A 72,089-nucleotide genomic window follows, 5' to 3' on the forward strand; every position below is an offset into this window, starting at 1 on the left:
GCTCATAATAGCTATATCTTCCTGGAGGATTGAACCTTTTATCATTATAATAGTCTCCATGTATCTCTAGCCATATATATGGCTATATATATTATATATATAATATATATTATATATATATATAATTTTAAGTATCTTCTGTCTGATATTAAAATAGCTCCAGCTTATGGTTGCTACATAATATATATATATATATATTTTCTGTCCTTTTACTTTCAACTTATATATTTGAATTTGGTGTGTTGCTCCCTTAGATAACATATACTTGGGTGTGTTTTTATTATTCTACTATGATAATCTCTGCCTTTTTGGGGGCTTGTTTATTGAACGTTACTCTTGATATAGTTGGTGTGTGAGTGGAGGAAGGGAGACTTTGACCTCCTAGCTGCATCTGCCTGATATTTAGTCCTGGTAACATGCAAATATGGGGAATGAGAAATGCTGGCAATCTGCCCATCCCAGAAAGATATCATAGTCCTCCACTGGGAGGTGGAGGGCAATAGAAACCCTGTGTTCTGGTCATACCCAACTTGAATGGAGTTTCTATCTTGTTGAACTTGGGGTTGGGGAAGCCAGTAGGTTGTAGTTCAAATGCAGAAGACACTTGTAATTCTTATGGTTTTAGTAGATTAGTATATTTAGTCCATTTTTAGTAACTTTTCATAAATAAATATTTTGTCTCTTGCTGCATACCCTTAGCACAGTTGCAGATTTTTTTTACATGGTTGTTTTTATTTTTTATTTTTTAATTTTTTACTAATGTATAATGTATTATTTGCTTCAGGGTTACAGGTCTGTAAGTCATTAGTCTTACACAATTCACAGCACTCACCATAGCACATACCCTCCCCAGTGTCCATAAACCAGCCACACTATCCCTCCTCCCACGTCCAGCAAACCTCAGTTTGTTTCCCGAGATTAAGAGTCTCTTATAGTTTGTCTCCTTCCCTGGTCCCATCTTGTTTCATTTTCTCCCCTCCCTTCCCCCCACGACCCCTCTCCCTTCTCAAATTCCTTCTCAAATTCCTCATAGCAGAGAGATCATATGATAATTTTCTTTCTCTGATTGACTTATTTCACTTAGCGTAATACCCTCTAGTTCCATCCACATCATTGCAAATGGCAAGATTTTGGTTTTTTTTAATGGCCACATAGTATTCCATTGTATATGTATACCACATCTTATTTATCCATTCATCTTTTGAAGGACATCTAGGTTCTTTCCATAGTTTGGCTATTGTGGACATTGCTTTATAAACATTCAGGTGCACATGTCCCTTCAGATCACTACATTTGTATCTTTAGGGTAAATACCCAGTAGTGTAATTGCTGGATTGTAGGGTAGATCCATTTTCAATTTTTTGAGGAACCTCCATACTGTTTTCCAGAATGGCTGCACAAGCTTTCATTCTCACCAACAGTGTATAACAGTTCCCCTTTCTCCACATCCTCACCGACATCTGTTGTTTCTTGTCTTGTTAATTTTACCCATTCTGACTGGTGTGAAGTGCTATCTCACTGTGATTTTGATTTGTATTTCCCTGATGCTAGGTGATGTGGAGCACTTTTTTCATGTCTATGAAAAAGCATCTATGTATGTTGGGCATTTGACTATCTTCTTTGCAGGAATGTCTGTTCATGTCTTCTGCCCATTTTTGATTGGATTATTCATTCTTTGGGTGTGGAGTTGGTAAGTTATTTATAGATTTTGGATACTAACCCTTTATCTGATACATAATTTGCCAATATCTTTGCCCATTCTGTCAGTTGTCTTTTGGTTTTGTTGACTGCTCCCTTTGCTGTACAAAACCTTTTGATCTTGATGAAGTCCCAGTAGTTCATTTTTGCCCTTGCTTCCCTTGCCTTTGACAATGTTTCTAGGAAGAATTTGCTGCAGCTGAGGTCACAGACGTTGCTGCCTCTGTTTTCTTCAAGGATTTTGACGAATTTCTGTCTCACATTGAGGTCTTTCATCCATTTTGGATCTATTTTTGTGTGTAAAGTAATGAAGTAGTCCAGTTTCATTCTTCTGCAGGTGGCTGTCCAATTTTCCCAACACCATTTGTTGAAAAGACTGTCTTTTTATCACTGGAATTCTTTCCTGCTTTGTTGAATATTGGTTGACCATAGATCTGAGGATCCATTTCTGGGCTCTCTACTCTGTTTCATTGATCTAAGTTTCTGTTTTTGTGACAGTACCATACTGTCTTGGTGATTACAGCTTTGTAATAGAGCCCGAAGTCTGGAATTGTGGGGCTGCCAACTTTGGTATTCATTTTCTAAAAGATTTTATTTATTTATTTATTTGAGAGAGAGAATGAGAAGAGACAGCATGGGAGGGGAGAGGGGAGCGGTCACAGGGAGAAGCAGACCCCCTGCTGAGCAGGGACCCTGATATGGGACTAGATTCTGGGACTCTAGGATCATGATATGAGCCTAATGCAGTTGCTTAACCAACTGAGCCACCCAGGCTCTTTGGTATTCTTTCTCAACATTCCTCTGCCTATTTGGAATATTTCATGGTTCCATATAAATTTTAAGATTATTTTGAAAAAAAAATATATATATTAGCTGATGGTATTTTGATAAGGATTGCTTTAGGTAGCATAGACATTTTCACAATATTTTTTCTTCCATGATCATGGAACATTTTCCATTTCTTTGTGTCTTCTTCAATTTATTTCATGAGTGCTTTATAGTTTTCTAGAACAGATTCTTTGCCTCTTTGGTTAGGTCTCAGTAAAGTGTCAGGACATAAAATCAATGCACAGAAATCAGTTGCATTTCTATACACCAACAGCAAGATAGAAGAAAGAGAAATTAAGGAGTTGATCCTATTTACAGTTGCACCCCAAACCATAAGATACCTAGGGATAAACCTACACGGTTGTTTTTAAAACAATTTTTTGCCAGTTATACTTAATTTATTGAAGAATGGGTCCACAGACCTTCTTGCCATTCCTGAAGTAAAACACATTTTGGGGATTCTATTTGACTAACATTTAAAAAAATATTTTATTTATTTATTTTGACATAGAGAGAGAGAGAGATCACAAATAGACAGAGAGGCAGGCGGGGTGGTGGGTAGCAGGCCCCCTGCCAAGCAGAGGTCCCAATGTGGGGCTTGATCCCAGGACCCTGAAATCACAACCCGAGCTGAACACAGAGGCTCTATCCACTGAGCCACCCAGGCGCCCCCATTAGTATTTTTTTTTTTGTCTTTATTATTCCCCTATGAAAATTTTAAGCATATTCAAACCCATGAGATAGTTTTAAAAGGCTTTGTGTGTGATAGGTTCACACATGGTCTAAAACAATGCCAGGTTGCCTAATCTTTCGCTCTCTCTCTCTCTTTTTAGCTACAATTGTTGGGGTCGATTCCATGTTAAAACATGTTAACCCTCTAGGGCCTGCCTGGGCCTACTTAGCCATAGTGACTCCATGTTGCCTAGGTAGACATTTTGTTGTCTAGAAAAGTTACTGCTCTCAGTTCCAAGTAACTGTTACTAAAACACAACACATAAAACAAGGTAACTGTTACTAAAACACACACCTAAAACAAGGCCATTTTGTTGTTTAATAAATGCCTCAACAGTTACTAGTATTGGTTCCAGGTAACCGTTACTAAAACACACAGGTAGGAGACATCCAATCAGCCAAAGCCACATATGCAGATGTCTGCGATTGTGCCCTATAAAAATTAGCCTGTAAGACCAAGGGGCGTCACTCTCTTCGGAGGCGGTCCTGGCCGGTCAGTCTGACTTCTAATGCTTGGCATAGAATAAAGCTTTACATAATTTTCACTTTGTCTCAGCCTCATTTCCCTGGCAGCCTAACTTCTAATGCTTGGCATAGAATAAGGCTTTGTGTAACTTTGTCTCAGTCTCGTTCCTTTGATAACGGACCCAACACAATCATGGTCTTTATTTTTATTAATAATTTATATTCCACATACTTTTTGAAAAGATTTGGTCATATAACAACACCACATCTGACACTAAATAATTAAAATAAAAAATAAAAACAGATTAGTAATTAAAAGAAAGAAAAAAATGAAGTACCGTGTATCTCTAGCCTGGAATTATTATTATTATTTTTAATTTTTTTATCTTTTTATTTTTTTGTTGTTCCAAGATTCATTGTTTATGCACCACATTCAGTGCTACATGCAATATGTGTCCTCCTTAATACCCATCACCAGGCTCACCTAACCCCCCACCCCTCCAAAAACCTCAGTTTGTTTCTCAGAGTCCATGGTATCTCATGCTTCATCTCCCCCTTCAATTTCCCCCAATTCACTTTTCCTTTCCTTCTAATGTCCTCTGCATTATTCCTTATGCTCCACAAGTAAGTGAAACCATATGACTTTATCTGCTTGACTTACTTCACTCAGCATAATCTCCTCCAGTCCCATCCATGTTGATATAAAAGTTGGGTATTCATCCTTTCTGATGGAGGCATAATATTCCATTGTATATATAGATCATATCTTCTTTATCCATTTGTCTGTTTTCTTATTTATTTATTTTTTATTTTTAAAATTTAAATTCTAGTTAGTGGACATACAGCTCAATATTGGTTTCAGGAGTAGACTTCAGTGGTTCATCATTTACATATAACATCCAGTGCTCTTCCTAACAAGTTCCCTCCTTAATACCCATCACCATCTAAACAAGTGTCCTCCTTAATATCCATCACCATCTATCCCATCCCCATCCACTTCACCCTCAGTTTGTTCTCTATAGTTGAGTCTCTCATGATTTGTTTCCCTCTCTTTTTTCAACCTCTCAAATGTTCATTTGTTTTGTTTTTTAAATTCCACATATGAGTGAAATCATATGGTATTTGTCTTTCTCTGATTGACTTATTTTGCTTAACATAATACAGTCTAGCTCCATTCACATCATTGCAAATTGTTACGATTTCATTCTTTTTGATGGCTAAGTAGTATTCTCTCTCTCTCTCTCTCTCTCTCTATATATATATATATATATCACCTTCTCCTTATCCAATCATCAATGTCTGTCAACTGATAAATGGACAAAGATGTGAGATATCTATCTATCTATCTACAACATTATATATAACATCTATATGTATAATATATATTATATATATACATCTATAACATATATAATATATATTATATATAACATCTATATATAACATTAAAAAATAGAGAGAAGTATTCTGTTCATCTATCTATAGATCTATCTATCTATCTATAGATAGATATATGATAGATATATATGATAGATAGATATATCTATCTATAGATAAATATATGATAGATATATATGATAGATATAGATAGAGAGATGAACAGAATACTTCTCTCTATTTTTTTAATGTTATATGTTGTAAGTTTTTATTTAAATTCTAGTTAGTTAACATATACTTTAACATTAATATTAGGAGTAGAATTAAGTGGTTGATCATTTACATAGAACACTCAGTGCTTATTTTTATTTATTTATTCATTCATTCATTTATTTATTTTTATTTTTAATTTCTTTTCAGCGTAACAGAATTCATTGTTTTTTGCACCACACCCAGTGCTCCATGCAATGCTGTGCCCTCCATTATACCCACCACCTGGCTCCCCCAACCTCCCACCCCCCGCCCCTTCAAAACCTTCAGGTTGTTTTTCAGAGTCATAGTCTCTCATGGTTCATCTCCCCCTCCAATTTCCCTCAATTCCCTTCTCCTCTCCAACTCCCCATGTCCTCTGTGTTATTTGTTATGCTCCACAAATAAGTGAAACCATATGATAGTTGACTCTCTCTGCTTGACTTATTTCACTCAGCATAATCTCTTCCAGTCCCATCCATGTTGCTACAAAAGGTGGGTATTCATCCTTTCTGATGGAGGCATAATACTCTATAGTGTATATGGACCACATCTTCCTTATCCTTTCGTCCGTTGAAGGGCATCTTGGTTCTTTCCATAGTTTGGCGACCGTGGCCATTGCTTCTATAAACATTGGGGTACAGATGGCCCTTCTTTTCACTGAATCTGTATCTTTGGGGTAAATACCCAGTAGTCGAATGGCAGGGTCATAGGAAAGCTCTATTTTTAATTTCTTGAGGAATCTCCACAGTGTTTTCCAAAGTGGCTGCACCAACTTGCATTCCCACCAACAGTGGAAGAGGGTTCCCCTTTTTCCACATCCTTTCCAACACACTTGTTTCCTGTCTTGCTAATTTACACTCAGTGTTTATTACAAGTGAACTCCTGAATGTCCATCATCCACTTTCCCCATCCTCCCCCCTTACCCTTCAGCAGCCCTTAGTTTGTTTTCTATAGAGTCTATTTTGTGGTTTGCCTCCTTCTCTCCCCTTTTCTCTTTCCCTTTTTCTGTTTTGTTTCTCAAGTTTAACATATGAGTGAAATCATATGGTATTTGTCTTTCTCTGACTGATTGGTGCTACTTAGCATAATACATTTTACCTCCAACCACATCACTGCAAATGGCAAGATATTATTCTTTTTGATAGCTGAATAACATTTGTATATATATTATATATTTATATATTATATAGGATCCTATATATAGATATATCTATATATTGGATATAATATATAGGATATGGGATGTATATATATAATATGTACTATATAACATGTATATATATAACATGAATATAGCATATCTTCCTTATTCATTTCTCAGTTAATGGATATTTGGACTCTTTCCATAATTTGTTTATTGTTCATAATACTACTATAAATATCAGGGTGCATTTGTCCTTTTGAATCAGTATTTTTTAAAAAGATTTTATTTATTTTCTTGACAGAGATCACAAGTAGGCAGAGAGGCAGGCAGAGAGAGAGCGGGAAGCAGGCTCCCTGCTGAGCAGAGAGCATGACTCAGGGCTTTATCCCAGGACCCTGGGACCATGACCCAAGCCAAAGGCAGAGGTCTAACCAACTGAGCCACCCAGGTGCCCCTGAATCAGTACTTTTGTCCTTTGGGTAAACACCTAGTTGTGCAATTGTTAGGTCTTAATTAGTTCTATTTTTCACTTTTTGAGGAATTCCATACTGTTTTCCAGAGTGGCTGCACCAGTTTTGCATTACCACCAATAGTGAAACGTTCTCCATTCCCTGCATCCTTGACAGCAAGCGTGTTGTTAATTTTAGCGATTATGACTGATATGAGGTGGTATCTCATTGTAATTTTTATTTGCATTTCTGTGATAATGATTGATATTGAGCATCTTTTTGTGAGCCGGTTAGTCATCTAGAATGTTTATTCATGTCTTCTGCCCATTCCTTGACTGGATTATTTGATAAGTACTTTATAGCCCTTTATCTGATGTGTCATTTGCAAATATCTTCTCTCATTCTATAGTTTGCCTTTAGGTTATGTTGATTATTCTCTTTACTGTGCAGAAGCTATTTATCCTGAAGAAGTACCAATAGTTCATTTTCACTTTTGTTTCCTTTGCTTTAGAGATATGTCGAGCAAGATGTTTCTGCAACCAACGTTGAAGAGCTTGCTGCCCATATTCTCCTCTAGGACTTTAATGGGTTCCTGTCTCACATTTACATCTTTCATCCGTTTTGAGTTTATCTTCATGTATGGTGAAAGAGAATGGTCCAGTTTCATTCTTCTGCATGTGGCTGTCCAGTTTTCCCACCACCACTTATCGAAGAGACTGTCTTTTATCCACTGAATATTCTTTCCTGCTTTGTCAAATATTTGTTGATCGTAGTGTTGAAGGTCCATTTCTGGGTTCTACTCTGTTCTATCGATCTATGTGTCTGTTTTTGTGCCAGTACCATGATATCTTGATGATCACAGCTTTGTAACATTGGTTGAAGTCAGGAAATGTGATGCCCCAGCTTTGGTTTTCTTTTTCAACATTCCCCTGGCTATTCCAGGTCTTCTATGGTTCCATACAAATTTTAAGATTGTTGCATCTCTGTGAAATATGTTGATGGTATTTTGATAGGGACTGCTTTGAATGTGTAGATTGCTCTGGGCAGCATAGACATTTTCACAATATATATTCTTACAATCCATGAGTATGGAATATTTTTCCATAACTTTCTGTCTTCCTCAATTCTTTCATCAGTGTTCTTTAGTTTCTAGAGTACAGATCCTTTACCTGTTTGGATAGCTTTATGCCTAGATATCTTACGGTTTTTGGTGCAATTGTAAATAGGATTGATTCCTTAATTTCTCTTTCTTCAGTCTCATTGTCAGTTTATAGAAATTAAAATGATTTCTGTACATTGATTCTGTATCTTGTCACATTGCTGAATTTCTGTATGAGGTCTAGCATTTTGGGGTGGAGTTTTTTGGGTTTTTCACATAAAGTATTATGTCATTTGAGAGAATTTGACTTCTTTGCCAATTTGAATACATTTTATTTCTTTTTATTGTCTGATTGCTGAGGCTAGACTTTTAGTTATATGTTGAACAATAGTGGTGAGAGTGGGCATCACTGTTGTGTTCTTGACCTTAAGGTAAAAGCTCTCAGTTTTTCCCATTGAGAATGATATTCGCTGTGGACTTTTCATACTTGGTTTTTATGGTATTGAGGTATGTTTCTTCTATCCCCATATGTTGAAGAGTTTTAACAAAGAAAGGATGATGTATTTTGTCAAATGCTTTCTCTGCATCAATTGGGAGGATCCCATGATTCTTGTCTTTATTAATGTGATCTGTGATGTTGATTAATTTGCAAATGTTAAACCATCCTTACATTCCAGGAATAAATCCCATGTATTGTTGGATCCTATTGGCTAGGATCTTGGTGAGTATTTTGGCTTCCATGTTCATCAGGGATATAGGTCTGTAAATCTCCTTTTTGATAGGGTCTTTGTCTGGTTTTGGGATCAAGATAATGATGGCCTCAAATTAGCAAGACAGGAAACAACGTGTGTTGGAGAGGATATGGAGAAAGGGGAACCCTCTTACACTGTTGGTGGGAATGCAGGTCGGTGCAGCCACTTTGGAAAACAGTGTGGAGGTTCCACAAGACATTAAAAATAGAGCTTCCCTATGACCCTGCCATTGCACTACTGGGTTTTTACAGATGTGAAAAGAAGGGCCATCTGTACCCCAATGTTTATAGAGCAATGGCCACGGTCGCCAAACTGTGGAAAGAACCAAGATGCCTTTCAACGGACGAATGGTTAAGGAAGATGTGGTCCATATACACTATAGAGTATTATGCCTCCATCAGAAAGGATGAATACCCACCTTTTGTAGCAACATGGATGGGACTGGAAGAGATTATGCTGAGTGAAATAAGTCAAGAAGAGAGAGTCAAGTATCATATGGTTTCACTTATTTGTGGAGCATAACAAATAACACAGAGGTCATGGGGAGTTAGAGAGGAGAAGGGAGTTGGGGGAAATTGGAAGGGGAGGTAAACCATGAGAGACTATGGACTCTGAAAAACAACCTGAAGGTTTTGAAGGGGCAGGGGGTGGGAGGTTGGGGGAGCCAGGTGGTGGGTATTAAGGAGGGCATGTATTGCATGGAGCACTGGGTGTGGTGCAAAAACAATAAATACTGTTATGCTGAAAAGAAATAAGAAAAAAAAAGACAATGCTGGCCTCATAGAATGAATTTGGAAGCTTTTATTCCATTTCTATTTTTTGAAACACCTTCAGTGCAATAGGTGTGATTTCTTCTTTAAATGTGGGATAGAATTCCCCTGGAAAGCCATCTGGCCCTCAAATCTAGTTTTTGGGGAAATTTTTGATGATTGCTTCAATTTTCTTGCTGGTTATTGGTCTGTTTAGATTTTATACCTCTTCCTATTTTAGTCTTGCTAGGTTATAAATTTCCAGGAATGCATCAATTTTTCCTAGATTACCTAATTTGTTGGCATATACTTGCTGATAAAAATTTCTAACAATTGTTTCTATTTTCTTTGTATTTGTGATCTCTTCCTTTTAATTCATGATTTTATTAATTTGGGTCCTTTCTATTTCCTTTGGATAAGTCTGGCTAAGAGCTTATCAATCTTATTAACTTCTTCAAAGAACCAGCTTCTAGTTTCATTGATCTGTTCTACTGCTCTTCTGGTTCCCATTTCATTTGTTTGTGCTCTAATCTTGTTTATTTCTCTTCTCCTGCTTGGTTTAGGCCTTCTTTGCTGTTCTTTCTCCAGATCCCTTAGGTGTAAGGTTAATTTGTGCACTTGGGATTTTTCTAAATGTTTGAGAGGTTTGGATGGCTTTATTTCTCTCTTAGGACAGCCTTTGCAGTATCCCATGAATTTTGAATGGATGTTTTCATTCTCATTAGTTTCCATGAATTGTTTAAGTTCTTTTTTCATATCCTGCTTGACCCACTCATTCCTTAGTAGGATGATCTAACCTCCAAGTGATAAACATTGTTAAAATGTCTATACTGCCTAGAGCAATTTATACTTTTAATGCCATTCCGATCAAAATTCCACCAATATTTTTCAAAGAGCTGGAGCAAATAATCCTAAAATTTTTATGGAGTCAGAAGAGATGTCAAATTGCCAATGAAATGTTGAAAAACAAAAATAAAACTGGGGGCATCATGTTACCTGATTTCAAGCATTACTACAAAGCTGTGATCTCCTTCCAAATTTCTTCTTGTGATTGCATTACAGTTTCAATGAATTGTGGTCTGCAAATATGCAGGGAATAATCTTAATCTTTTCTTATCAGTTGAGACCTGATTTATGACACAGGATGTGGTCTATTCTGGAGAAAGTTCCACATGCACTCGAGTATTCTGTTGTTTTAGGATGGAATGTTCTGTACATAGCTCCAAAGTTCATCTGGTCCAATGTATACTTCAAAGCTTTTGTTTCCTTGTTGATCTGCTTAGATGATCTGTCCATTGCTGTGGGTTGAGTGTTGAAGTCTCCTACTATGAGTGTATTATTGTTGATATGTTGCTTTACTTTTATTATTTTTTAAAATTTATTTTTAATTTATTTTCAGCATAACAGTATTCATTATTTTTGCACCACACCCAGTGCTCGATGCAATCTGCGCCCTCTCCAATACCCACCACCTGTACCCTAACCTCCCACCCCCTTCCCCTTCAAAACCCTCAGATTTTTTTTTCAGAGTCCATAGTCTCTCATGGTTCACCTCCCCTTCCAATTTCTCCCCCAACTCCCTTCTTCTCTCTAACTCCCCATGTCCTTCATGCTATTTGTTATGTTCCACAAATAAGTGAAACCATATGATAATTGACTCTCTCTGCTTGACTTATTTCACTCAGCATAATCTCTTCCAGTCCCATCCATGTTGCTACAAAAGTTGGGTATTCATCCTTTCTGATGGAGGCATAATACTCCATAGTGTATATGGAACTTTGGTTATTTTTAAAAATTTTTTCTTTATTTATATTCCAGAAAGAGAGCGTGTACAAGCAGGGGGAGCCACAGGCATCAATCTGGATGGAATTGGAGGATATTATGCTAAGTGAAATAAGTCAATCAGAGAAACACAATTATATGGTTTCACTCATATTTAGAACATAAGGAATATTGCAGAGGATTTTAGGGGTAAGTGGGGAATTGTATTGGAAGAAATAAGAGAGGGAGACAAAGGATATGAGATTCTTGACTTCAGGAAACAACCTGAGAGTTGTGGAAAGGGAGTTGGTCGGGGATGGGTAACTGGGTGATTGGCATTAAAGAGGGCACCTGATATGATAAGCACTGGGTGATATACTCAAGTAATAATCTTTGAACATTATATAAAAAAACTATATAATAATATGTATAATATACATTATACATATATAATATATATAATATATAATATATAAAATAATATAGTCCTATACCTTGGCTAATTGAATTTAAATTAAAGAAAATAAATGGAAAATTTTAGTTTGAAAGATAAATGTGTAGTGAGAACACACCTCTAGCTCAGTATGGTATTTTCTCTTGGCGTTGGAGTTTATAGTCTTCTGGGATCCATAAAATTGTAGTCCACGTGTTCTCCCAGCCTGTCTTCCAGGTAGGGGCCTGCTGTGCTTCTTCTCAGGGGTATTTGCCTGGGGGTAGTTGCCCCACCCCTTGTCAGGGGGATGGGCTTAGTGGAAAATGGTCCTTTGTGTGGCTTTTGTTTCCTGGAGGTTTTCCGGGCCTCTTCAGAGGATTAAAGCAAAAATGCCCAAGCACAGATATTTGGCCCAGATCTGAGAGATTGTGGTTCCCCTTCTTCAATAAACCTCTGGGACAAACTGTTCTCACTTTTGTGTGTGCCAGACTTAGCAGACTCTTTTGGTGCATGCTCACTGCAATCCTCCCAAGGGGGAGTCCCAGGGACTCATCAGCATCACTGCCCTTTGTGCCATTACCAGTGTGAGTGGTTGCAGGCTCATGTGTGCTCCCAGGTCATGCCTGGTGCCACCCTACTGTCCTCTTTGAGGTCGCCATTGCCCTGAGAATTGTTGCATAGTCATGAGCAGCCCTTTCATCATCCCAGGGGATGGTAAACTGTCCCCACATTCCAGTCCTTTTCAGGCTGCTCAGGCAAAGAGCAGTCTCTGTACTGGTCTCACTCAAGGTTTATGTTGTTCTGAGCTGGGAGTCCCTCCTGGGCTTGCTGACTGTAACCAGTTTCAAAACTCCACTGCTTGGGCACTCTATCTGTTCAGATACCCTAATTTTTTTTACGATTTTATTTATTTATTTGACAGAGAGAAAGGGATCACAAGTAGGCAGAGAGGAAGGCGGGGGGGGGAGCAGGCTTCCTGCTGAGCAGAAAGCCCAATGCCGGGCTCGATCCGGGGACCCTGAAATCATGATCTGAACTGGAGGCAGAGGCTTAACCCACTGAGCCACCCAGGCACCCCTAACACCCCCATTCTTTCTGTATCTCCTGGGATCCTAAGGCCACAATGATCCACCAAGATTTCTACCCTTTTCATCCTCTGTGCCCCTTTCAGAAAGGGATGTCTCTCACTCAAACAGTTTTCTAAAGATTCTGATTTTGTGTTCTGGTGTTATATCAGTTTCCAGTAGCCAGCTTATGGAGCCTCCCCCCCCCCCCCATTTATCTCCCTGCAGTTTTATAACTCCGTACCTCCTACATTGATTTTCTACTTGTAGAGTTCCAGTTATATTTTCTTACACCTCAGGCTGAATTTGTGGGTGTTCAGAATGGTTTGATAGATTTCCAGCTAAATTCAAGGGACCAGATGAAAAGTGGTCCCTACTCTTCCTCCATATTGATATTCTTTCCCGAGTATATTTGTTTGTTTGTTTGTTTTTAAATCAATGAATGCTGCACTTGTCAAATGCTTTTTAAAAAAAAAAATTATTGAGAAGATCAAATGGTAATTATCAATTCTTTTATTAATGAGGTGTATCACGTTGATTGATTTGTGGGTATTGAAGCACCCTTGCATCCTAGGAATAAATCCCACTTGATTGTGGTGAATAGTTCTTTTAATATATTTTGGATTTGATTTGTTAGTATTTTGTTCAGAATTCTTTCATCTGTGTTTATCACTGATATTGGCCTGTAATTCTTCTAGTGGAATCTTTGGCTTTGAAAGCTAGGTAATGCTGGCTTTGTAGAATGAGTTTGGATGTTTTCCTTGCAATTTTATTTTTTGAAACAGTTTGAGAAGAATGGGTATTGATTCTTTAAATGTTTGGTTGAATTCCTCTGGGAAGCCATCTGGCCTTGGACTTTTGTTTGAGGCTAGATATTTGATTCCTGTTGCAATTTCCTTACTGATTATGGGTGTGTTCAAATTTTCTATTTTTTTCTGTTTTTCAGTAGTTTATATTTTCTTGGAATTTATCCATTTCTTTCACATTTCCCCATTTGTTGGCATAAAGTTTTTCATAACATTCTTTTGTTTGTTATTCTGTGATATTGGTTGTGATTGCTCTCATTCTTGATTTTGTGTCCTTTTTCTTTTCTTTTTGATAAATTTGACTAGGGGTTTATTAATTTATTAATTCTTTCAAATATCCAGCCCCCTAGTTTATTGATCTGTTCTACTGTTTGTTTGTTTGTTTTTTGGTTTGTTTGTGTCTATGTCATTTATTTCTCATTTGATCTTTACTGTTTCCCTTCTGCTGGTTTTAGGCTTCATTTTCTGTTCTTTTCCTAGCTCCTTTAGGTTGTGTAGTCTTTAAAGCTGTAGTCTTTAAAAAATGCTTGTTATGATCTCAATCATTTTGTATTTCTTGAGGCCTGATTTGTGACCATGTATGGGATCTATTCTGGAGGATGTTCCATGTGCACTTTAATAGGATGTGTATTCTGCTGCTTTAGGATGAAATGCTCTGAATATATGTCTTAAATCCACTGTCCAGTGTGTCAATCAAACCCATTTTTTTTCCTTATTGATTTTCTGCTTAGATGATCCATCCACTGCTATAAGTGGGGTATTAAACTCTCCTACTATTATAGTATTATTATTTATAAGTTTCTTTTATTTTTCTATATATATTTTTTTAAATTTATTTTTTGTTTATTTTCAGCATAAGAGTATTCATTATTTTGCACCACACCCAGTGCTCCATTCAATCCATGCCCTCTATAATACCGATCACCTGGTACCCGACCTTCCCACCCCCCGCCCCTTCAAAACCCTCAGATTGTTTTTCAGAGTCCATAGTCTCTCATGGTTCACCTCCCCTTCCAATTTCCCCCAACTCCCTTCTCCTCTCTAACTCCCCACATCCTCCATGCTATTTGTTGTGCTCCACAAATAAGTGAAACCATATGATAATTGACTCTCTCTGCTTGACTTATTTCACTCAGCATAATCTCTTTCAGTCCTGTCCATTTGCAACAAAGCTGGGTATTCATCCTTTCTGATGGAGACATAATACTCCATAGTGCATATGGACCACATCTTCCTTATCCATTCGTCCGTTGAAGGGCATCTTGGTTCTTTCCACAGTTTGGTGACCATGGCCATTGCTGCTATAAACATTGGGGTACATATGGCCCTTCTTTCACAACATCTGTATCTTTGGAGTAAATACCCAGGAGTGCAAGGGCAGGGTCATAGGGAAGCTCTATTTTTAATTTCTTGAGGAATCTCCACACTGTTCTCCAAAGAGGCTGCACCAACTTGCATTCCCACCAACACTGGAAGAGGGATCCCTTTTCTCCACATCCCCACCAACACATGTTGTTTCCTGTCTTGCTAATTTTGGCCATTCTAAATGGTGTAAGGTGATATCTCAATGTAGTTTTAATTTGAATCTCCCTGATGGCTAGTGATGATGAACATTTTTTCATGTGTCTGATAGCCATTTGTATGTCTTGATTGGAGAAGTGTCTGTTCATACCTTCTGCCCATTTTTTGATATGATTGTCTGTTTTGTGTGTTTCGGGTTTGAGGAGTTCTTTATAGATCCTGGATATCAACCTGTACTGTTTGTACTGTCATTTGCAAATTTCTTCTCCCATTCCGTGAGTTGCCTCTTTGTTTTCTTGACTGCTTCCTTCACTGTGCAGAAGCTTTTGATTTTGATGAAGTCCCAAAAGATTATTTTCGCTTTTGTTTTCTTTGCCTTTGGAGACATATCTTGAAAGAAGTTGCTGTGGCTGATATCGAAGAGATTACTGCCTATGTTCTCCTCTAGGATTCTTATGGATTCCTGTCTCACGTTGAGGTCTTTTATCCATTTTGAGTTTATCTTTGTGTACGGTGTAAGAGAATGGTCAAGTTTCATTCTTCTACATATAGCTGTCCAGTTTTCCCAACACCATTTATTGAAGAGACTGTCTTTTTTCCACTGTATATTTTTTCCTGCTTTGTCGAAGATTAATTGCCCATGGAGTTGAGGGTCTAATCTGGGCTCTACTCTGTTCCACTGGTCTATGTGTCTGTTTTTATACCAGTACCATGCTGTTTTAGTGATCACAGCTTTGTAGTAAAGCTTGAAATCAGGTAGCGTGATGCCCCCCGTTTTATTTTTGTTTTTCAGCATTTCCTTAGTGATTCAGGGTCTCTCCTGATTCCAATTTTTTAAAATTTATTTATTTTCAGCATAACAGTATCATTATTTTTCACCACACCCACTGCTCCATGCAATCTGTGCCCTCTATAATACCCACCACCTGGTACCCCGACCTCCCACCCTCCTGCCACTTCAACCCTTCAGATTGTTTTTCAGAGTCCATAGTCTCTCATGATTCACCTCCCCTTCCAATTTACTCCAACCCCCTTCTCTCTAACTCTCCATGTCCTCCATGCTTTTTGTTATGCTCCACAAATAAGTGAAACCATATGATAATTGACTCTGTCTGCTTGACTGATTTCACTCAGCATAATCTCTTCCAGTCCTGTCCATGTTGCTACAAAATTTGGGTATTCGTCCTTTCTGATGGAGGCATAATACTCCATTGTGATTATGGACCACATCTTCCTTATCCATTCATCTGTTGAAGGGCATCTTGGTTCTTTCTAAAGTTTGGCGACCATGGCCATTGCTGCTATAAACATTGGGGTATAAACACCATTTTGAGTTTATCTTTGTTTACAGTATAAGAAATTGGTCGAGTTTCATTCTACATATAGCTGTCCAGTTTCCCCAGCACCATATATTGAAGAGACTGTCTTTTTTCTACTGTATATTTTTTCCTGTTTTGTCAAAGATTATTTGACCATAGAGTTGAGGGTCCATATCTGGGCTCTCTACTCTGTTCCACTGGTCTATGTGTCTGTTTTTATGCCCGTACCATGCTGTCTTGGCGATCACAGCTTTGTATAAAGCTTGAAATCAGGTAACGTGATGCCCCCCATTTTATATTTGTTTTTCAACATTTCTTTAGCGATTTGGGGTCTCTTCTGATTCCATACAAATTTTTGGATTCTTTGCTCCAGCTCTTTGAAGAATACCGGTGTAATTTTGATCGGAATGGCATTAAACTATAGATTGCTCTAGGCAGTATAGACATTTTAACAATGTTTATTCTTCTGAACCAGGAGCATGGAATGGTCTTCCATCTTTTTGTGTCTTCTTCAATTTCTTTCATGAGTGTTCTGTAGTTCCTCGGGTACAGATCCTTTACCTCTTTGGTTAGGTTTATTCCCAAATATCTTATGTTTCTTGGTGCCATAATAAATGGAATCAATTCTCTAATTGCCCTTTCTGTATTTTCGTTGTTAGTGTATAAGAAATCCACTGAGTTCTAGTAGTTTGGGGGTGGAGTCTTTTGCGTTTTCCATATAAAGAATCATGTCATCTGCGAAGAGAGAGAGTTTGACTTCTTCATTGCCAATTTGGATACCTTTTATTTCTCTTTGTTGTCTGATTGCTGTTGCTAGGACTTCTAATACTATGTTGAACAAGAGTGGTGAAAGTGGGCAACCTTGTCTTGTTCCTGATCTCAACGGGAAGGCTGCAAGCTTTTTCTCCAGTTTTTTATGGTGTAGAGACAGATATTTGCTGTGGGTCTTTCATAGATAGATTTGATGAGGTTCAGAAATGTTCCCTCTAGCCCTGTACTTTGAAGCGTTTTAATCAGGAACGGATGCTGGATTTTGTCAAATGCTTTTTCTGCATCAATTGAGAGGACCATGTGGTTCTTCTCTCTTCTCATATTGATTTGTTATGTCACATTGGTTGATTTGCAAATGTTGAACTATCCTTGTAGCCAAGGAATGAATCCCACCCGATCAGTGTGGATAATCTTTTTAACGTGCTGTTGGATCCTGTTTGCTAGGATCTTGTTGAGAATCTTTGCATCCATATTCATCAGTGATATTGGTCTAAAATTCTCCTTTTTGGTAGGGTCTTTGCCTGGTTTGGGGATCAGGGTAATGCTGGCTTCATAGAAAGAGTCTGGAAGTTTTCCTTCTGCTTCATTTTTTTGAAACAGCTTCAGAAGAATAGGTGTTATTTCTTCTTTGAAGGTTTGGTAGAATTCCCCAGGGAATCCGTCAGGTCCTGGGCTCTTGTTTTTTGGGAGGTTTTTGAACACTGCTTCAATCTCGTTATTAGATATCAGTCTATTCAGGTTGTCGATTTCTTCCTGGTTCAATTTTGGTAGTTTATATTTTTCCAGGAATGCATCCATTTTATCTAGGTTGCTTAGTTGGAATGTAACTGTTGATAATAACTTCTGATGATTGTTTCTACTTCCTTGGTTTTTGTTGTGATCTCTCCCTTTTCATTCATAATTTTATGAATTTGGGCTTTCTCTCTTTTCTTATGGTTTAGTGTGGCCAATGGTTTATTGATCTTATTGATTCTTTCAAAAACCCACTTCTAATATCATTGACATGTTCTACTGTGTCACTGGTTTCTACCTTATTGATCTCAGCTCTAATCTTGATGATTTCCCTTCTTATGTGTGGAGTTGGTTTTATTTATTTTTGGGTCTCCAGTTCTTTAAGGTGTAGAGACAGCTGGTGCGTTCTGGATTTTTCAATTTTTTTGAGGGAGGCTTGGATGGCTATATATTTCCCGCATAGGACCACTTTTGCTGTATCCCATAGGTTTTGGACCGAACTGTCTTCATTCTCTTTGGTTTCCATGAGTTGTTTCATTTCTTCTTTGATCTCCTGGTTGATCCAAGCATTCTTTTTTTTAAAATTTAAATTTATTTATTTCAGCTTAACAGTATTCATTATTTTTTTAAGGAGTTAATTTTATTTAAAGATAGCGGTGGTAGTTCTACATGATCATATGGTAAATAATAGTACTGATAGTTTTTTTGGAAATAGATAGCAAATTGTAATATTGGATAGGATATTAATAATAAACGATAAATTTTTTTAAATCTCTCTTGGCAGTGGTGAAATTCTTTTTTATTTTAATTTTTAAATTTTTTATTTTTCATAAACATATAATTTTATCCCCAGGGGTACAGGTTTGTGAATCACCTGGTTTACACACTTCACAGTATTCATTATTTTTTCACCACACCCTGTGCTCCCTGTAATCCGTGCCCTCTATAATACCCACCACCTGGTACCCCAACCTCCCTCCCCCCCGCCTCTTCAAACCCCTCAGATTGTTTTTCAGAGTCCATAGTCTCTCATGATTCACCTCCCCTTCCAATCTCCCCGAACTCCCTTCTCCTCTCCAACTCCCCATGTCCTCCATGATATTTGTTATGTGAAACCATATGATAATTGACTCTCTCTGCTTGGCTTATTTCACTCAGCATAATCTCTTCCAGTCCCGTCCATGTTACTACAAAATTTGGGTATTCGTCCTTTTTGATGGAGGCATAATACTCCATAGTGTATATTGACTGCATTTTCCTTATCCATTCGTCCGTTGAAGGGCATCTTGGTTCTTTCCATAGTTTGGCGACCGTGGCCATTGCTGCTATAAACATTGGGGGTACAGATGGCCCTTCTTTTCACTACATCTGTGTCTTTGGTGTAAATACCCAGGAGTGCAATTGCAGGGTCATAGGGAAGTTCTATTATTAATTCCTTTTTTTCCCATTTATTTATTTTCAGGATAACAGTATCATTTTTTTCACCACACTCAGTGCTCCATGCAATCCGTGCCCTCTATAATACCCACCACCTGGTACCCCGACCTCCCACATCCCCGCTACTTCACACCCCTCAAATTGTTTTTCAGAGTCCATAGTCTCTCATGATTCACCCCCCCTTCCAATTTACCCCAACCTCCTTCTCTCTAACTCCCCATGTCCTCCATGTGTTTTTTTATGCTCCACAAATAAGTGAAACCATATGATAATTGACTCTTATCTGCCTGACTTATTTCACTCAGCATAATCTCTCCAGTCCTGTCCATGTTGCTACAAAAGTTGGGTATTCGTCCTTTCTGATGGAGGCAAATACTCCATAGTGTATATGGACCACATCTTCCTTATCCATTCATCCGTTAAAAGGCATCTTGGTTCTTTACGCAGTTTGGCGACCATGGCCATTGCTGCTATAAACATTGGGGTACAGATGGCCCTTCTTTTCATGACACTGTATCTTTGGGGTAAATACCCAGGAGTGCAATTGCAGGGTCATAGGGAAGTTCTATTTTTAATTTCTTGAGGAATCTCCACACTGTTCTCCAAAGAGGCTGCACCAACTTGCATTCCCACCAACAGTGGAAGAGGGTTACCCTTTCTCCACATCCCCTCCAACACATGTTGTTTCCTGTCTTGTTAATTTTGGCCATTCTAACTGGTGTAAGGTGACATCTCAATGTGGTTTTAATTTGAATCTCCCTGATGGCTAGTGATGATGAACATTTTTTTCATGTGTCTGATAACCATTTGTATGTCTTTATTGGAGAAGTGTCTGTTCATATCTTCTGCCCATTTTTTTGATGTGTTTGCCTGAACAAACAGGTATTTTAATAGAAACTTGAGGTGCCTGGTGATTCAGTCAGTTAAGCATCTGCCTTTAGCTCAGGTCATGATCTCAGGGTCTTGGAAATGAGCCCCATATCTTATCTTGGGTTCCCTTCTTAGCAGAGAGTCTGCTTCTCCTCCCTCTCCTTCTACCCCTCTCTCCCTACCTTATGCACTCTCTCTCTCTCTCAAATAAGTAAATAAATAAAGTCTTTTAAAAAATAGAACCTTGAAAGCAAAAGAAGAAGAAAGAAGAAGATGAACATCATTTCATGAAGTGTTTCTGGTGTACGCTATGTGCACTCTGCTGTTGTGTTTTGGCTGCTGTTTCCCTCAGGTCAGTCCTCTGCAGAGTTTCTCCTCACCTTCAATGGGAAGTGCTTGGACCTTGGCCAGTGTGTAGCAAGTTTTAACTAGCTATGCTTTGGTGTACTCATTAAAAGAGACACGATCCTATTTCCACTAGAGCTGAAGCTTTGCAACACTGTATGGTCTGTAGACTTGGGTGTGTGCATGGGGTTTGTGCTGGTCTTCTTGGGGAGGGACTTGTTTCTCTGGTTCTCAAGCATACTTGTCCTAGTAAAGAAGCTCAGCAGAGTGTAGATGGTTGGGGATTGGTGAGGACAGCTCAGGCCTCCCTGTGGGTGCTGTGCTGCTCAACCAGTCAGGCAGTGCTGTTGGGTGGGGAGATAAATGGTACCTGCCCTTTACCTTGTTCCTGGAAGGGGGAGTTCACACCTGCCATTGTCGGAGAAGTCCTCACAGCGGAGCAAAGAGTCTCCCTTCCTGTGTCCCAGGTTCCCTCAGATTCTGCCTTCACCCTATCTATATTGAGGCCATCTGCCCACCACACACCCCAGCATACCTGTGTTTTATATCAGGCACACTGGCTGAGTTTCAAAACTCCAAACTTTAGGGACTGGGAAAGGTGTGAACACTTGCTCATTCTCTGGGGGAGGGTCTCACCACGCTAGGGCTGGTGCTGGTTTGTCCCAGGAAGGAAGTTGCATGAATATGCAGGAGGTTGGAGTCTAGAGTACAGCAAAAAGCTGGTGTCCAGGTTAGTTGCCTTCAACAAGTGTCTCTGGTCCCTATGCTAAGGAGCTGGGCAGCATATTGGCATCTGGGCTTTTTTGTCCCTTGAGAGGTGGTGCCCCCCTCCCAGATGCACTCCAAGGAGGGGAAACGTTCATCCCCATGTGTCTTAGGCATCCTCAGATTGCTGCATCTGCTCTTGGGTCTTTGTTCTTCATAGCAGCATCTTTACACCCACTGGGCTCCACACTGGCCATGGTGCAGGCTTCTGAAAAATCAATCTTTCATCTCTGATGGTTGTAAAACTATCATGATAATTAGCCTCTCTCATTTTCTAGTGAATGGGTTTGGAAAAGTGTTTTTCTTGTGTGATCCCCGTGCACCGCTTGCTCTACTGCTCTCTTACTCTCTCTCCCTCCCTCTTCTCTGGGACCAAGGCTCCCTCCCTTCCCTCAGCACCCATGATTCTTTTCTCCCTCAAATCATTTCTCCACACCTCCTACCTTCCATGATATGGCCTCTTTGCTCCCTCTAGTTTGTAGTTTTGTTTCTCATCCTCAGATTGATTTCTTGGGTGTTCAAAATGTCTTGATATTTTTCTAGCTGTGTGTGAGGGACAAGGCAAGCATAGGGTTCCCCCACCAGCCTGCCATGTTAGCTCCTACCCTCTGCCTAATCTTAATGACCATATTTCGACTCAGAAAAGAGACTTGAACTTGGGGACTAAAGCTCCAGAGCAGTTAGCTCTGTTGGAATAATACATCTGATACTAGACTAAATTCTGTCTTATAATGCCTTTCCTGGGGTAGGAAAGGGGGAAGGACATGGGTCAAAGTCACACAGCTCATGAAAACCAGAAATAGAAACCAAGTCTATATTCTGTATACTGTTGTCACCAACATCAATATAAACGCTCCCGTTTCACCCCTTAATAACTAATTTAATATGTCTGAAATGACATTATATTCCTAAATGAAATTTCCATTTGAATGAGTCACAAAGACATGGGAAGCCTGTCCTTATACCCATGAGCCAATAGGCACAGCTTTGGAAGCAACCTGCCAGAAATAGTCTCATGAGTTGTCTGTTTTCAGCTGCCTTCTCTTGTTTTATTCTTCCTTTAGGTCTGAAAATCTTTCTTAACTCTTCTCCATCCTAGCTACTGTCTTTAAACCAAATAAAAGAATGAGGTCTATGCCCTAGGGGTTCGCAAGCATATATCTGGGACTTCCACGGGTTTCCAATTTTATTTTGAAAAATATAGTAAAAGAAAACCAAAATAAAACACAACCAGCATTACCGTTTGTCATCACCATAAAATGACTGGAAGCTATTTGTTACACTTTACTGAAGTAGGCCAGTCTTGCCTGCTGGTGGAGGCATATTCTGTCACAGGTTGGTGGGATGCATCAGGCAGCTACATCCAGAAAGAGCCCAAGTCTTTTTTCTGGGTCTCACAGAGAAAGCAGGATGGAAGGAGGGTCCTGAATGATCTTTTTTTTTTCTCCTGCATCCCCATTTTCCCTAATTTCCATTGTTCTGTCTCTTTTTATAAAGCCTCCACTCGTTTTTTAAAAATTTTTTAAATTATTTTTTAGTTTTTTTAAAATTTATTTTTAATTTTCAGCATAACAGTATTCATTATTTTTGCACCACACCCAGTGCTCCATGCAATCCGTGCCCTCTATAATACCCACCACCTGGTTCCCCGACCTCCCACCCCCCGCCCCTTCAAAACCCTCAGATTGTTTTTCAGAGTCCATAGTCTCTCATGGTTCACCTCCCCTTCCAATATCCCCAACTCCCTTATCCTCTCTAACTCCCCATGTCTTCCATGCTATTTGTTATGCTCCACAAATAAGTGAAACCACATGACAATTGACTCTCTCTGCTTGACTTATTTCACTCAGCATAATCTCTTCCAGTCCCATCCATGTTGCTACAAGATTTGGGTATTCATCCTTTCTGATAGAGGCATAATACTCTATAGTGTATATGGACCACATCTTCCTTATCCATTCCTCCGTTGAAGGGCATCTTGGTTCTTTCCACCATTTGGCGACCGTGGCCATGGCTGCTATAAACATTGGGGTACATATGGCCCTTCTTTTCACGACACCTGTATCTTTGGGGCAAATACCCAGGAATGCAATGGCAGGTTGATAGGGAAGTTCTATTTTTAATTTCTTGAGGAATCTCCACACTGTTCTCCAAAGAGGCTGCACCAACTTGCATTCCCACCAACAGTGGAAGAGGGCTCCCCTTTCTCCACATCCTCTCCAACACATGTTGTTTCCTGTCTTGTTAATTTTGGTCATTCTAACTGGTGTAGGGTGACATCTCAATGTAGTTTTAATTTGAATCTCCCTGATGGCTAGTGATGATGAACATTTTTTTCACGTGTCTGATAGCCATTTGTGTGTCTTTATTGGAGAAGTGTCTGTACATATCTTCTGCCCATTTTTTGATATTATTGTCTGTTTTGTGTGTGTTGAGTTTGAGGAGTTCATTATAGATCCTGGATATCAACCTTTTGTCTGTACTGTCATTTGCAAATATCTTCTCCCATTCCGTGGGTTGCCTCTTTGTTTTCTTGACTGTTTCCTTGGCTGTGCCGAAGCTTTTGATTTTGATGAAGTCCCAAAAGTTCATCTTCGCTTTTGTTTCCTTTGCCTTTGGAACATATCTTGAAAGAAGTTGCTGTGGCTGATATCGAAGAGATCACTGCGTATGTTTTTCTCTAGGATTCTGATGGATTCCTGTCTCACATTGAGGTCTTTTATCCATTTTGAGTTTATCTTTGTGTACGCTGTAAGAGAATGGTTGAGTTTCATTCTTCTACTATAGCTGTCCAGTTTTCCCAGCACCATTTATTGAAAAGACTGTCTTTTTTCCACTGTATATTTTTTCCTGTTTTGTCAAAGATTATTTGACCATCGAGTTGAGGGTCCATATCTGGGCTCTCTACTCTGTTCCACTGGTCTATGTGTCTGTTTTTATGCTAGTACCATGCTGTCTTAGTGATCACAGCTCTCACCACTCTTGTTCAACATAGTATTAGAAGTCCTTGCAACAGCAATCAGACAACAAAGAGAAATAAAAGGTATCCAAATTGGTAATGAAGAAGTCAAACTCTCTCTCTTTGCAGATGACATGATTCTTTATATGGACAACCCACCCTCAAACTACTAGAACTCATACAGCAATTCAGCAATGTGGCAGGATACAAAGTCAATGTACAGAAATCAGTGGCTTTTTTATACACTAATAATGAAAATACAGAAAGGGAAATTAGAGAATCGATTCCATTTATTATAGCACCAAGAACCATAAGATACCTGGGAATAAACCTAACAAAAGAGGTAAAGAATCTGTACTCGAGGAACTACAGAACACTCATGAAAGAAATGGAAGAAGACACAAAAAGAAGGAAGACGATTCCATGCTCTTGGATAAGAAGAATAAACATTGTTAAAATGTCTATACTGCCTAGACCAATCTATACTTTTAATGCTATTCCGATCTAAATTCCACCAGTATTCTTCAAAGAGCTGGAGCAAATAATCCAAACATTTGTTCAGAATCAGAAGAGACCCCAAGTCGCTGAGGAAATGTTGAAAAACAAAAATAAAATTGGGGGCATCATGTTACCTGATTTCAAGCTTTTCTTGAAGCCTCCACTCTTGTGTCTACTCTACCATCTTCCCATTTCCCAGGGAAACTCAACCCCACTGCATCCCAAGGGACACAGAGCCTCATCATTTGTTTCTTTCTGGGGTCTCCCCAGTACCATCACTTTGGGCTCTGGCCAGCTGCTAATGGAGGCTGATTTCTGTCCAGGGTTTCTGGTTCTTATGAATAGAAGGATGAGCAGGGAGATAGGTAAACAGATCTAGTTCAGACTCAATAGTGGGAGGTTATTTCACTCACTACTCAGAAGGTAAAGGTCAGTATTAATATTCTTCCCAAGACAATGTAATTCATTTTTATCAAGAAAGTGTGTCTTCCTGTCAATATGACTTTGACTCTGCTCCACTGCACATGGCCATAATAACCTTGGCTTGATGTGTAAGGGATACTTGTTAGTCTGGCTCGCTTACCACACTCATTGGAAATGATGTAATCAGTGGAAAATTAATTATTTCTCATGCTGTTTTGTAGACAAGGGGCAGGAAGTCATCAACTACTTTCATCTAGGTATATATTACTTATTTTACTATCTTAAAGATAAGAAAATTGTGACTCATGGAGAAAAGTAACTAGTAAATTGCAAAACCAAAACATTTCTCTTCTGCCAATAAGCCCAGTGCTCTTTGCACCTCTACGCCATTGTGAGAAGAACCAACATAAACTGTTGGTTTATGAGGAGGGTGTGAATACTGGTCTTTTGATTCTTCCATAAACTGGTGTTCTTTTGCTCAGTCCCTTAAGCAAACTATATTCTTCTTCACCAATGAGCCTTTTTTGCTCATGATTTTTGCCCTCTCCAGGGAACCATCTGATCTCCTTTCCTTTGTCTTGTCCCTTCTCACCTCTCAGAGAGGTCTCCCTCCCTCAACCTTATTCTTTCCTACCTCAGCCACCCGTTTTGTTTCCATTACAACTCTTCAATTTGCAATTATCTTTATTTGTCTGTTTACTTGTATTTTTAAAACTTTTCCTTGTTTGGTTGTAGTTGTTATCAGCTTAAAAATCTTAGGGAAGGCAAGGAACTCCTCTCTCTCATTAACTTTGCAACCCCACTACCCAGTGCTTAACATAAAGTCAGTAACACTTATTTGTGGAATAAATGAGGACATTTAGGTCTTTATTTTCAGAGAAAGGATGGGGGGAAAGGAGCAGTCATTTCCATTGAGTGTTTTTTGTGTGTCTGCCACTGTGTGAGTCAACATCTGTGTGAAGTAGCATTGCTCTTCTTTTGTTTTGATGGAGATGGTGAGAATCTCATTAAACCAGGTTACAGAGCTAATAAATAACTGGTGTAGCCAGGTGTCAAGCCAGGCCTGTCTGTCAGTTTTTGTTTTCCCTCACCAGTCCAGTGGATGTCCACAAAGTAGATCATACAAACAAACTGGTTTTGTAATATTGGCTACAAGAATTCTTCAAATATGCCTTGTATTTAGAGCATGGTGGTTTAGGGAAATGACCATACTGAAAACTGTCTGATGTGATTATTGATTTAGTGCTAAACATGTCGCCTACCTCAAAGGAAGCCCAGGGAAACTGTCAGTGACTGAATTAATTGACAATAATGGCCTAATTTCCTTAAGCTAAATTTATAATAGTATATGCATTGTACAAAGAATATCTCAATCTTTATAATTTCAGGTGAGGAAGTCAAGACTCAGAGAACAAGTAACTAGTTGTTTAAGCTTAATCCCTCAGTAGGTAGCAGAGGTGCACTCTGAGGCCCGGCTTCATCTTAGCCCTGGCCCTATATAACTTTGGTATTCCCCTAGGTGTGGTGTCACTGGTGTAAGCTCAGAGTGGCAGCAGTGGGAGCCATCATTTTTTAAGCCCTTACAACATGATAGGTACATACTAAATGTCTGCCCGAGTGATCTCTTCTAACCATCAGAACAACTCTAAAGAAGTAGGTGGCATTGTATTTTTCCATTTGGCAGATGGGGAACCCAAGACTCAGAGGGTCATTATCTGGCACAGGGCAAGGACTGTAGGCAGGATTGTCTTTCAGAGCACTGCCATACTCACTGAGTGCTGTGTGCAGGTCAGGAATACTGGAAACATTATTTTTAGTTTGCTTTCACATTTCCAAGTTGGAGGGAGAAGCCAGTCAATGAAAGATCCCTGAAGTAAATACAGACAGAGAGCAGGTGAAACATGGGGGGAAGTTCTCAACTGGAATACTTAGCTAAATTTTTGGCTTGGACCTCTATTGGGGTTTCTGCTCTCGCTGCCCAACCGTGCTCACCTCCGCATCCTTATTCCAAAATGGAGTAGACCCCTCTGAGAACTCACCTCCAAGCTTTGCTGATGGTTTAGGGAAACTCAGGAGAAGCCCATTTCCCACATGGGTTTCAGATTCACACCCCAGAAAGACTGTCCGCTATCTGGGTGAGTTTCAGCTTCTTCCTGCTGAATCATCATGGGGACAGCCAGCCTTGTCTTATAAGGGGTAATACTGGCACAGTGCCTGAAACGTGCCAAGTATCCTTAATTTAAGAGAAAAATTTAGACAGTGTGATGAGACCCTGCCTCTCTTGGGTCCCTGGACTTCTTTGCTAGTCAGAAGGAGGGTTTACTTTGGGGGCACTATTTTTTTTATAATGCCTTATGAATGATCCCAGCCTTCTGGTTCTGAGAGTCCCATGCTGACTACAGAAAGGAACAAAGAGAAGGAAAGCAGGTCAACATTCCCAACCCTGTGAGGAGAGACTGGCCCCACATGAGTCATGTTGCAGTGGAAAGAATGTTGGCCCAGGTGTATTAAGGCCTGGAAGAGAGGCCTCTCTGGGGCTCAGCCTCCTCAACTGTCATGGGGGGTTATGATATCCATCTGTACACTATCTAGACCTCGGGATGGGCAAATCCGGGACCACTGTGAGTGGCTGTGCACAACCCAGTTCAGGATCTGCAACCACATCACACACGATCAACCCTTGCTTCTCATGCCATTGTTGTTACACGACATCAGAGAAAACACAGTGGGATGGGATGAGGGTTCCAGAAGGAAATGCTGGTTACAGCAACCATTTCTTCAGGTTCTGATGGTTCCATTTTACAGACGGGGAGCTCAGGCCCAGTGGGCCAGGTTAATAAATCACTTATTTTTGAGGGGCAAAAACTAGATTCAGGAAGTCTTTGGCCCTTTTGCCCAGGTGTCTGGTGCCTTCTGTGAAGGATTACTGTCGCTTAGCCTGATTCTCCTCTCGATTCTCAGTGTATCACCAGAGTGGCCCTTGGGGCTATTATTGTGTTTTTCAAGTCCTCCATCTTTGGCTGGGGAAAGCCCAGTGCACAGGACCTTTTTCTCACCCACATCCTGCTGGATGTGGTGGGCTGCCACCTCTCCTGCTGGACTCTCCCAGGTGGCTGGAGTGAAGACATAATAAAATTCAGTTAGGGAGGGAATTGCCTTTGTTTAGGTAAAGGCTGTTGTCGCCAACCTGAGGGCAGAAAGAGAGAAGTAGAAAAAATGAGAGATGGCCAGAGGCTCTGCTTATAAAAAATGACCTAAATTTTGCTTTCTTCATGACACCAATGCTGCAGACCCAACTATTTAAAACTGAATCCTGTTTCCTCCAGCATGGTTGATCCCTCACCTTTGCTTTTCACTGTCTTTTTGTAGAACAATCACCAAATTCTAATGTACGCTGTCATTTGCTTATTTATCACTATTTATATTGTCTGTCTCCTACTCTAGACTATAGTCCAGGAGAGCAGTCTCTTTTTGCTCAGATACTTCCCAAATGCCTAAAGAAGACCCAATGCATGGTGCAAAAAAACCCAACCAAACAAACAAAAACCAAAAAATAACCCACTGTCACCACCATCACGAAAACAAACAAACAACACCCCCCCAAAAAAAACCCCAGCAAATGTTTGTTGGATGAATGAATGGGTGTGGAAAAGGGAGGGAGAGCTGAGCCACCAAATACAGAGGGGCAGCAAATGGATAAGGGGTATTTTCAAGAGCAGGGAACTCCAAGTATAACGGCAGGCAAGGGGTGATGGTATGATGGGCCCCCAAACCCTGTACCCTTGGTCCTCCCTCACCAATCTTGTGTGTGTGTGTGTGTGTGTGCGTGTGCATGTATGTGGTTTATGATGTGTGTGATTTGAGTGTGCATGTACGCCAGTGTGTGCATCAGTGTGTAGGAGTGTGTATGTCTGAGGTGGCAAGGACTGCAGAAAGATGAGAAGCGCTGAGAACTCCAGTCCACACTCAGTGCTCAAGACCATGCATGGCTTGGTGTGAAGGTGCTGGGAGGGGCTGACCTAGGCTCTCACCAGCAGTGGCTTCCCAGACAGCTAGGCTGTCTGAAGTGCCTAGAGTTTTGGCGGTGGCAGCAGCGATGTTTGTGGGCCCCTGACTTTGGTGTATAGACTAGGCTTCATGGCCCCTTACCCTGTAAGACTGTATTGTGGGTTTACCCTCATTTTGTTGGACTTAGAGAGGTTAAGACAGTGGCCCCAGAGGGCCTGACCCCCTTTCCTGAGCTGCATGGTCCCCATGTGGCCTGATTCTGACTTCTGACTTTGCCTGAGCTGTGTGACCTTGGGCAAGTCTCCTACATTTCTCTTGTGTGCCTTGGTTTCTTCATTTGTAAATGGCCCAATGAAGATGACTGCCTTAGCAGGTTGGAGTAAAGTGACGCTTGTGATTTGTTAGCAGATATCAGAATGCATTCAGTGGACCAACAGGAGACAATGTCAGGGAAACAGCTTCCTCTCTTGCATGTTACGCCAAAGTTAGGCCTTAACGAAAGTTGCACCCAGTTTCTGGAGGTCTGAGAGGGTTGACAAACAGCATAGCTGCCAAAGACTTAAGCCACCTGTGGCCCTATGTCAGAGGCCAGTCTGGCCCAGAAGCCTCTCCCTGCAGGCAGCCGTACTTCCTGATTGTTCAGTCACCTGCTATATAAGGCGCTTCACACACCTGCTGTAATCCTGTGCTGGGATCCACCTTCCGCAGGGCAGTCTCCAGGCCAGACTCTGAAGGTGAGGGGCTGAAGCCAATGTGTGGTGGGGGGTGGTGGTCAGCTTGGGAGAAGCTGAAACCAAGAGAGGGGCATTGAGGGATGGCTGGGGTCGAAGACACTCTCATGGCTCTTGCTCCTTTTGCAGTGCTCAGGAGAAGGAAGTCTGGACAGGAGAGGTGTGTGGGCTGGGGTTTGCTCTCTGTTGTGCTGTGTCCTCCTCTTCACAGCTGCGTGGAACTTGCCTGTGTATAAAATGAAAGCAGATGTGGAAAGACTCTTTCAGAAAATATCCAATGTAGATGAGTGGGAAGGACTTTGCAACCCTTTGCAAAGATGCTACTTGTTCTTTCAACCCTTTCCAGATGCTACTTGTTCTCCATTTCTGTTTGAGGTCTCCTGCCCCAACTGCAACCTCACTGATTTTTCTCCTCAGAAGTGGTGAGCAGGGCCCAGGATTTTGCCACTTCTAGGCTCTGACTCTCTGCTGTGTGTTCCTGGGCTGGATCCCAATGTCTGTGGGCCTCCTTTTTTCTCCTGAAAATGAGGCTAATAATCAGGCTTATACCATAAGGAGAAGTGATTTATGCATCTGACATGGCTGCTGTGACCTCTTTACCTCTTTACCTCTTTACCCTCATCTCTTTCCATCCCCTTCCCTTCTCCACACTCACAGGCAGTGAAGGAGGGTGCACTGGGACTTTCTGCAGGAAGTTCGACCTCTGAGCCTCGCTACAGGGTTCCAGATGGGGAGGGGTGAGCAGGCAGGGGGGCATGCAGAATGCAATACATGGAACATCTATCAAAAGTTCCAAAGCAGACATTCTTAATTTTTCTCCTTGGATTTCTGTATGATGTGGCCCTTAGATAGGCCCCTCTGCCACCCTTGACTGAATTTGTTTCTCTTCCTTTCCACCAACCCCTAATAAGTCAACGAAGGGGTCATAGTTGCCGTGGTATATGTGGTGTGTGTGTGGTATGTTTGTGGTGCAGTGAGCTGAGAGGTGGGAGGCTGGCTGCAGCTTCTAGGTAAAGGTCCAGTCTCCCTTGGTTCGTAGAGCTGTCATGGTGCCACTCAGCTTTGGAGTTGAAAAGATGCAGAATGAAGTCCCAGTTTTGGTTTATGAGGCTGGGGGACTTGGGGCAGCTTTTCTTCTCTCTCCATGGGCAGATGTCTCCCCTGCCAAGTGGGGCTATAAGCCACGCTGTGCACTGGGACTTTCTGCAGTAATGGGAATGTTCCAGAGTTGTGTTGGCAAATAGGTAGTTGCTAGCCAGGTGACTGAGAAACAGAATTTTTTTTTTTTATTTTTTCATTTCTTCAATGAGTCTAATTTTTTTTTTTAAATTTATTTGACAGAGATCATAAGCAGGTAGAGGCAGGCAGAGAGAGAGAGGAGGAAGCAGGCTCTCCGCAGAGCAGAGAGCACGATGTGGGGCTCCATCCCAGGACCCTGGGATCATAACCTGAGTTGAAGGCAGAGGTTTTAACCCACTGAGCCACCCAGGCGCTCCTCAATGAGTCTAAATTTAAGTAGCACATGCACTTTGTGACTGCCATTTATAGGCTAAATGAGCTAACAGTCAGGAAGGACTCAGCGCAGAGCTAGAGCTTTCCCTCCACGCTGCTCTGATAGACAGGCAAGTTGAAATTCTAGGAGCTCTCATTCAGGATCCTAATTAATACAGGTAACTTAGCTTTCTGATGACAGGTGATATACCAGTTGGAAGTGTGCTGGGGCTTCTGGTTTCTTCCTGCAGGTCACGTGTGGGGCTCTGAGAGTCCCATCTGTTGGAGGCAGTGTGTGTGGTGATTAGGGGCCTGGGCCAACCCTGGCTCTAACACTTCCTAGGAACGTGATTTTGACTTTGACTGGTTTATGTGGTCTCTCCAGGACTTGATTTCCCCTCTGGAAGGAGGGTGATGCTAACAGTAGTCCCTGCTTGCTACAGTGGAGGCATTTCATGAAGTAATGAACATGAACTGTTCAGAGTCAAGTAAGTGCTCAGTAGGTGTCTACCAATTGGGGTGGTGATGACAGCAACAGAGGCCTTAAGTGAATTAGGTGACTGTGAACAGATATTAGCTAGAGAACTCCATTATGCTCTGGGAGAGGAGAGCCCAGCTTTCTTCTTGGAACCCATCCCCTGTGGGGCTGGCAATCATCTGCCTGCCTATGCTGTGTCTGAAGTGGCTGTGGGCAATGCCCAGGCTGTGTTTTGTGTCTCTGTGTAGATACTTCTGTAGGCATCCAGGACTGGGGACAACCCAGACCCTGGAGCAGGTATAATGGCAGCATGGAAACTGTGTCACAGCTCTGTGCTCCCAGCTGAGAGCGCCAATTCCTTCCGTCACGAGGATGGGCTGTGTGTGTGATGTGTGGAAGTCTGACTGCAACCCTAGGGGCTGTTGTGTCCCAGCAGCCTAGCAGGCCCCCTGACTGCCTTCTTTGTGTCTCTTTAGGCATAAGGTTCTGCACTACAGTCCTCATCCTCGAGAGACACTGGGTTCTGCACCATGAAGGGCATTCTTGTTGCTGCCATCATCACAGGATTCGTGGCAGCAGCTGTAGGTGAGGGAACCCACTGACACCATTTGGGAATGAAGACCTCTTTTTGTACCTCATCAGAGTCTTCTCCCTTGGTGTTCTGGGTTCCTGTCCCATGGCCTCTATGTCAGGGTGTGGTCAGTGGAGAACATGAGACCCCTCTGAGCACACTGCCCTCAGAGAAGCTGCTCTGTGTTATGGGTCTTCCTATTGGGAAATGGTGGGGAGAAATGAATATGGGTGGCTTCATCACACAGCCTCAAATTTGGGGGATCCCAGAGGGAAGGGATGCTGTCCTGACTCTTGCCCTGAGCTGGATGTGATGCTTTGTCCAGGGTACAGTCTATAAGTATCCCCTGAGTGTTGGCGATGCTGTCCATCTTGTCTCCCTAGAATCCCTACATTGTGTGCAGTGTAATTCATTGACAAACCCTTGTAACAACAGCATCATCACTGAGTGTCCCCCGGATGCCAATGCCAGCTGTACCAGTTTCATGACCAACTCTTCTTTAGGTGAGCCTGGGATGCCATAAACATTGTTTCTGGGATTTGCATGGGTGCAGGAGCTAGAGAGGGTGGTCAGGGAGGAAAGGAAGGCTGAGGAAGGGCCAGGCTATGCAATGAGAGAGACAAGGTGATGAAGATGCCTTCCAGAAGAAGCAGCACACAGGAGTGAGATGAGAATGCAGGGCCAAGCAGACAAGCCCTGTGGAATTGCTGCCTTTGACTGAAACCTCATTCTAGACCTATACTGGTGGGTGTGAGAAGCAGGGACAGCTCTTAGTTAAGTTGCAAAGCAGCCGATTTGCTCTGGGTACTTGCATTCTTCCATTTTTCTGCACCCTTCTTCCTCCCCTCAGTGCTCCTTCCTGTTCCAGACCCAACAGGCTTTCACCCAGTGATTTGCTGGCATGATTGTTACTTCTCTCCCAGAGCACTTAGATTTCTTATTAACTTTTATTGTAGACATTTTCAAATATGCACAAGAACGGGAAGAAGAGTGTAATCAATTGCCACGTAACCACTATCCTCTGTCAACAGCGATCAACATTCTGCCTATTTTTATGGTGGTATTTTATTTCATTTTATTTTTTTAGAAGATTTTATTTATTTATTTGAAAGAGAGAGAGAGAGAGAGAGAGAGATCACACAAGCTGGGGGTGGGCAGAGGTAGAGGGATAGAGACAATCATACTCCCTTCTGAGCTAGGAGCCTCACAAAGGACGATCCCAGAATCTGGAGATCACAGCCTGAGCTGAAGTCAGACAGTCAGATGCTCAACCAGCTGACACACCCAGGTATCCCTGCAGTGGTATTTTTTTTTTAAAGATTTTGTTCATTTATTTGACACAGAGAGAGATAGAGATAGAGAGAGAGAGAAAGAGAGAGAGAGAGAGATCACAAGCAGGCAGAATAGCAGGCAGAGAGAGAGGGAGAAGCTCTCTGCTGAGCCAAGAGCCCGATGTGAGGCTCGATCCCAGGACCCTGAGATCATGACCTGAGCCGAAGGCAGCGGCTTAACCCACTGAGCCACCCAGGTACCCCTGCAGTGGTATTTTAAAGCAAACTTAGATATCATGAATGTGTACCCCAAATACTTCACTATGTATCTCTGATAAGGACTTTTTTTTCTTTTTATGTAACTACTGTATCACTATATACCCAAGAAAATTAACTGTAATTCTTTAATTTCTCTTTTAGAAAGCCATCTTAGAAATGTCCCAATTGTTTCTGATGTGTTATAGTTGATGTCTTAGAATTTGGATACAAACAAAATCCTCACACAGCCTTTTGCTGTTAGGTCTACTATTTCTAATTTGTTTTATAATAGCTACCATCACCTTTGTTTTGTTCAACAGCATTGATTTGTTGGAGAAACTGGAATGTTTGTCCTATAGCTGTCCCATATTCTGGCTTTGGTTGATTTTGTCCTTGTGGTGTCACTTCTTTTTTCTCCTATTCCTGTTGTTTTCCTGTAAACTGGACCCATACGGCTCAGTAGAACTATTTTTAATAATGAAGATGTTTTTACCAATGCTGTCCTATACAGTAGCCACATGTGGGCTATCAGCCATTTAAAATATGGTTATATGACCAAAGAGCTGAATTTTAAATAGACACATATAGCTACTGGCTACCATTCAATATCTCTGGTCTAGAAGCTTGACTGTATGAAAGTTTAACATCATATTGCTTATAGGACCATCATGTCTGTTTGGCTGTTTATAGAGATGCTAAGACTGATCAGGGGGCCTTGGAATGTTGGCCTGAACCACCATTTCCAAGCTCCCCATCAGTCCTTGACCTGAAGTTTAGCCTGCATCTCGGCTAATCTCCTGCTAAAGGAAGGAACTACTTCATGGGGAAGGATTTTTCTGTTTGCCAGGAAACTCTCTCCAGTGTCTCTGAAATCACATTGAACTGAGGGTATGTTTTCTGCTGTTGCTTGAAGTAGTCGCTTTTCAGGGTCTCTGCTCTTTCTGAAGCCACCTACCCAGGACTGACGGTCTGTGTTTCTCTTTGTGTAGGAGCAGCCAACATATACCAGTTCAAAGCCTGCTCTGCAGAGAACTGCAGGGAAGGCAGAGACATGGTTGAAGCCTTCACTGTCCATGTGTCCAATAACATACACTTCCACTTTGTAAGCCAGTGCTGCCAAGGAAAGGAGTGCAACGAGACCAGTGATGCTCTGGGTGGGTGCTGGCAATGTGCTACCCTTCTTCTAGCCTCCCAGCTCTATCCCTTCATTTGCCACCTCTGGTCCTCACGTTCTGGTGGACATCTCAAGTCCAAGCACTTCATTTTATACCTGGGTAATATCAACAGCTGACTTAAAACAGTTGCTTGGAAAACAAATGGGAAAATCATTACTGCTGTCATGCTTTCCTCTTTTCTCAGCATAGACAGAAATCAAAGCACTCCAAGTTGTATGGAATTAGATGCTTATTAGTATTTCTCAAACTTTGTGGCACCAGGCCCTATTTTAAGACTCTAAATCTTCAAAATTATTGAGGACTCCAGAGAAATCTGATTTATGTGAATCATACTGTCAATATTTGCAGTATTAGACATTTCAAAAATTCATAGAATTTCCAAAAAATTTTAAAAATCTTTATTTAGTTTATCAAGAAATAATAAGCTCATTATATGTTAACATTCATAACATTTTTATATAGAAAAAACTGTATCTTTCAAAACAAAAAAATTAGTAAGAAGAGTGGCATTTGTTACATATTTTCTCAAAGCTCTTTAATTTCTGGCTTAATAGAAGACAACTGGGTTCTCAGATTTGCTTGTGCATTTGGTCTGTTGCAATATTTCATGTCATGTAGCCTCTAAAAAACTCAATACATTCATGAAAGAAAGAGTAAAAGAGGCAAAGAACATCTTAGTATTATCATGAAAATAACCTTGACCTTGTGGACTCCCCAGAAATGTTCTTAGGGATACCCAGGAGTTCCTGGACCACAATTTGAGAACCACTGGGCTATACCAAAGCTCTCTTTTTGGAGATGAAAACATGAGCCAAAAAGGCAAAGTTAATATGCCATAGTTATAGAGTACAGTTCATTAATAGCAGAACTGGGTCTTAGTATAATTTTGTATTAAGTAATAAATAATGGCATATGTTCATTTATTCAGAGAAAGATTTAGTAATAACTACACACCTATTGGCTAATGTGCAGAATAGTTGACTAATGTTGACATTGGTTGGTTTTAGATCAAAATATTACCTTTCCCTTCTCAGCCCAACACATCCCTTGACCACAGTTCTTAAATGAATGGTTTGTATGGGGAGGTCTGAGAGATTGTGTGCTGTAACTGTTTTGATGGGACATGAGATTAGGATGACTGTTGTCTTTGTGCAATTGTCCCATTATCAAGATCTCTCTGGCCAGAATCTTTGCTTGCTTGTCCCCTTTGGTACAAGGCAGTACCATGTTCTATGTTCGACTCTTCTAAATTAATGGTTCTTATCCTACAGCTCCTCCCGTGGAAGACATGTCCAGCAACGTAGAGTGTCCTGCATGTTATGGATCTAATGAAAGTTCTTGTAATGAGCAATTCAGGAAATGTTATAAAGAAGAACGGTGTGTCAATCTAGTTGCAGAATTTAAGAATGGTACGTCCTGGGGTTTCAATTCCCTGTTACGGAACTTGAGTTGGAAACATATTACACTTGGGTAATAAGTTTGGGGTTAACAAAAGAAGGCTGGTAGAGTTTAGTAGGGGAAAAGGATAAAGTCAGAATGCCTTTGAGATAGCGAGGCTGTCGATGGAGCCTCAGGCTGGTTGCTCTCTCTACCTCCTTAGTCCAGAACCATTCTTCCTGAGCTGTCTGACTCTTGAACCCTGTTCTCCTGTGGCTTATAATCAAGTCAGGCTCATTTAAGTGCATCATGTCATTCCTGGCATTTACTTCTTTACTAGGTTGCATTGTTCTCTGTGTGCATGTGGGTTGGACTTTTATTTCCTTTTAACCCTACATTTATTTTCTCTACCGGTCACTGAGAGGTGCTGGCTTATGACAACTTGGGTCACCTCACTGAAAAAGAGTCAGAATGGGCTTTAATAGCCAACCAGTTGTTCTTTTCTACAGAAATAATTTGATAATAACCATTATGGAATAAAAATTAACCAGTATAAAATACAGATGTTATGACACAACATCTGCTTGAATACTTAAAGAATAATATAGTTATTAGTTGGGGTAAGTTAATTACTGTTAAACAGCAACCTCTAAATCATCTGGCTCTATGTAACAGATGTTTATTTCTTGCTCATATGGCAGTTTCTTGCAGGGTCCCTGGGCCTGTGTTCTTTCTATCTGGAGCCTTTGGCTCCCACCCACCCATGACTGGGCAACTCCCTACTGTATTCTGTGCCTCTCACCAGCAGGTGGGGGAAGACAGGAAGTGGAGGAAGGCAGGAAGGTTTTCATAGACAAAGCAGGAAGGCACGTACATCACTCTCTCTCACATTCCGTTGGCTGGGACCAAAATGTCACTGGAGGGTAGAAATGCAGTCTAATGGTGTTGAGTGGTCATCCAGCAGGAAAGGAAGAGACATGAAGCTAAAATGCACAGCTAGCCAGTCTCTGTCACAATATGGCTCAGAATAGTAACAGCTTAAGGGCACTAACACTCAGGTACAATTTGATTTCAACTTTTATTAATGGCAATTGTAGTACTGGAAATCCATGCTGAACTGTAATTGCAGGTTTCTCAGTGAGACCAAACATCTCAAGTATCCTGAACCTCTTTTTACTTTTTTTTAAGGTTTATATTTTTAGAACAGTTTTAAATTCACAGCAAAACCGAGAGGAAGGTAGAGAGGTTTCCCAGATACCCCTGTCCCAACACATACATACCTCCCCCACTGTCAACATTCTCCACCAAAATGGTACCTCCATGAGTCCATGAACCTATGCTGATGCATCATTATAGGGTCCCTAGTTTACTGTTTTTACCCATGGTCCATAGGGTTACTGTTTATGTTGCATATTATATGGGTTTCGACACCTGTGAGTATAATCCAGCATTATAGTATCACACCGAGTAACTTCACTGTCCTAAAAATCCTCTGTGCTCTATTAATGTCTATCCCCTGGCAACCTCTGATATTTGTAATCTCCCCATAATTTTGCTGTTATCAGAATATTATATATTTGTAATCATACAGTATGTACCTTTTCACATTGACTTATTGCACTTAGTAATATGTATTTAAAGATTTAAAAATTTTTTAAGTCTATAGGATGTCTACACAGCCCTGATGTTTAATTCTTTTTTTTAGTCTTTTAAAAAAATTATTTATTTATTTTCAGCATAACAATATTCATTATTTTTGCACCACACCCAGTGCTCCATGCAATCCCATACATACCCACCACCTGGCACCCCGATCTCCCACCCCACACCCCTTCAAAAGCCTCAGATTGTTTTTCAGAGTCCATAGTCTCTCATGGATCACCTCCCCTTCCAATTTCCCCCAACTCCCTTCTCCTCTCTATCTCCCCATGTCCTCCATGCTATTTGTTATGCTCCACAAATAAGTGAAACCATATGATAATTGACATTCTCTGCTTGACTTATTTCACTCAGCATAATCTCTTCCACTCCCGTCCATGTTGCTACAAAAGGTGGGTATTCATCCTTTCTGATGGAGGCATAATACTCCATAGTGTATATGGACCACATCTTCCTTATCCATTCATCCGTTGAAGGGCATCTTGATTCTTTCCAAAGTTTGGCGACCGTGGCCATTGCTGCTATAAACATTGGGGTACAGATGGCCCTTCTTTTCATGACATCTGTCTCTTTGGGGTAAATACCCAGGAGTGCAAGGGCAGGGTCATAGGGAAGTTCTATTTTCAATTTCTTGATGAATCTCCACACTATTCTCCAAAGAGGCTGCACCAACTTGCATTCCCACCAACAGTGGAAGAGGGTTCCCCTTTCTCCACATCCCTTCCAACATATGTTGTTTCCTGATTTGTTAATTTTGGCCATTCTAACTGGTGCAAGGTGATATCTCAATGTGGTTTTAATTTGAATCTCCCTGAGGGCTAGTGATGATGAACATTTTTTTATGTGTCTGATAGCCATTTGTGTGTCTTGATTGGAGAAGTGTCTGTTCATATCTTCCTCCCATTTTTTGATACATTTGCCTGTTTCGTGTGTGTTGTGTTTGAGGGGTTCGTTATAGATCCTTGATATCAACCTTTTGTCTGTACTGTCATTTGCAAATATCTTCTCCCATTCTGTGGGTTGCCTCTTTATTTTTTTGACTGTTTCCTTTGCTGTGCAGAAGCTTCTGATTTTGATGAAGTTCCAAAAGTTCATCTTCGCTTTAGTTTCCTTTGCCTTTGGAGACATATCTTGAAAGAAGTTGCTGTGGCTGATATAGAAGAGATTACTGCCTATGTTCTCTTCTAGGATTCTGATGGATTCCTGTCTCACATTGAGGTCTTTTATCCATTTTGAGTTGATCTTTGTGTATGGTGTAAGAGAATGGTCGAGTTTCATTCTTCTACATATAGCTGTCCAGTTTTCCCAGCACCATATATTGAAGAGACTTTCTGTTTTCCACTATATATTTTTTCCTGTTTTGTCAAAGATTAATTGACCATAGAGTTGAGGGTCCATATCTGGGCTCTCTACTCTGTTCCACTGGTCTATGTGTCTGTTTTTATGCCAGTACCATGCTGTCTTGGTGATCACAGTTTTGTAATAAAGCTTGAAATCAGGTAACGTGATGCCTCCCGTTTTTTTGTTTTGTTTTGTTTTTCAACATTTCCTTAGCAATTCGGGGTCTCTTCAGATTCCATACAAATTTTTGGATTTTTTGCTCCAGCTCCTTGAAGAATACCGGTGGAATTTTGATTGGAATGGCATTAAAAGTATAGATTGCTCTAGGCAGTATAGACATTTTAACAATGTTTAATATTCCAATCCAAGAGCATGGAATGGTCTTTCATCTTTTTGTGCCTTCTTCAATTTCCTTCATGAGTGTTCTGTAGTTCCTCAAGTACAGATCCTTTACCTCTTTGGTTAGGTTTATTCCCAAGTATCTTATGATTCTTAGTCCTATAGTAAATGGAATCAATTCTCTAATTTCCCTTTCTGTATTTTCATTGTTAGTGTATAAGGAAGCCAGTGATTTCTGTACATTGACTTTGTATCCTGCCACATTGCTGAATTGCTCTATGAGTTCTAGTAGTTTGGGGGTGGAGTCTTTTGGGTTTCCATATAAGGAATCATGTCATCTGCAAAGAGAGAGAGTTTGACTTCTTCATTGCCAATTTGGATACCTTTTATTTCTCTTTGTTGTCTGATTGCTGTTGCTAGGACTTCTAATACTATATTGAACAAGAGTGGTGAGAGTGGGCATCCTTGTCGTGTTCCTGATCTCAACGGGAAGGCTGCAAGCTTTTCCCATTGAGGATGATATTTGCTGTGGGTCTTTCATAGATAGATTTGATGAAGTTCAGGAATGTTCCCTCTATCCCTATACTTTGAAGCGTTTTGATCAAGAATGAATGCTGGATTTTGTCAAATGCTTTTTCTGCATCTATTGAGAGGACCATGTGGCTCTTCTCTCTTCTCATATTAATTTGTTCTATCACATTGATTGATTTGCGAATGTTGAACCATCCTTGTAGCCCAGGGATGAATCCCACCTGATCATGGTGGATAATCTTTTTAATGTGCTGTTGGATCCTGCTTGCTAGGATCTTGTTGAGAATCCTAGCGTCCATATTTATCAGTGATATTGGTCTGATATTCTCCTTTTGGTAGGGTGTTTGCCTGGTTTGGGGATCTGGGTAATGCTTGCTTCATAGAAAGAGTCATGAAGTTTTCCTTCTGCTTCAATTTTTTGTAACACTTCAGGAGAATAGGTGTTATTTCTTCTTTGAAAGTTTGGCAGAATTCCCCAGGGAATCCGTCAGGTCCTGGGCTCTTGTTTTTTGAAAGGTTTTTGATCACTGCTTCAATCTCGTTACTAGATATATGTCTATTCAAGTTGTCAATTTCTTCCAGGTTCCATTTTGGGAGTTTATACTTTTCCGGGAATGCATCCATTTCATCTAGGTTGCTTAGCTTATTGGAATATAACTGTTGATAATAACTTCTGATGATTGTTTCTACTTCCTTGGTGTTCGTTGTGATCTCTCCCTTTTCATTCATAATTTTATGAATTTGGGCTTTATTTCTTTTCTTTTGGATTAGTGTGGCCAATCAATCTTATTGATTCTTTCAAAAAACCAGCTTCTAGTTTCATTGATACGTTCTACTGTGTCTCTGGTTTCTACCTCATTGATCTCAGCTCTAATCTTGATGATTTCCCTTCTTATGTGTGGAGTTGGTTTGATTTGTTGTTGATTATCCAGTTCTTTAAGGTATAGAGACAGCTGGTGTATTCTGTATTTTTCAATTTTTTTGAGGGAGGCTTGGATGGCTATGTGTTTCCCCCTTAGGACTGCCTTTGCTGTATCCCATAGGTTTTGGACTGAAGTGTCTTCATTCTCATTAGTTTCCATGAATTGTTTCAGTTCTTTGATCTCCTGGTTCATCCAAGCATTCTTAAGCAATGTGGTCTTTAGCTTCCTGGTGTTTGTGTTCCTTTGGAACCTTTCCTTGTGATTGAGTTTCAAAGCATTGTGATCTGAGAATATGCTGGGAATAATCTCAGTCTTTTGGTGTCAGTTGAGTCCTGATTTGTGACCCAGTACATGATCTATTCTGGAGAAGGTTCCATGTGCACTTGAGAAGAATGAGTATTCTGTTGTTTTAGGGTGGAATGTTCTGTATATATCTATGAGATCCATCTGGTCCAATGTGTCATTCAATGCTCTTGTTTCTTTATTGATTATCTGCTTTGATGATCTATTTCTGAGAGAGGCGTGTTAAGATCTCCTACTATTAATGTATTCATATCAATATGACTCTTTATCTTGATTAACAGCTTTCTTCTGTAATTGGCTGCTCCCATATTGGGGGCTTAGATATTTACAATTGTTAGATCATCTTGGTGGATAGTCCCTTTAAGAATGATGTAGTGTCCTTCTGTATCTCTGGCTACAGTCTTTAGTCTAAAATCTAATTTATCTGACATGAGAATCACTACCCCGGCCTTCTTTTGAGGCCCGTTGGCATGAAAGATGCTTCTCTATCCCTTCACTTTCAGTCTGGGTGTATCTTTAGGTTCAAAATGGGTCTCTTGTAGAGAGCTTATGGATGGTTCTGTTGTTTTATCCAATCTGCAACCCTGTGCCTTTTTATGGGCACTTTTAGGCCATTCACATTTAGAGTGATTATTGATATGTTTTTATTGACATCGTGTTACCTTTGAAGTCTTTCTTTCTGTAGATTGTCTCTATATTTCTGTTCAATGCTATTCTTGGGTTTTTTCCTCTTTTATAGAATGCCCCTTAATATTTCCTGCAGTGTCGGCTTGGTGGTTGCATAGTGTTTTAAGCCTTGCCGGTGTTGGAAACTCTTTATCTCTCCATCCATTTTGAATGTCAGTCTTGCTGGATAAAGTATTCTTGGCTGTATGTTCTTCTCATTTAGTGCCCTGAATATGTCTTGCCAGCCTTTTCTGGCTTACCACGTCTCTGTGGACAGGTCTGACATTATTTTGATGGGCTTTCCTCTGTACATAAGGAGCTCTTTGTCCTAGCAGCTTTCAAGAGATTATACCTACAATTATGATTCCTCAATTTGACTATTAGGTGTTGTGATTTTTTTTGGAATGTATAATCTTGGGTGGAGACTGTTCAGCCTCTAGTCCATGAACGCTGGTTCCATTTGTGAGATTGGGAAAATGTTCATGAAGAACTTGTTCTACTATATCTTCTAGACTTCTTTCTTTATCCTCCCCTTCAGGGATTCCAGTAATTCTGACATTGGAACGTTTCATGGCATCATTTATTTCCCTGATTGTGTTTTTGTGGTTTCTAAGCTCTTTGTTCCAGGCTTCCTCCTGATCCTTTCTCTCTATCTGTTTGTCCTCCAGATCACTAATTCTATCTTCTGTCTCAGTTACCCTAGCCTTGAGAGAATTTAGATTAGATTGGAACTCATTGAGAGCATTGTGAAGTTCATCCCTGGTAGCTTTCAGCTCAGCCCTAACATTATGAATATCCTGTGTGGTCACTTTCATTTCGGCCCTAATCAATTCTGTTTGGTCATCCATGGCTTTCTCCAACCTAGCTATTGCCTGGATAGTTGTTAGCCTGAATTCTTTTTCCCACATATTGTCTATGTTGATAGCCATTAGCTCTGTTGCAGAAGGCCCATCCTCTGTATTTTTCTTCTGTTTTGCATTCCTCCTCCTAGTCATTTTGGTGAGAGATGACTGAAGGAATGTAGCTGGTTGTATTGACCGTGGTGCAGTCAGGGTGCACCCTGGAATGATTCTGAGCAATCAGGATTCCCCACCCAAATGAGAGAAAAAAGAAAAGAAAAAGAAAAATAGAGAGAGAGAGAGAGATACGGTAGAACGGGAAGATAAAAGAGAAGTTTCAGCCCAAATGGACCCCAAGGTAAGATTTATGAAGTATACAAACAAAAACAAACAAAAAGACTGATAAAAGTATATGACAAGAGAAAAAAATTTTCTCTTGTCATATACTTTTATCAGTCTTTTTGTTTGTTTTTGTTTGTATACTTCATAAATTTTTTTCAAATATTCATATTGAATATTTTTTTCAAATAAAGGAAGAACCTCATCAAAAAGAACCCCACGTGGGACGCCTGGGTGGCTCAGTTGGTTAAGCAGCTGCCTTCGGCTCGGGTCATGATCCCAGCGTCCTGGGATCGAGTCCCATATCGGGCTCCTTGCTCCGCAGGGAGCCTGCTTCTCCGTCTGACTCTGCCTTCCACTCTGTCTGCCTGTGCTCGCTCTCTCGCTCGCTCTCTCTGACAAATAAATAAAATCTTTAAAAAAAAAAAAAAGAACCCCACGTGTAAGATTTATATACTATCAGGACAAACACAAAAACACAGAAACACTGCCACTGGTGTCTTCTGCCTCTGTAGAGATCCAGACGTGTATAATTCTGATCTCAGGCTGATTTCATGGGTGATTGGATTTCTTTGGTAGGTAATGAGCTCACTTTAGTGAAAAGTGCCTCCTCCTACTTACCTGCCATCTTGTCCCCCCTCTGATGTTTAATTCTTAAGCTATATGTGAGGAGAACAATAACATCAGAAAGACTCTCTTTCTGCTCACTTTGTTCCCAGGTGTCTTTTGATGCCAAGGGTGGAATTTTTAAAAAATCCGTAAAATTTGACTTAATCTGAAATCCAGACAGATCAAAGCCATCATACATGTAGGGCTTTTTTCTTTGTTGTTTTTTTTTTTTTCCCCCAAGGTCACTTTTCCCCCCAATACTATAGATATGTGCCAAATAGCACACTTTTCTAGCTTGCTGTAATTCAATCTCCAGCACTGCTATTTTCTACAAAAAAGGACTTAATTGTTTTCTTCAAATGGATTTGGAGATTTCTCTTTCCTTTTCAGAGCAAGTTTATAGCCCTTCTGATAAGTAGCTAGTCCCGTCCTCCAGTTCATTCCTTCCCTGTGAACTGCATGTCCTCCAGGCCTGTTGAAGTTGTAGCCAACAGAGCAATACTGACATATAGTAGGAGCTCAATAAAGGTAGTGCAGTCACATTTTTGTTTGCACATTCTTTTGTCCTTTTCCTAGGATTTGCACCTTAAAAAAGAGTTAAACACAATATTATTCAGATTTAGAATTAAGATCACCTCCAGATATTTTTTCCTTCTCAGAGAAAACTCAGGTCCAGAGAAGAGTGGGGATGGAGAGCAGAGCCTGGAGGAGGGGAGTCTGGGAGGATTCTTTCCTGGATTGAGAGCACAGGGCCCTAGGGTGTCTGAGCCCATCCCTGGATTTTATCACCTGCCAGCTCTTCAGGAAAACATTGGAGACATGAGAGCCAGGCCTATTTCTGGCCTTCATCTGTGAGGTCAGGCTTCCATCCATGTTCTGGAGCCTCAGTTTCTTTCGGGTTTAGGTGCAGGAGGGTGTCTGGGCTCTGACCTTCATGGTTCCTCTGCCATTACCATTTGGTGTTTTTGATCCTGGGCTCCTTCCTCCAAGCTCCTGTTTTAGGACCAGACCTAAAACAGATTGCTGAGAGACCTGCAGAGGAAGGGTGAGAGGGCAGTGAAGTCCTTATCATCTTCATTGCATTCACAGAGACTAAGAAGTTCTTGCTGAGGGGCTGTTCCAACATCAGCAACTCCACCTGTCAGTTCCTGTCTGCTGAGAACCGGACAGTTGGAGGAGTCATCTTCCGAAAGTTCGAGTGTGTAGACAATGCTAACTCCTCCTCAACTGCAATTCCCAACCCAACCCTGACCACCCCTCTTGCCAGCAGCTCCAATGCCTCCTCAGCACCCACCTCCAATGAGCCCACCACTCCAGACCCTGGCTCCAAAGTCTCCTTCACCCCTGCGGCCCTTGCCAGCCTCCTCCTGCTGGGGCTGCTGATCTGAGGTTCATCCGCTGCTGATCTGAGGCTCATCCTGCCCTCAGCTGCTTCACCTTTCCCCTATTTAACTCCTCAGTAAATAGCAGCCATAGCCTTCCAGGCAAAGCCCTGTAACAGCTGCATTTTTCTGCATTATTAAAGCACTGTTCACTGGCTGTCCTCATAGGTTCCTTTGCATCAATTCCTAGTTCCTTTGCATCAATTCCTAGTTCCTTGCATTAAAATCTGTGGGCTCCTAGGACATCCCTAGTCCCTGTCCAGCTTGAGATTGAGAAACACAGCTTTCACTTTGTTGGCACTTTCTGCCTGTAGCCCTGACTTCTGGGGACTTATCTGCCACCATCCCCACCCACACACTGAGCGAGTGCCCAGACATGCCTGTAATGTCTTGTGTTGTCCCTAGCACAGATATCTGTCCCTTCAGTGATTGTCCAGGCTCTGGTCACAGGCCCATAGTGACATAGTCCACAGGACCCAAAGAGGGGTGCAGAGGGGTTGCAGAAACCTGGCCAACTCCCCTGCCTAACCTCCCAGGCAGAGACATAATGCTGTTGGTGCTCAGGCTGACCAGGTATCTTATAGCCTTGTACAGAATGGAACATAGCTATGGAGCCCCAGTCCCTCTTCTCAGAGAACCTATAATCAAAGGCAGAGTTTTTGACTCCATGTCCGATACCCAGGGAGCAAGAAAGCTGTTCAATACAATATGCAAAGAAGTCCAGGTTTGGCAAATAAGCTGGGTCTTGAGCTGGACGTGGGAGAATGGCATTTTCTGTAATAAAAAATTTTAAAGGTGTAAACCAGTGTATGTCTTTGTTGTCTAGACCTACTAACAATACATCAAGAGCAAAGCCACCAGAAAGGCAAACTGATGGTAGTTCATCATCACATTCATTCTTTTTTTAATCAATTAATTAACATGCAATGTATTATTAGTTTCAGAGATAGAGTTTAGTGATTAATCGGTTGCATATAACACCCAGTGCTCATTACATCACATTCCCTCCTTAACGTCCATCACCCAGTTACCCCATTCCCCCACCACTTTCCCTTCAGCAACCTCAGTTTCCTATAGTTAAGAATCTCTTATGGTTTGTCTCTGCCTCTGATTTTGTCTCATTTTATTCTTATTTATGTATTTATTTTAGCTTTTTATTTCAAGGTAATTTTAGACTTACTAAAAAGTTGCAAAAATAGCACAGAGAATTCTAGAAACCCCCTTGTTAGGTCCGTAATCAAAGGAGCAAGATAGATACAAAGCAAAGGTCAAGCAAAGCTTTATTTGTGCCAAGCATTGAGAACCAAACTGACCAGTTGAGGCCATCTCTTACAAAGAGGCGACCCCTCCCAGCCTCACAGGCTAACGTTTATAGAGCAAAGGCCATGTGGTTGAGCCTGGCCACACACAGATGGCCAATGAGATTGCAACACACAGAAAAAACTGCACAGTCATGCTAGGTCACACACGGGTGGCCAATTGAATTTCAATTTACCCTAGTAGATATTTAAATTATCCTATCACTTTGGTCAGAATTGGCTCCCAAAAGGCAGGACCCACATTTCTTGGTAGCTAGGGAGACAGTATGCATGCCCCATGGATTGGATGTCTCCACCTGGCCTGACCTGCCTTGTATTTGGGATTTGTTACCTGGGATTGGTTTCCTGGACTTGTTTTTAAGTAAGTTCCCTGGGGGGGAGGGGGTCAGTTTAAGTTTTACTGCATAAACAACAACAGGTTGATTTAAACAAAATCACTATTTAACTGGATGGAATCGCTCTGGCTAAATAGGCCCTTACACCCCTCATCCACCTTTCTTTCAAGTTTGCATGTTACATAATATGCTACAGTTACTGAAACCAAGAAATTAGCATTAACACAGTATTATTAACTAATAGATCTTCACCAACTTTCACTAATGTCATTTTTCTGGTCTAGGATCCAACTTTTTGCATTTAATTGCTATATTTATTCAAGCTTCCACAATCTGTGAAAGTTCTGGAGTTTTTCCTTTACTGGTCAGTTATTTCCCAGAATGTCCTTCAATTTGAGTTTACCTGAAGTTTTGTCATTACAAGATTGACATTATGCATTTTCAACAAGAATCCTACAGAAGTAGTGTGTCTTCAAACTGAGGGTTGCTGGAAGGGAGAGGGGTGGGAGGACAGGGTGGCTGGGTGATGGACATTGGGGAGGGTATATGTTATGGTGAGTGCTGTGGATTGTGTAAGACTGATGAATCACAGAGCTGTACACCTGGGGCAAATAATACATTATATGTTAATAATAATAATGAAAAAATAACATGTTTTTCTCGGTGGGTCTCAGTGGGTCTTACCACTGTTGATGTGTTATATCGCTGCTGTTATTTAACCTTGCTTGCTTGTTGAAGTGGCATATTCCAGGTTTCTCCAGTGTAAAATTATATTTTTCCCCTTGTCATTAATAATAGGCTATGTTGTGCTGCTATAACAAATAAATCTTAGTCAAAATTTTTTTTTTTAAGATTTTATTTATTTATTTGACAGAAATCACAAGTAGATGGAGAGGCAGGCAGAGAGAGAGAGAGAGGGAAGCAGGCTCCCCATTGAGCAGAGAGCCCGACGCGGGACTCGATCCCAGGACCCCGAGATCATGACCTGAGCTGAAGGCAGCGGCTTAACCCACTGAGCCACCCAGGCGCCCCAGTCAAAAAATTTTTAAATATAAGCAAAAGGATTTAATTCAATGATAGTTCATTTCTCAGTTATTTAAACCTCTACAGATATTCCTGACTGGGCAACTATCCTGGGAAGCTATCCTCTGAGACTGAAAAAGAAACCAGGATCCTTTTATCTCATGGTTCCCCCATGCCATGGAACTCTTGGGCTCTCAGTGAAGTGTTCTGTGGCTAGCCGGCTGACAGGTGGAGAGACAGAGGGAGCCCAGAGGTCTACACAGCATGCTCTGGGACAAGCCCTGGCAGAGGCATCCATCACTTATGCCCATACCATTGGCTAGAACTGAATTACATGACCTGGGAGGAAGTAGTTCATCCACAGGTACTTTCAAGACTTAGCCTCAGAGGCAATATGACTCAATGGTCAAGGTCATGACCTCTAGAGCCAAGGAATATGGCTTCAAATTTCAGCCCTGGAACATTGGGCAACAGATATCACCTTTCTGTGCCTGCACTGAAGGATAGTTAACGCCTGTCACATGTGTTTGTGAGAGTGGCCAACATAGTTCTTCTTGGTAATGAGCAAAAACCAACCATTAGTAAATTACTCCAGTTTGAAACTGGCTCCCGCATATACTTTAGGGAGGGGAGAACCATCAGAAATGGTGACGTGGAAGGCATATACCTGGCCTGTATCCCTCAAACCATGCTGATCTCACTGCTTCCATGTCCAAGGATTCCCTCTCTCATTTCACCCCTCCCTACACACTTCATTGCTGCTGTCACCCTATAGACCAGAAGTGGCCCTATAGACCATAGCATAGAAGGGCCCCAGAAGTGGCCCTATAGACCATATCAAGGGTCATTTGCAACTTCTACATGGCTGTCTACTCCAGGCAGACAAGACCACCACCATAGCTTTCTGTTCCTAGAAACCCCTGGAATCCCCCATGCTCAGCATTGATGTGAGGAAGCAGTGGTAATTTTGGTGAACTGCAGAATCACTCAGGATGGAATGGAAATGGAATGGAAACCAGGGTGCTGAGAATTGGGATGGAGACTGGAGAAGGGCCGCATCCCAGGAGGTCTCTGCATGTTGCAAGGACTCTGGCTTTAGACAGAGAAGTGAGCAGAGCCACAGCATGAGCATATGAGTAGGAGTGGGGTTAAGTTTCCATTCTGGGAGCCGCTCTCAGACTGCCAGGTATAGGTGGAAAGACAGAAGAATGATAGGACAAGGAGGATATTTAAACAGAGAAGTAGTGGGAACCTGCCCAGGCAGATGCTCTGTTATCCTCCTATAATTAAAGTAATTCAAACCCTAGAAATGCACTTCAATTTGCACTTATCGCTCCTGACTCCTCATCCATGATAGGGAAGAGAGCTAAGCACCACTTGTGCTCAATGTCTATGTTACTTTCCCTAGTTGTGCATGCTTAATTCCAGACACTTGTCCTCTGGACCAGGTCTTGGGCTCCCCACTGAGATAAAGCCCTTCCCTGCCAATTCTTCCATAGTCCTGGTCTAGGCTCTAGGATAAACCCTTATATCTGAGAAGTTCCACACAATTTTACACTCACAGCTAGACTAATCACAAATCACTGCCTTGTCTTTTGAAGCACTTTACAGTTTGTAAAGCATTTTTTGCCCAGGTTATTTTATTTATTTATTTAATTTGATTTATTTTATGCCCAGGTATGACTTACATATAATAAAATGAATGCATGCAGACTGAATTTTGTTAAACATGCGCACTCCTCTAGTAAAGATACAAGTGTTCCTCCAGCCCCTTGCGCTCCTCTAGGATCCCTTGTAGTCTGTTCTACAAGCACCAGACATCTACCTGCATCTCCACTGTCCCCTCCATTAAGTGGTAGTAAACTCTTCCGCTCACATTCCATTGAGCTGAGCAGTTAGTAACCACCTGGATGCAAGGCAATGACCCCTGGTTGGGGGTGTGAACTATTCCTAACAACTCTGCACCATGGAAGGGGGAAGTCACAGGGCTTTTCCCACCAAATTCCAATCCCTTCCATCTACTCAGCGCTTTGACTATGAAGACAGAAGGAGGGTGTGGGTTCTCTTCTTTGTGGGCTGGTTGTAGCACCTCTTGCTGAATTATGATCTGAACTAACTCTCCAAATACTTGATCCAAAATATGAACTGAACTAAAGCTAAAACCACTAATCACTGTAAATCTCATCAATGTTCATTTTTTTTTATCATGAAAAAACTGTATTTAGATTTAGCCAGCTGGACTCAGTTTAGATGATCCCAATTTTGTTGGCAACATCCAAAGCATCATAGTCAGGGGCCAGCTGAACGTATGCCTTCTTCTCTCCATCAGGCCTGATTAAGGTGTTGACCTTGGCTACATCAATGTCATAGAGCTTCTTCACAGCTTGTTTGATCTGGTGCTTGTTGGCCTTGACATCCACAATGAACACAAGTGTGTTGTTGTCTTCTATTTTCTTCATGGCTGACTCAGTAGTCAGGGGGAACTTGATGATGGCATAGTGGTCAAGCTTGTTTCTCCTGGGGGCGCTCTTTCGAGGGTATTTGGGTTGCCTTCGGAGACACAGAGTCTTGGGTCGTCAGAACGTAGGTGATGTGCGGATCTTCTTTTGTGACTGTGGACACCTTTCAGCACCACTTTCTTGGCTTTCAAAGCCTTTGCTTTGGCTTCGGCTTTGGGAGGGGCAGGGGCTTCCTTCTTAGCTTTCGGCACCATCTTCGTAAAAGGGCTCAATGTTCATTTTTAACTGGATGAGTGAATATGCTCCAGGAGGATGTGAGAGGGATGCTGGTCTTGAGATGTTCTGCAAGTGTCTTAAGCAACTGTGTGTAATTGTAGATCTGAACATCAGAGTGAAGAAGGTTAAGGAAAGGGAAGTCTCTGGCAGGATGAGTAGTGGGCTCACAGTGTGGTTGCTCTAAGGCTGGAGGGACCAGCTACTTCATCCAAGTGATTCCAGACATTCTTATGTTCCCAAAAGTGCTGTCACTAGCAAAGTTAACAAGAGATATAAGGCTTCAAGTGCAGTGTCTCAGGAAAAGGGAAGAAGAGCAACCAGTTAGAATTTTGGTGCCAGGGACACACAGTGGATCATTACCAGAAGTGTTTTGTTTTTGTTTTTGTAAAGATTGATCAATTTGGGGCACCTGGGTGGCTCAGTTGTTAAGTGTCTGCCTTTGGATTCGGTTATGATCCCAGGCTCCTGGGATGGAATCCCTCTTTAGGCTCCCTGCCCAGCAGGAAGCCTGCTTCTTCCTCTCCCTCTGCACCTCCTTGTGTTCTCTCTCTCACTGTGTCTCTCTCTGTCAAACAAATAAACAAAATCTTTAAAAAAAAATATTGATCGATTTTAGTGAGAAAGAGCATGTGGCAAGTGGGGGAAGAGGTGGAGGAAGAGGGAGAGGGAAAAACTCAAGCAGACTCCTCACTAAGGCTGAAACCTGATGCAGGGCTCAATCTCATGACCCTGAGATCATGATTTGAGCCAAAATCAATAGTTGAACGCTTAACCGACTGAGCTACCCAGGTGCCCGAGAAGTGTTTTTTTTTTTTCTTTTTTAAGGTTTTTTTTTTTAAATTTATTTTTTATTTTCAGCATAACAGTATTCATTATGTTTGCACCACACCCAGTGCTCCATGCAACCCGTGCCCTCTATAATACCCACCACCTGGTACCCCGACCTCCCACCCCCCCGCCCCTTCAAAACCCTCAGATTGTTTTTTGAAGTGGAGGGGGCTTCCATTGCTCCTTGAACATCAAGCTTTAAGCAGGAGGTAGGTTCTGAACCCTTATTGGGTATGCTACCTGGAGGGAGGGCTCCTGAGAAGACTAAACCAGAAGATGGTTGAGAAAATTGGGAAGGATCTGTGAGGGAGGAAGAGAAGGAGACTAAAGGAAGACTAAGGAAGAGAAGGAGAGCCCCTATGACACATCAACAATCCATGCACATCAGGCTCAGGTGTAGGTCCAGACCCAGGACAACTTTTATTTTATTTTATTTTTTTAATTTTTAAAAATTTATTAATTCCTTCATTTATTCATTTATTTATTTTTGAGGATTTATTCTTATTTATTTTTGGCATAACAGTATTCATTATTTTTTCACCACACCCAGTGCTCCATGCAATACGTGCCCTCTGTAATACCCACCACCTGATACCCCAACCTCCCACCCACCCACCAATTCAAACCCCTCAGATTGTTTTTTAGGGTCCATAGTCTTTCATGGTTCACCTCCCCTTCCAATTTCCCTCAACTCCCTTCTCCTCTCCATCTCCCCGTGTCCTCCATGCTATTTGTTATGCTCCACAAATAAGTGAAACCATATGATAATTGACTCTCTCTGCTTGACTTATTTCACTCAGCATAATCTCTTCCAGTCCTGTCCATGTTGCTACAGAAGTTGGGTATTCATCCTTTCTGATGGAGGCATAATACTCCATAGTGTATATGGACCACATATTCCTTACCCATACATCCAATGAAGGGCATCTTTGTTCTTTCCACAGTTTGGCGACCAAAGCCATTGCTGCTATAAACATTGGGGTACAGATGGCCCTCCTTTTCACTACATCTGTATCTTTGGGGTAAATACCCATGAGTGCAATTGCAGGCAGACCCAGGACAACTTTATGTGACTTGGAGATAATCCAATAACAGAACTAGCAATTATGGTAACAGTGGTGATGATAATAGAAGTCAATGCTCCCTTTGAACAGCTGGCCCTGTGCCACACTTTATTCTCAAGGAGGCAGGTGATACCTGGTTGTCCAGGTGAGCAAAACTTGCAGAGGCCAGGTACCCTGGCACACATTAACCTCTGCAGTCTTCAAGGCAGATGTGGGGTGGGGGAATACAGAACTTGGGAGTACTTGGGATCTCAAGTCAGCACAGTAGCCTCTCCAGGAAGCTGGAGATGGCCAAGCTTTTTCCTCAACTGAAGGAGGGGCTTAGCATCCCAATGCTCCTGCATTAGGGCCCTCAGTTTTCATGTCAGCTGGGAGTGGACTCTCACTTTATTCCTACCTCAGCTCTTCATCTCACTTTTATGTTGGACTCTACTGCCTCATTTATGTTCCCTAAGCTCAGCTCATCTACTTCCATTTTCCTTTCCCCTGTGAACTGTACACAGCATAGAAACTAAAGTTTTTCTCTTTTCACTTCTTAAATTGAATGGTTTCTATTGGTTCTCTTTAAATTAGTCACTTTTTACCTGGATGAACCAAGTTTTTATTTTTTCTTGTTTATGTATTTAATTTCTTCCTGAGGGTCGGAGACATTCTTGGCCAAAGGATTATTTGTTCCCCAGCCTTACTCTCACGATTTTTGAGACCCAAGCACCCTAGGGAGCTTGGAAAATGTCCCAGTTGAGCTGCAGAGGATTTGCATTTGGCTTGAGGGCCCACCATCCAGGGCATCCTTCTAGAAGGAGCCTGTCTACACTTTGGTGAGGAACAGTTCCCTCCAGTAAAGAACCTCTTGTGGGAATTAGACTTCTCTTGGACCTTACTGTTGTCCTGGTCACTCTCTCTAATCATCTTGGAATTGCAGACATCAACAAGTTAATAACAGCCAGCACAGGGTAGCTTACCATAGATAAATTTCCTTAACTTTACTTTTCTCTTCACAGAGAAATCTCTCAACAGTTCATTTATGGTGTCTCCTCATTCTGCTCTAGGGCTGCTCAAGACTCCAGGGTGTGGCTTTTCAACCTCTTCTTGTTGTAAGGGTGTTTAGGTTATTCCAATATTTTGCAATCCGAAAAAAATGCCTCAGGAGCATGTGGGTGGCTCAGTTGGTTAAGCAACTGCCTTTAGCTCAGGTCATGATCCTGGACTCCTGGGATGGAGACCTGCTCAGTAGAGAGTCTGCTTTTCCCTCTGTTTCTCCCCACCCCTCGTGCTCTCTCTCTCTCAAATAAATAAATAAATAAATAAATAAAATATTAGAAAAAAAAAATGCTTCAGTGAATACCTCAGTGCATATGTATGTCCAATTGCTAGAGCTATGACTTCAGGGTAGATCCTGAGATGTGAGTCAAAGAAACATGGAAAGAACCAAGATGCCCTTCAACGGACGAATGGATAAGGAAGATGTGGTCCATATACACTATGGAGTATTATGCCTCCATCAGAAAGGATGAATACCCACCTTTTGTAGCAACATGGACGGGACTGGAAGAGATTATGCTGAGTGAAATAAGTCAAACAGAGAGAGTCAACTATCATATGGTTTAACTTATTTGTGGAGCATAACAAAGAAACATTAAATACATATGTAGTTTAGTTAAGTTTGTCACATTCCCCTCTTGAAGGGCTGTGCTATAGCTACATTCCACCAGCAGTTTATGTTCCCCCACAGCCTGGCCAAAGAATGTGTTATCTTAAATTGTAATGTTTTGCTAGTCTGATAGTGGGAAATGGTATCATAGTGATATTTTCATTGGCATTTCTCTAATTATGGAGTAAGAATATTTTTTCACATATTTAAAGGCTATGGAGGATTTTGTATAGATCTTACATATTTTGTCTTTTAATGCCTTTCCCCTAATAGTCTGTTGACTTTCTGTTCTTAGCCCTTCAATTTTTAAATTTTGATTTAATAAGTGCAGAAACAAACACTATAATCATATCATTAGTGTGTCTTTTAAATTTACAAAAATATAACACATATTTTACTTCATTCAATACTCATCAGATTGCTGTGATATAAGTTAATAAAATTATATCCAATGGCAAAAAGGAATCTCTTCAACATATGTGTTGGGAAAAGTGGACAGCAACATGCAGAAGAATGAAACTGGACCACTTTCTGTTTTTTTAAAAATTTTTCAATTTATTTATTTTCAAAAACAGTATTCATTATTTTTTCACCACACCCAGTGCTCCATGCAATCTGTGCCCTCTATAATACCCACCACCTGATACCCCAACCTCCCACACCCCCGCCACTTCAAACCATTCAGATTGTTTCTCAGAGTCCATAGTCTCTTGTAATTCCCTTCCCCCTCCAATTTACCCCAACTCCCTTCTCCTCTCTAACACCCCTTGTCCTCCATGATATTTGTTATGCCCCACAAATAAGTGAAACCATACGATAATTTACTCTCTCTGCTTGACTTATTTCACTCAGCATAATCTCTTCCAGTCCCATCCATGTTGCTACAAAAGTTGATATTCATCCTTTCTGATGGAGGCATAATAATCCATAGTGTATATGGACCACATCTTCCTTATCCATTCGTCCGTTGAAGGGCATCTTGTTTCTTTCCATAGTTTGGTGACCGTGGCCATTGCTGCTATAAACACCGGGGTACAGATGGCCCTTCTTTTCACGACATTTGTCTCTTTGGGGTAAGTACCCAGGAGTGCAAGGGCAGCGTCATAGGGAAGCTCTATTTTTAATTTCTTGAGGAATCTCCACACTGTTCTCCAAAGAGGCTGCACCAACTTGCATTCCCACCAACACTGGAAGAGGGTTCCCCTTTCTCCACATCCTCTCCAACACATGTTGTTTTCTGTTTTGTTAATTTCGGCCATTCTAACTGGTGTAAGGTGATATCTCAATGTGATTTTAATTTGAATCTCCCTGAGGGCTAGTGATGATGAACATTTTTTCATGTGTCTGATAGCCATTTGTATGTCTTCCCTGGAGAAGTGTCCGTTCATATCTTCTTCCCATTTTTTGATATGTTTGCCTGTTTCGTGTGTGTTGAGTTTGAGGAATTCATTATAGATCCTGGATATCAACCTTTTGTCTGTACTGTCATTTGCAAATATCTTCTCCCATTCCGTGGGTTGCCTCTGTGTTCTCTTGACTGTTTTCTAGGCTGTGCAGAAGCTTTTGATTTTGATGAAGTCCCAAAAGTTTATTTTCGCTTTAGTTTCCTTTGCCTTTGGAGACATATCTTGAAAGAAGTTGCTGTGGCTGATATCGAAGAGATTACCGCCTATGTTCTCCTCTAGGATTCTGATGGATTCCTGTCTCACATTGAGGTCTGTTATCCATTTTGAGTTGATCTTTGTGTATGGTGTAAGAGAATGGTCGAGTTTCATTCTTCTCCATAGAGCTGTCCAGTTTTCCCAGCACCATTTATTGAAGAGACTGTCTTTTTTCCACTGTATATTTTTTCCTGTTTTGTCAAAGATCAATTGACCATAGAGTTGAGGGTCCATATCTGGGCTCTCTACTCTGTTCCACTGGTCTATGTGTCTATTTTTATGCCAGTACCATGCTGTCTTGGTGATCACAGCTTTGCAATAAAGCTTGAAATCAGGTAACGTGATGCCCCCAACTTTATTTTTGTTTTTCAACATTTCCTTAGCGATTTGGGGTCTCTTCTGATTCCATACAAATTTTTGGATTATTTGCTCCAGCTCCTTGAAGAATACTGGTGGAATTTTGATCGGAATGGCATTCAAAGTATAGATTTCTCTAGACAGTATAGACATTTTAACAATGTTTATTCTTCTGATCCAAGAGCATGGAATGGTCTTTCATCTTTTTGTGTCTTCTTCCATTTCTTTCATGAGGGTTCTGTAGTTCCTCGAGTACAGATCCTTTACCACTTTGGTTAGGTTTATTCCCAGGTATCTTATGGTTCTTGGTGCTAGAGTAAATGAAATCAATTCTCTAATTTCCCTTTCTGTATTTTCGTTGTTAGTGTATAAGAAATCCACTGAGTTTTAGTAGTTTGGGGGTGGAATCTTTTGGGTTTTCCATATAAAGAATCATGTCATCTGCGAAGAGAGAGAGTTTGACTTCTTTATTACCAATTTGGATACCTTTTATTTCTCTTTGTTGTTTCATTGCTGTTGCTAGGACTTCTAATACTATTTTGAACAAGAGTGGTGAAAGTGGGCATCCTTGTCTTGTTTCTGATCTCAACGGGAAGGCTGCAAGCTTTTTCCCATTGAGGATGATATTTGCTGTGGGTCTTTCATAGATAGATTTGATGAGGTTCAGGAATGTTCCCTCTATCCCTATACTTTGAAGTGTTTTAATCAGGAACAGATGCTGGATTTTGTCAAATGCTTTTTCTGCATCGCTTGAGAGGACCATTTGGTTCGTCTCTCTTCTTATATTAATTTGTTGTATCACATTGATTGGTTTGTGAATGTTGAACTATCCTTGTAGCTCAGGGATGAATCCCACCTGATCATGGTGGATAATCTTTTTAATGTGCTGTTGGATCCTGTTTGCTAGGATCTTGTTGAGAATCTTAGCGTCCATATTCATCAGTGATATTGGTCTAACATTCTCCTTTTTGGTAGGGTCTTTGCCTGGTTTGGGGATCAGGGTAATGCTGGCTTCATAGAAAGAGTCTGGAAGTTTTCCTTCTGCTTCAATTTTTTGAAACAGCTTCAGGAGAATAGGTGTTATTTCTTCTTTGAAAGTTTGGTAGAATTCCCCAGGGAATCCGTCAGGTCCTGGGCTCTTGTTTTTTGAAAGGTTTTTGATCACTGCTTCAATCTCGTTACTAGATATATGTCTATTCAAGTTGTCAATTTCTTCCTGGTTCAATTTTGGTAGTTTATAATTTTCCAGGAATGCATCCATTTCATCTAGGTTGCTGAGCTTATTGGCATATAACTGTTGGTAATAATTTCTGATGATTGTTTCTACTTCCTTGGTGTTAGTTGTGATCTCTCCCTTTTCATTCATAATTTTATGAATCTGAGCTTTCTCTCTTTTCTTTTGGATTATTGTGGCCAATGGTTTATTTATCTTATTGATTCAGAAAACCAGCTTCTAGTTTCATTGATACGTTCTACTGTATCTCTGGTTTCTACCTCATCGATCTCAGCTTTAATCTTGATGTTTTCCCTTCTCGTGTGTGGAGCTGGTTTGATTTGTTATTGATTTTCCAGTTTTTTAATATGTAGAGACAGCTGGTGTATTCTGGATTTTTCATTTTTTTGAGGGAGGCTTGGATGGCTATGTATTACCCCCTTAGGACAGCCTTTGCTGTATCCCATAGGTTTTGAACCGAAGTGTCTTCATTCTCATTAGTTTCCATGAATTGTTTCAGTTCTTCTTTGATCTCCTGATGGATCCAAGCATTCTTAAGCAAGGTGGTCTTTAGCTTCCAGGTGTTTTAGTTCCTTCTGAACTTTTCCTTGTGACTGAGCTCCAGTTTCAAAGCCTTGTTATCTGAGAATATGCAGGGAATAATCTCATCTTTTGGTATCGGTTGAGTCCTGATATGTGACCCAGTATGTGGTCTATTCTGGAGAAAGTTCCATGTGCACTTGAGAAGAATGAGTATTTTGTTGTTTTAGGGTGGAATGTTCTGTATATATCTATGAGGTCCATCTGGTCCAATGTGTCATTCAATGCTCGTTTTTTTTTTATCGATTTTCTGCTTCGATGATCTATTTCTGAGTGGCGTGTTAAGATCTCCTACGATTAGTGTATTCATATCAATATGACTCTTTATCTTGATTAACAGTTTTCTTAAGTAATTGGCTGCTCCCATATTGGGAGCAAAGGTATTTCCAATTGTTAGATCATCTTGGTGGATAGTCCCTTTAAGGATTATGTAGTGTCCTTCTGTATCTCTGACTACAGTCTTTAGTTTGAAGTCCCATTTATCTGACATGAGAATCGCTACTCCGGCCTTCTTTTGAGGCCCATTGGCATGAAAGATGCTCCTCCATCCCTTCCCTTTCAGTCTGCGTGTATCTTTAGGTTCAAAATGGGTCTCTTGAAGACAGCATATGGATGAGTCCTGTCGTTTTATTCAATCTGCATCCCTGTGCCGTTTTATGGGTGCATTTAGTCCATTCACATTGAGAGTGATTATTGATAGATACGTTTTTATTATTATCGAGTTACCTTTGAAGTCTTTCTTTCTGTACACTGTCTCTATATTTCTGTTCAATGCTATTCTTGGGATTTTTCCTCTTTTATAGAACCCCCCTTAATATTTCCTGCAGTGTCGGCTTGGTGGTTGCATAGTCTTTTAACCCTTGCTGGTCTTGGAAACTCTTTATCTCTCCATCCATTTTGAATGTCAGTCTTGCTGGATAAAGTATTCTTGGATGCATGTTCTTCTCATTTAGTGCCCTGAATATATCTTGCCAGCCTCTTCTGGCTTGCCAGGTCTCTGTGGACAGGTCTGACATTATTCTGATGGGCTTCCCTCTGTAAGTAAGGAGCCTCTTTGCCTTGGCAGCTTTCAAGAGATTATACCTACAATTATAACCCTCAATTTGACTATCAGGTGTTGTGATGTTTTTTTGGAATGTATAATCTGGGGTGAGACCGTTCAGCCTCTAGTACATGAACGCTGGTTCCATTCCCGAGATTGGGAAAATTTTCATGAAGGACTTTTTCCAATATATCTTCTAGACTTCTTTCTTTCTCCTCCCCTTCAGGGATTCTAATAATTCTGACATTGGAATGCTTCATGGCATCATTTATTTCCCTGATTCTGTTTTCGTGGTTTCTAAGCTGTTTGTTCCAGGCTTCCACCTGATCCTTTCTCTCTATCTGTTTGTCCTCCAGATCACTAATTCTATCTTCTGTCTCAGTTACCCTAGCTTTGATAGAGTTTAGATTAGATTGGAACTCATTTAGATCGTTATGAACCCCCTCCCTGGTAGCTTTAAGCTCTGCCCTAACATTGTGAACATCCTGTCTGGTCGCTTTCAGTTGGGCCCTAATCAATTCTGTTTGGTCATCCATGACTTTCTCCAACGTAGCTATTGCCTGGATAATTGTTAGCCTGAATTCTCTTTCTGACATATTGTCTATGTTGATAGCTGTTAGCTCTGTTGCTGAAGGTCCATCCTTTGTATTTTTCTTCTGTTGGGCATTCCTACTCCTAGTCATTTTGGTGGGAGATGAACGAACAGATGTAGCTGGATGTATCAACTGTGGTGCAGGTACGGTACACCCTGGAACACTTCTGAGCAATCAGGATTCCCCACCCAAACGAGATACAAAAGAAAAGAGAAAAAGAAAAAAAAGGAAAAGAAGAAAGAAAAAAAGAGAGTGAGACAGACAGGAAAGAAAGGGAAGATGAAAAAGAAGGTGCAGCCCCGATGGCTCCAAGGTAAGATTTATGAAGTAGACAAACAAAAAGAGATACAAGTATATGACAAGAGAAAAAAATATATATGCAAATAAAGAAAGAACCTCGTCAAAAAGAACCCCACGTATAAAATTTATATGCTATCAGGACAAACACAAAAAACACAGATACACTGGTGCAAGAAGATGGGAGAGTTCTTACAAATTCTCAGTGTGTGCAAGGAAGGTTGTTTTGATTCTTCCTGGATGTATATTGATATCTTTGTTAAGGACTCAACTTTCCTAAGATAAAGGGGATTAAAAATTGGTTTAACCTATAGGGGTAGTATTGATTGGGGAAAGGGGATTACTTTGACGTTTAACTCTATATGAATATTAGAGGATAAAAATAAAAAGGAATAAACTAGACTAAACTAAATTAAATTTAAAAAAAGGAATTCAAAAAATAAAAATGCAAAAGAAAAACCTGGGTGTATGTATCAAAAAGTTCATGTTAGAAAGGTATTATGGAATTTGATGTACTGTACAGCTCACTGTGATGGTAAATAGGTTAAAAAAATTACCTATGTGTAAAAAAAAAAAAAAAAAAAAAGAACCGTAATGGTGAGAACGAGTGAACAATACAAGTTTTCCCATGATGTAGTGGTTGTTCTCTTGTAGTCCTTTCTTTTTTTTTTTTCTTTCTTGGTTTGTTTTCTGGGGGAGGGGCTTGCCACGTGGTTTGTCAGTCAATGATTCCTGAGTTAAGTCCTCCCGCCCCCCTCAAAGGGGTGGGCTCTGAGGAAACTCGTTTTTTTTTCAGGCTTTTGTTCTCTGGCGGTTTTTATGCTTGTTCACTTTTTTTTCCCTCTCATCTTGACCGCTTTTGATGGTTTTTGTAGTTTTAGAGGAAAACAAGCCGCACCCTGATCTCCCTCTCAGAGAGAAGCCTCAGCCTGGGTGCAGAGCCTAAATAAGATCCCCTTGGCTGCTGGCAGAGCAGGTTCCAATTTGCAGATCCTGGGGCGCAGGATCTTTTGCTTGTACCCAAAGCCAAGGCAGTGGCAGCTGTCTGGGAGCTAGCTCCCCACTGCCAGAGAGGTTCCAAACAGTGATCAAACACTGAGATTTTGCCGCTGGCCTGGGCTGGGAGTGCCCGGCTTGTGCGCACCTCTTTCAGAGGTGGCTATTGTTCCCGCGCACATCTCAGTCACTGAGAACGGGGTGCAAGTCCATAAGCACCAGGCTGGGCTTTTGCGCACCACTGTCAGGAGAGAGTTTGGGGTGCATGACTTAGGCTTTGAAACAATTGCGCCAGTCAAAGAGCGCCGGCTGGGCCTTTGTAACTCAGGGGAGCATGAGGGACTTGCGCGCATATCTCAAGCTTTGAGGTAGGGCTCGGGCCTTCTGCCGATGGGCGTGGCTCCCATCCCCTCACAGGAGCTAGAACCCACGCATTCTCATTCTCGGGTGCCCTGGTGGCTTAGGGACCAAGAGCTGGTTTCTCTGCCACACACTCTCTGCCTCAGAGCCGGAGAGGCTGTTCTGGGACCGGGACTTAAGCCCCTGTCCCTAGCCACCCTGATTCCCACAATTTCCCCCTGCGATCCTTTGCTCTTTTGGAGTGCTTTAACCAGTCTCCAAGTTAATGCTTGTCCCCAGATGCAGGGCACTCTCGCTCCTATTGGGGTATTAGTTTACAACCTGTCGCCTCTGGTGGCTCCCTCCCCCTTTTGTTTATCTTCTGTTATCAGTCCACTGTTCCCATTCCGCTTTACCTGCCCATTGGTGTGTTCTGCCCCTGTAGAGATCCAGACGTGTATAATTCTGATCTCAGGGTGATTTCATGGGTGATCGGAGTTCTTTGGTAGGTAATCAGCTCACTTTGGGGTACTGGCTGAAAAGGCGCCTCCTCCTACTCCCCCGCCATCTTGTCCCCCCCTCCCTTTAACTGGACCACTTTCTTACACCATACACAAAATAAATCCCAAATAGATGAAAGACATAAATATTGAGACAGGAAACGATCAAAATCCTAGAGGAGGACACAGGCAGGAACCTCTTTGACCTAGACCACAGCAACTTCTTACTAGACAGGTCTCTGGAGGCAAGGGAAACAAAAGCAAAAATTACTGGGACTTCAGGTAAAAAGCAGTGAGCAAAACAATCAACAAAACTAAAAGGCAACATATGGAATGGCAGAAGATATTTGCAAATGACATTTCTGATAAAGGGTTAGTATCCAAAACAACTTATCAAACCCAACACCCAAAAAACAAATAATCCAGTTAAGTAATGGGAAGAAGACATGAATAGTCATTCTTCCAAAGAAGACATCCAGATGACTAACAGGCACATGAAAAGATGCTCAATGTCATTCAGCATCAGGGAAACACAAATCAAAACTATGATGAGATATCACTTCACACCTGTCAGAATGGCTAAAATTAACAAAACAAGAAACAACGGGTGTTAGTGAGGATGTGGAGAAAGGGGAACCTCTTGCACTGTTAGTGGGAATGCAAACTGGTGCAGCCACTCTGGAAAACAGTATGTAGCTTCCTAAAAAAGTTAAAAATAGAGCTGCCATACTACCTAGCAACTGCACTGCTAGAGATTCACCCAAAGGATAAAAATGTCCTGACCTAAAGGGGCCACTGCACCCCAATGTTTATAGCAGCAATGCCCACAATAGCCAAACTATGGAAAGAGCTCAGATGTCCATCAACAGATGGATAGATAAATAATACACACACGCACACACACACACACACACACACAATGGAATATAACTCAGCCATCAGAAAGGATGATTATTTACATTCATGTGGATGGAACTGGAGGGTATTATGCTGAGTGAAATAAGTCTTTCAGAGAAAGACAATTATCATATGGTTTCACTCATATGTGAAACTTCAGAAACAAAACAAAGGATCATAGGGGAATGGAGGGAAGAATAAAATAAGACAAAATCAGAAAAGGAGAGAAAACCCCAAGAGACTATTAACTATAAAAACAAACTGAGGGTTGCTGGAGGGGTAATGAGTAGGGGGATGGGTAACTGGGTGATGGGAGTTAAGAAGGGCATGTGAGGAGCGCCTGGGTGGCTCAGTGGTTAAGCCTCTGCCTTCGGCTCAGGTCATGGTCTCAGGGTCCTGGGATCGAACCCCGCATTGGGCTCTCTGCTCAGCAGGGAGCCTGCTTCCCTTCCTCTCTCTCTCTGCCTACTTGTGATCTCTGTCTGTCAAATAAATAAAATCTTAAAAAAAAAAAGAAGGGCATGTGATGTTACACACAACTGATGAATTTTTGAAAACTACATCTGACCCCTCAGATTGTTTGTCATGGAGCACTGGGTGTGGTGAAAAAATAATGATACTGTTATGCTGAAAATAAATAAATTAAAAAAATTATATTTAAAAAAAGTACATCTGAAACTAATGATGCCATATATGTCGGCTAATTGAATTTAAATGAAAATAATAATAAAAATGAGCACTGGGTGTAATGATGAATTACCTGATGAATAACTGACCTCTGCATCTGAAAATAATGATAGACTATATGTTAATTAATTGAATTCAAATAAAAAAGATAAATTTTAAAAAAAGATACCATTGCCAAATCCAAAGTCATGAAGATTTATTTCTGTATCCCCCCCCCCCACCCGGGTAAATCCCTAGTAGTGCAACTGCTGGGTCATATGGTAGCTCTATTTTTAATTTTTTGAGGAATCTACACACTGTTTTCCAGGGTGGCTGCACTTGGCAATAGTTTTATAGTTCTGTCTGTTACATTTATATGTTTGATCCATTTTGAGTTAATTTTTGTGCATGTGTGAGGTAGGGGTCCAGCTTCATTCTTTTGCATATGGTTATACAGTGATCCCACCACCAATATATTGAAAAGAATGTTTTTTCCTATATAAGATCTTGTTGAAAATCAAGTGAATGTAGATGTGTGAGCATATTTCTGGACTCTAAATTTCTAATACATCGATCCAAATGTCTATTGTACGTCAGCACCACATTGTTTTAATTTGTGGTAAGTTTTTGTTTTTGTTTTTGTTAAGAGAAAGAGAGAGTGTACGAGGTGGGGAGAGGGACAGAGAGAGAGAGGGGGATGGAGAGAAAGAGAGAGAGAAAGAGAGAGAATCTTTTTTATTTAAATTAATTTATTTATTTTCAGCATAACAGTATTCATTATTTTTTCACCACACCAGGGCTCCATGCAATCCGTGCCCTATATAATACCCACCACCTGGTAGCCCAACCTCCCACCCACCCTCCACTTCAAACCCCTCAGATTGTTTTTCAGAGTCCATAGTCTTTCGTGATTCACCTTCCCTTCCAATTTCCCCCAACTCCCTTCTCCTCTCTAACTCCCCATGTCCTCCATGCTATTTGTTATGCTCCACAAATAAGTGAAACCATATGATAATTGACTCTCTCTGCTTGACTTATTTCACTCAGCATAATCTCTTCCACTCCCATCCATGTTGCTACAAAAGTTGGGTATTCATCCTTTCTGATGGAGGCATAATAATCCATAGTGTATATGGACCACATCTTCCTTATCCATTTGTCCGTTGAAGGGCATCTTGGTTCTTTCCACAGTTTGGCGACCGTGGCCATTGCTGCTATAAACATTGGGCTACAGATGGTCCTTCTTTTCATGACATCTGTCTCTTTGGGGTAAATACCCAGGAGTGCAATTGCAGGTTCATAGGGAAGTTCTATTTTTAATTTCTTGAGGAATCTCCACACTTGTTCTCCACAGTGGCTGCACCAACTTGCATTCCCACCAACAGTGGAAGAGGGTTCTCCTTTCTCCACATTCCCTCCAAAACATGTTGTTTCCATTCTAACTGGTGTAAGGTGATATCTCAATGTGGTTTTAATTTGAATCTCCCTGAAGGCTAGTGATGACACATTTTTTTAATGTGTCTGATAGCCATTCATATGTCTTCATTGGAGAAGTGGCTGTTCATATCTTCTGCCCATTTTTTTGATATGATTGCCTGTTTTGCCAATTTTTGATATGATTGCATGTTGAGTTTGAGGAGTTCATTATAGATCCTGGATATCAACCTTTTGTCTGTACTGTCATTTGCAAATATCTTCTCCCATTCCGTGGGTTGCTTCTTTGTTTTTTTGACTGTTTCCTTTGCTGTGCAGAAGCTTTTGATTTTGAAGAATTCCCAAAAGTTCATCTTCGCTTTTGTTTCCTCTGCCTTTGGAGACATATCTTGAAAGAAGTTGCTGTGGCTGATATCGAAGAGATTACTGCCTATGTTCTCCTCTGAACCTAGGATGGATTCTGATGGATTCCTGTCTCACATTGAGGTCTTTTATCCATTTTGAGTTGATCTTTGTGTACGGTGTAAGAGAATGGTCAAGTTTCATTCACCTCTGGTGGCTCCCCCCCTTTTGTTTATATTCTGATATCAGTCCACCGTTCCCACACCGCTTTACCTCCCCACTGGCGTCTTCTGCCCCTGTAGAGATCCAGAAGTGTATAATTCTGATCTCAGGCTGATTTCATGGTGATCGGAGTTCTTTGGTAGGTAATCAGCCCACTTTAGGGTACAGGTTGAGAAGGTTGCTGTGGCTGAGTTCAAAGAGGTTGCTGCCTGTGTTCTCCTCAAAGTTTTGACGGATTCATTTCTCACTTGAGGTCCTTCATTCATTTTGGGTCTATTTTTGTGTGTGGTGTAAGGAAATGGTCCAATTTCATTTTTCTGCATGTGGCTGTCCAATTTTCCCAACACCATTTATTGAAGAGGCTGTCTTTATTCCATTGGACATTCTTTCCTGCTTTGTCGAAGATTAGTTGACCATAGAGTTGAGGGTCTATTTCTGAGCTCTCTATTCAGTTCCATTGGTCTATTTGTCTGTTTTTGTGCCAGTAACATGCTGTCTTGATGATGACAGCTTTGTAATAAAGCTTGAAATCCGGAATTGTGATGCCACCAACTTTGGCTTTCTTTTTCAATATTCCTTTGGCTATTCGAGGTCTTTTCTGGTTCCATATAAATTTTCGGGTTATTTGTTCCATTTCTTTGGAAAAAAAAAAGGATGCTATATTGATAGGAATTGCATTAAATATGTAGATTGCTTTAGGTAGCATAGACATTTTCACAATATTTGTTCTTCCAATCCAGGAGCATGGAACATTTTTCCATTTCTTTATGTCTTCCTCAATTTCTTTCATGAGTACTTTATAGTTTTCTGAGTATAGATTCTTAGCCTCTTTGGTTAGGTTTATTGCTAGGTATCTTATAGTTTTGGGTGCAATTGTAAATGGGAATGGCTCATTAATTTCTTTTCTTCTGTCTTGTTGTGAGTGCAGAGTAATGCCAATGATTTCTGTCCATTGATTTTATATCCTGATACTTTATTGAATTCCTGTATAAGTTCTAGAAGTTTTGGAGTGGAGTCTTTTGGGTTTTCCACATAAAGTATCATATCATCTGCAAAGAGTGATAGTTTGACTTCTTCTTTGCCGATTTGGATGCCTTTAATTTCCTTTTGTTGTCTGATTGCTGAAGCTAGGACTTCTAGTACTATGATGAATAGCAGTGGTGATAATGGACATCCCTGCTTTGTTCCTGATCTTAGCTTTCACTTTTTTTCCATTGAGAATGATATTTGCAGTGGGTTTTTCATAGATGGCTTTGATAATATTGAGGTATGTGCCCTCTATCCCTACACTTTGAAGAGTTTTGATCAGGAAGGGATGCTGTACTTTGTCAAATGCTTTTTCAGCATATATTTAGAGTATCACATGGTGCTTGTTCTTTCTTTTATTAATGTATTGTATCACATTGATTGATTTGCAGATGTTGAACCAACCAGGCAGCCCTGGAATAAATCCCACTTGGTCGTGGTGAATAATCCTTTTAATGTACTATTGAATCCTATTTAGTATTCAGTGATACTAGTATTCAGTGAATACTAGTATTCAGCTAGTATTTTGGTGAGAATTTTTGCATCTGTGTTCATCAAGGATATTGATTTGTAATTCTCTTTTTTGATGGGATCCTTGTCTCGTTTTGGGATCAAGGTGATGCTGGCCTCATAAAATGAGTTTGGAAGTTTTCCTTGCATTTCTATTTTTTGGAACAGTTTCAGGAGAATAGGAATTAGTTCTTCTTTAAATGTTTGGTAGAATTCCCCTGGGAAGCCGTCTGGCCCTGGGCTTTTATTTGTTTGGAGATTTTCGATGACTGCTTCAATCTCCTTACCGGTTATGGGTCTGTTCAGGTTTCTCTTTCTTCCTGGTTCAGTTGTGGTAGTTTATATGTCTCTAGGAATGCATCCATTTCTTCCAGATTGTCAACTTTGTTGGCATAGAGTTGCTCAAAATATGTTCTTATAATTGTTTGTATTTCATCGGTGTTTGTTGTGATCTCTCCTCTTTCATTTGTGATTTTATTTATTTGGGTCATTTCTCTTTTCTTTTTGGTAAGTCTGGCTAGGGGTTTATCAATCTTATTAATCCTTTCGAAGAACCAACTCCTAGTTTTATTGATTTGTTCTATTGTGTTTTTGGTTTCTATTTCATTGATTTCTGCTCTGATCTTTATTATTTCTCTTCTCCTGCTGGGTTTAGGGTTTCTTACTTGTTCTTTCTCCAGCTCCTTTAGGTGTAGGGTTAGGTTGTGTATTTGAGACCTTTCTTGTTTCTTGAGAAAGGCTTGTGCCACTATATATTTTCCTCTCAGGACTGCCTTTCCTGTGTCCCATAGATTTTCAACCACTGTGTTTTCATTATCATTTGTTTCCATGAATTTTTTCAGTTCTTCTTTAGTTTCCTGGTTGACCCATTCATTCTTTAAAAGGATGCTGTTTAGTCTCCATGTATTTGGGTTCTTTCCAAATTTCCTCTTGTGATTGAGTTCTAGCTTCAGAGCATTGTTGTCTGAAAATATGCAGGGAATGATCCCAATCTTTTGATACTGGTTGACACCTGATTTAGGACCCAGGATGTGATCTATTCTGGAGAATGTTCCATGTGCACCAGAGAAGAATGTGTATTCTGTTGCTTTAGGATGAAACGTTCTGAATATATCTGTGATGTCCCTCTGGTCCAGTGTGTCATTTAAGGCCTTTATTTCCTTTTGATCTTTTGCTTGGATGATCTGTCCATTTCAGTGAGGGGAGTGTTAAGGACCCCAACTATTACTTTATTATTGTTGATGTGTTTCTTTGATTTTGTTATTAATTGGTTTATATAGTTGGCTGCTCCCACGTTGGGAGCATAGATATTTAAAATTGTTAGATCTTATTTTTGGACAGTTCCTTTGCGTTTGATATCGTGTTCTTCCTCATCTCATATTATAGTCTTTTGCTAAAATATAATTGATCTGATATAAGGATTGCCACCCCTGTTTTCTTCTGATGTCCATTAGCATGACAAATTGTTTTCCACCCCCTCACTTTCAAACTGGAAGTGTCTTCGGGTCTGAAATGAGTTTCTTGTAGGCAACATATAGATGGGTTTTGTTTTTTTATCCATTCTGATATGCTGTGTCTTTTTTGTTTTTAAGATTTTTATTTATTTATTTGAGAGAGAGACAGTGAGAGAGAGCATGAGAAGCGAGAAGGTCAGAGGGAGAAGCAGACTCCCCATGGAGCTGGGAGCCTGATGCGGGACTCAATTCTGGGACTCCGGGACCGTGACCTGAGCTGAAGGCAGTTGCTTAACCAACTGAGCCACCCAGGCACCCTACGCTGTGTCTTTTGATTGGGGCATTTAACCCATTAACATTCAGGGTAACTATTGAGAGATATGAATTTAGTGCCATTGTATTGCCTGTAAGGTGACTGTTACTGTATATTGTCTCTATTCCTTTCTGATCTACTACTTTTAGAGTCTCTCTTTGTTTAGCGGACCCCATTTCAATATTTCCTGCAGAGCTGGTTTGGTGTTTGCCAATTGTTTCAGTTTTTATTGTCCTGGAAGCTTTTTATCTCTCCTTCTATTTTCAATGATAGCCTAGCTGGATATAGTCTTCTTGGCTGCATGTTTTTCTCATTTAGTGCTCTGAATATATCATGTTAGTTCTTTCTGGCCTGCCAGGTCTCTATGGATAAGTCTGTTGCCAATCTAATATTTTTACCATTGTATGTGACACACTTCTTTTCATGGGCTGCTTTCAGGATTTTCTTTGTCACTCAGACTTGTAAATTTTACTATCAGGTGACAGGGTGTGGACTTATTCTTGTTGATTTTGAGAGGGGTTCTCTGCGCCTCCTGGATTTTGATGCTTGTTCCCTTTGCCATATTAGGGAAATTCTATCCAATAATTCTCTCCAATATACCTTCTGCTCCCCTCTTTTTTCTTCTTCTGGAATCCCAATTATTCTAATGTTGTTTCATCTTATAGTGTCATTTACTCTCAAATTCTCCCCTTGTGGTCCAGTAACTGTTTGTCCCTCTTTTGCTCACCTTCTTCATTCTCTGTCATTTGGTCTTCTATATCACTAATTCTTTCTTCTGCCTCATTTATCCTAGCAGTGAGACCCTCCATTTTTGATTGCACCTCATTAATAGCTTTTTTGATTTCAACTTGGTTAGATTTTAGTTCTTTTATTTCTCCAGAAAGGGCTTTTATATCTCCCAAGACGGTTTCTCTAATATCTTCCATGCCCTTTTCAAGTCTGGCTAGACCCTTGAGAATTGTCATTCTGAACTCTATATCTGACATATTACCAATGTCTGTATTGATTAGGTCCCTAGCCTTCAGTTCTGCCTCTTGTTCTTTTTTTGTGGTGAATTTTTCCACCTTGTCATTTTGTCCAGGTAAGAGTATATGAAGGTGCATGTGAAATAGTAAAAGGGTGACAAAGACCCCAGGAAAATATGCTTTAACCAAATCAGAAGAGACCCCTAATCGTGGATGGGGAGAAAGGGTCAAAAAGCGGTTCAGAAAAAAAAAAAAAGAGAAAAAATTAAAAAAAGAAAATGAATAAAGAAAAAAATATGAAAACAAAAAATATATATATATATTAGATAAACTAGTTAAGAAATGTTAAAAAAGAAAAGGGTAAAAGCTATAAAAAATTTAGAAGAAGAAAAAAAAATTGAAACAACAACAACAACAAACCCCCAATTAAATTAACTGCAAGTGTAGTGAATCATGGGGAGAAAGCCATGAGTTCAGTTCTTTGCTTTCTTCTCCTCTGGAATTCTGCTGCTCTCCTCTGCATTGAACCTGCACTCCTTGGTAGGTGAATTTGGTCCTGGCTGGATTTCTTGTTGATTTTCTGGGGAGGAGCCTGTTGTAGTGATTTTCAAGTGTCTTTGCCCCAGGTGGATTTGCACTGCCCTTACCAGGGGCTGGGCTGAGTAATCCACTCGGGTTCGCTTTTGGGAGCTTTTGTTCTCTGAACGCTTTCCATAGAATTCCAGAGGACGGGAATGAAAATGGCAGCCTCCCAGTCTCTGGCCCAGAGGAGCCAAGAGCTCAGGGCCCCACTCCTCAGTGTGCCCTCAGAGAATAGTGCCCAATAACTCCAGTCTCCCTGGCCTCTGGCCACGCTCCGTGCTCACCCAGGCTGCGACCAGTTCAAGGTAACCCTGAGCTGAGAGCTCACTCCTTGGCTCTGTCTCTGTAGCCAGCTTCCTTGTTCTAATACCTGCAAGCTCTGCAACACTCAGACACCCCCGATCCATCTGTGACCCTGTGGGACCTGGGGCCACGCTGACCCCGCATGGGCTTCACCCCGATTCAGCCTCTGGAGTGTTGTCCCTCAGACTTTTAAAAGGCCCAATTTTGTGCTCCATTGCTCCCCTGCTTGCTGGGAGACAACGGCCCCTCCCCCCACGATCTATCTTCCTATCGTTTTGGATTCACTTCTCCGCCAGACCTACCTTTCAGAAAGTGTTTGATTTTCTGTTTCTAGAATTGCTGTTCTTCTTCTCTTTGGTCTCCCATTGGATTTGTAGGTGTTTGCAATGTTTAGATAAGCTATCTAGCTGACCTCTTGCTACCTGATGTAGCCTCAGTCTGCTACTTCTCTGCCATCTTGACTTGTCCTCCTATATTTTCTTTTTTAAACTTATTTTATTTAAATTCAATTAGTTAACTTATAGTGAATCATTAGTTTTAGATCTAGAGTTCAGTAATTCATCAGTTGTGTCTAACATTTGGTACTTATTACAGCACATGCCCTCCTTAATGCCCATTCCCCAGTTACTCCATACCCCCACCTACCACCCCTCTAAAGACCCTCAGTATGTTTCCTATAGCTACGAGTTTCTTATGGTTTTTCTCCAACTGATTTTGTCCTATTTTATTTTTCCCTCCCTTTCCCTATGATCCTCTGTTTTGTTCCTTAAATTTCACATATTGCTGTTGCCCCTCGGAACAATTTGTTACTTAAACTGTAACCCCTGGAGGATTTTACTAGTTACCAAGCACATTTAGACATGGCCTTAAAAAATACTGATACTGACAACAGGTCTTTGGGGAGAAGGACGATGTACAACCGTGAATTTGGGCAGCTGGGGATGTCTGGCCCGCCCAGGGTGGAACGCCGCCTGCTTCAGGGAAGCCGAGCACCCGGGAACGCCCAGTCAGCTCAGTGTGGAACGAAAACCGCCTGCTTCCCTTTTTCGTTGTCGCTCCTTTCTCTTCCCAGAAGTGCTCGTTGTTAGTTAGATGAGTCCTTTGAATGTGCTTGGTTAACTATAAACCTTACCCTCCTCCTTGCTTGCCTGCAAGACGTGACTAACGTGGGACCTCCATCAAACCTTCTGTTGGCTGTTGTTTTCTATCTAATAAAAGTGAGACTGTGGAGTTGCTCGTGGCAGCAGTCCTTTTCGACTGTTGTCCCCTGCTCCCAGTCTTT

The 72,089-nt window shown here is 40.9% G+C and overlaps 1 protein-coding gene and 1 pseudogene across 2 annotated transcripts; one reads left to right on the forward strand and one right to left on the reverse strand.

The window, feature by feature from the left end:
- Window positions 1-29,856: 29,856 nt before the first annotated feature.
- LYPD8 (LY6/PLAUR domain containing 8) lies at window positions 29,857-46,342 on the forward strand. 2 transcript variants are annotated; one of them, XM_045069323.1, is made up of 7 exons: window positions 29,928-29,991; window positions 31,865-31,967; window positions 32,434-32,542; window positions 32,912-33,031; window positions 35,047-35,211; window positions 36,504-36,641; window positions 45,248-46,342. In XM_045069323.1, the coding sequence occupies exons 3-7, from the start codon at window positions 32,488-32,490 to the stop codon at window positions 45,544-45,546; spliced, it is 777 nt and encodes a 258-aa protein (XP_044925258.1). In that variant the 5' UTR covers window positions 29,928-29,991; window positions 31,865-31,967; window positions 32,434-32,487; the 3' UTR covers window positions 45,547-46,342. The 2 variants fall into 2 exon arrangements, with proteins under 2 accessions (XP_004780291.1, XP_044925258.1); XM_004780234.3 differs by lacking the exon at window positions 31,865-31,967 and having other exon boundaries at window positions 29,857-29,991.
- A 4,121-nt stretch (window positions 46,343-50,463) lies between these two features.
- Window positions 50,464-50,930, reverse strand: LOC101673868 (annotated as a pseudogene).
- Between the last annotated feature and the right edge of the window lie 21,159 nt (window positions 50,931-72,089).

This window comes from Mustela putorius, unplaced genomic scaffold (assembly GCF_011764305.1).
Source record: "Mustela putorius furo isolate JIRA1106 unplaced genomic scaffold, ASM1176430v1.1 tig00003923_pilon_pilon_pilon, whole genome shotgun sequence".
Classification (NCBI taxonomy): domain Eukaryota; kingdom Metazoa; phylum Chordata; class Mammalia; order Carnivora; family Mustelidae; genus Mustela; species Mustela putorius.

What these genes read in the sequence shown, in the direction of transcription:
- LYPD8 (XM_004780234.3), top strand. Translation starts at nt 32,488, where the DNA reads ATGAAGGGCATTCTTGTTGCTGCCATCATCACAGGATTCGTGGCAGCA. An exon ending in CATGACCAACTCTTCTTTAG is followed by an intron (nt 33,032 to 35,046) that starts GTGAGCCTGGGA and finishes CTCTTTGTGTAG; the next exon opens with GAGCAGCCAACATATACCAG. An exon ending in AGTTGCAGAATTTAAGAATG is followed by an intron (nt 36,642 to 45,247) that starts GTACGTCCTGGG and finishes TTGCATTCACAG; the next exon opens with AGACTAAGAAGTTCTTGCTG.